Below are 67,098 nucleotides of genomic sequence, written 5' to 3'. Positions count from 1 at the left end.
ATTCCAAAATTTTTAATATGAATTCCAAGAATCTTGCACTCTTAGTCTAAAGTTCCAATCAAAGGGTTAGACATGGCTTAATAGCCAGCCAAGCTTTAGAAGATACAAATCAGTCATACAACAGCAGGTGGATTAGGAACAGCTAGCTTGCTCTTATGATGATAGTTTGGGAGCCTCAGTCTAAAAAAATTTAGACATGGCTTTGCAGCCAGCCAGGCTCCAACATTTTTCATAAAACGCTAGAATTCATTCTTAAAAATTCTGAAGAAAAAATATAATTTTTTTTGAAAAGATTTAATTTTTTTATAATTTTTTTTTCGAAAATTTATTTGAAGAAAAACGAAAACAAAGAAAAAATTTTTGAAAAAGTTTTTTTTTTGAAAACCAAATAAAAGTTGAAACAAGAAGAAAATTACCTAATCTGAGCAACAAGATGAACCGTCAGTTGTCCAAACTCGAACAATCCCCGGCAACGGCGCCAAAAACTTGGTGCACGAAATTGTGATCCCCGGCAACGGCGCCAAAAACTTTGTGCACAAAATTGTGATCTCAGGCAACGGCACCAAAAACTCTGTACGCACATCTTAATAAATCGTTTTTCATTCACAACTTCGATATAACTAACCAGCAAGTGCACTGGGTCGTCCAAGTAATAAACTTTACGTGAGTAAGGGTCGATCCCACGGAGATTGTCGGCTTGAAGCAAGCTATGGTTACCTTGTAAATCTCAGTCAGACGGATAATAATTGATTATGGAGTTTTTGAAATTTAATAATAAATAGACAGAAAATAAAGATAGAAATACTTATGTATATCACTGGTGAGAATTTCAGATAAGCGTATAGAGATGCTTTCGTTCCTCTGAATCTCTGCTTTCCTGCTGTCTTCATCCAATCATTCTTACTCCTTTCTATGGCAAGCTTTATGTAGGGCATCACCGTTGTCAATGGCTACATCCCATCCTCTCTGTGAAAAAGGTCCAAATGCTCTGTCATGGCACAGCTAATCATCTGTCGGTTCTCGATCATACTGGAATAGGATCCATTGATCCTTTTGCGTCTGTCACTACGCCCAGCACTCGCGAGTTTTAAGCTCGTCACAGCCATCCCTTCCCAAATACTACTTGGAATACCACAGACAAGGTTTAGACTTTCCGGATCTCAAGAATGGCCATCCATGGGTTCTAACTTATACCACGAAGACACTAATAACTCGGACTCGGTCCCCTGTATTAGATATCCAAGAGATATCCATTCAATCTAAGGTAGAACGGAAGTGGTTGTCAGGCACGCGTTCGTGGGGGAATGATGATGATTGTCACGTTCATCACATTCATGTTGAAGTGCGAATGAATATCTTAGAAGCGGAATAAATTGAGTTGAATAGAAAAACAGTAGTATTTTGCATTAATCTTTGAGGAACAGCAGAGCTCCACACCTTGATCTATGGAGTGTAGAAACTCTACCGTTGAAAATACATAAGTGAAAGGTCCAGGCATGGCCGAGAGGCCAGCCCCCTAAACGTGATCAATAGTCTCCTAAGATGAACAATGGATTAAAACTGAGACCAAAGATGTCTAATACAATAGTAAAAAGTCCTATTTATACTAAACTAATTACTAGGGTTTACAGAAGTAAGTAATTGATGCATAAATCTACTTCCGGGGCCCACTTGGTGTGTGCTTGGGCTGAGCTTGAATGTTACACGTGCAGAGGCTCTTTCTGGAGTTGAACGCCAGGTTGTAATGTATTTTTGGCGTTCAACTCTGGTTCGTGACGTGTTTTTGGCGTTTAACTCCAGACAGCAGCGTAGAACTGGCGTTCAACGCCCTTTTACGTCATCTAAACGCGGCCAAAGTATGGACTATTATATATTGCTGGAAAGCCCTGGATGTCTACTTTCCAACGCAATTGGGAGCGCACCATTTTGATTTCGGTAGCTCCAAAAAATCCACTTTGAGTGCAGGAAAGTCAGAATCCAACAGCATCAGCAGTCCTTCTTCAACCTCTGAATCTGATTTTTGCTCAAGTCCCTCAATTTCAGCCAGAAAATACCTGAAATCACAGAAAAACACACAAACTCATAGTAAAGTCCAGAAATGTGAATTTAACATAAAAACTAATGAAAATATCCCTAAAAGTAACTAGATCCTACTAAAAACATACTAAAAACATTGCCAAAAAGCGTATAAATTATCCGCTCATCACAGGCTTTCACGAGCTTTCTTCATGCAAGTTATATACACTCCACTTTGATGTTTGAATTGGTAGAGTCATGAATTATTTTTGTCATTTTGGCCCTATGTGCTCAAATACATATTCTTGGAAGTTTGATTCACCTTTGACCAAGTAGATAGATACATTTGCATTAGTTGCATGCATATAGGTAAATTGCATATCAATGAACTCCTTCTCGTATGTTCTTTGGTCTTTCAATCTTTAACATGAGGACATGCTTGGTTTAAGTGTGGGGAGATTTGATGCACCATTATTTCTGGTACATTTTGTGCGTAATTAAGAGGATTTTATCAACATTCTATCACACTTATCCATATAAAATGCATGGTTTTGTGTTTCCTTCCTAATTTCGCTTGATGGTTGAAAACATGCCTTTTAGGCCCTAAATAGGCTATATTTTGATCTCTCTCTATTACCATTCGATGCCGTGATCTATTTGTTGAGTGATTTCAGAGTTTATAGGAGCAAGAATGGCCTAGAAGAGGAAAAGGAAGCTTGCATAAGTGGAAGGAGCATGAAAAATGGGGTTTTGGAGCATTGGCATCAACGCGCACCCGTAGTCGACGCGCACGCGTGGGAGCTTGGATTTGGATTGGTGCGCAAAAAGGGACGCATTCGCGTGGCTGGGAAAAATCTCATCGACGCGTACACGTAACTGACGCATACACGTGGATCATAAATCCTATCGACGCGTACGCGTGACGCACGGCACGTGACTTCTTTAGTGAAAACGTGACTGGCGATTTCAGGGGAGCTCCAGGCTCAGTTTTGAGCAGAATTCTGGCGGGAAAAGACATAAAGGACCAAGGATTGAGGGGGATTCACACTTTTTACACACTTTTAGTTAGTTAATTTTGGAGGTTATATTTCTAGAGAGAGAAACTCGAACTTCTCTCTAGGTTTTGGCTTTCTCAACTCCAATTGCACTTGGATCCTTTGGTTAGATCTGAATTTGATTCAATTTTACATTGCTCAAGATTGTAGATCTTCTTCTTCTACTTTCAATTTAGTGTTCTTGTTACTCTAGCATTGTAGATCTTGGATCTAGACCTTGTTACTTTGATTTCTATTAATGCATTGAGGAATTTCATGTTCATTGTTTTTAATTGCTTGATTGTTGTTAATTGTTTGTAATAGAAAGCTTTAATTCAAATTCTCTTCTCAATTTCATGATGTCTTCCATTATTGCTCACCAAATGCTTGAGAAAATGTCAATTATAGCTATGGAGTAGATTTTCACTCTTGGCTTAGGGGTTGGGTAATTGGAGACACTTGAATTGTCAAGGTCTTTTGTTGATTGACAATTGGAAATTGCTAATTGATTTGAATGACACTAACTCTAGTCTCTCTCTAGGATTTGACTAGGACTTGTGGACTCAAATTGATTATCTCCACTTGACTTTTCTTCATAATTAGAGGTTAACTAAGTGGAGCAATAGCCAATTGATGTCACAATTGATGGAGATAATGATGATAGGAATTCCAATTCCCATCCCTAGCCAAGGCTTTTATATTGATTGATTGTCATTCACTCTTGCTTGATTCAAGTTCTTGTGTCCCTTAGTCTCATTGTTATTTGTTCATTGTTTTAATTCAAGTCTATTCATATTTCTCATATTCAATCTCTAAACACCAAGAGAATCCCTAATCAATGATGTGCACCTTAAGGCAACTCCTAGGGAGAACGACTCAGGACTAATACTCTCAGTTATTGATTTGAATTGTGGACACACATTTTCTATGTTTGATGCGTTATAGCTTGTTGGTTTAGACTATACTCATGACGAATTTATTTGGTAAAATTCTATACCAACAAAATATCGCGTATTAAAATGGCGCCGATGCCGGGGAATTGCAAATATGTGCCTAGTTATTGGTTATTGTGTATATGTGAATATTGTGAATATGTTTGTCTTTTGCTTGTTTGATTAGTTTTTGTTAGTCTTAGAACTTTGTCTCATTAATTCTTGTTAGCTTTTGTCTTTATTTTGTCTTTTCACCAAGAATTCTCACCCCTTTGGCTATGAGTTTGGTAACAACTATGTTGTAGGAAGTGGAGATTATAATGAGAACATGCATCAAGGATGGAACAATCAAAGGTGAGAGGAGCCTCAAGCATATTGATACAAGAGAATTCTTGTATGCTTCGGAATCAATCAAAGACAAGATTTAATTCGTTAGTAGCATAGTCCAAACCAACAATGAATTCTCAAGATCAAATAATGAATTCAATACAAAACATATAAACCGAGAGTACTTAAACCTCGGGTTGTTCTCCCTAGGAATACAAACGGAATGCCATAAACTTTTGGTTGTTACGGGGGCAAAAAGGGGGTTTTGAAATCAAGAAATGGAAGTTTAAAAGAACTTGAGAAATCAAAGAACTAAGTAATGAGCAAAATTGTAGTTAATGCAAGTAACAAGAAAATGAGATCAAAACTAGTGAAAATGCTATAAATGCATGAAAAGCCTTGACTTGGGAGTGAAAGTCTAAGAATCCTATCATTGCTATAACCACAACTATGATAATTATGATGAGTCAATCTCGCCTAGTTAACCCCACCCATCGAGGAGTAAGTCAAGCAAGTATAATTGACCATAATCCATAACTCCTAGCTAACTTACCAAACTAATTGATAAAAAGCTAGCGTTAATGGAAACAAGAGTCAACTAACTACCCAAGAATTACCACTAAATATTAGACATTATGACTCTAGTATCCTAGGAACTCAAACCACAAGTCAAGGTGTGAAAATCTACTCAAAATCTAAGGTTGGCATTTTCACAAACACATTGTGTGCATAAAAGTAAAACATGGAGAATTGCAAAGTAAAATGGAAAACTATAACCAACTATCAACAAAACCAAATATAAACAAGCAATCGAGCATAAAGGAAGCATGAAACATAAAATTCATTGATCAAAACTTCAAGAAACACAAAATTACAAATATGAACAAGTAACTTGAACCAAAAGGAAATGAAAGTAAAGACAATGTAATTAAAGAGGAAATTTAGAGTACTTACAATCAAAGAGGCAAAATCCAAAATTAAGCTTGCTATAAAATGCTACAAGAAAACTACATAAACCCTAGGAGAGCTTTCTACTCTACACTACTCCTACTCCTAATACTATGAAAAACTATCTAAAATTGTGCTCCAATGTGTCCCCCTTTGATAAGTGATGAATTCTCCTTCATATAGCACTCCAAAACAGCATTCCAGCCTTCCAAAATGGGCCAAGAGGCCTTCAAATTCGTGCAGCACATGATTCATTAATGCAATCACGTGCAGGGACCTGTGCAGATGCACAGACGTGTGCATCCGCACACGGGGCTGAAAATTGACCCGTGCGTACGCACAGGTGCTTGTGCACACGCACACTTCGCTGTGTGTACTTTTCCTTGTTTTCTTCATGTTTTCTCCCTTGTACATGCTTTCTTCCACTTTTGGCCATCCATTCTTGCCTCTAAGGCCTGAAATCACTCACAAACCATATCACGGCATCGAATGACACAAAAGTGGAATAAAAAATCACTAATCCAAGCATTAAAATGCATGTTTTCACATTTATAATCAAATTAGGGATCAAACACAAAAGTATGCTATTTTGGTGCTTAAATGTGAGTTCATATGCTAGAATCCATTCAATTCAAGCTAAAATATATCGAAAAATATGGACTCATCACATATGCTCAACCTTCTTGGCAACAACCTCCTCCGGTCTCATATAGGTATAACTCCAATCCTAATGCATATCAATCTAGTGGATGTGCTAGTCTTCATTGTACTTGTTAACAACCATCACCACATGTCTATGAGTCTCATCCTCAATATAGCCCTCAACCATACTCACAAGCCCCTTTACACCAAATATCTTTCTATGACCCTTATCCATCATATAACCAATCACCTTTACCTCATCCTTGTGATCATTATGAGAGAAAACCCTTAGAACCACCCACATTCCAATACAATTACTCCCAAGGACCACAATTTCCATACACACCACCTCCATACCCTTACCAAGAAAAACCACCTCCCTATTATGAACCCTTTCTCCAAATTAATGAACCCTCCTATCCACCCCAAGCCCCAATGGATGATTTTCTCATGTTGTTACTTCAAGAACAAAGAGGAATGGAAAGGGAGGCACTATAATTCATGACCGCCTTAATAGAGGTGGTAAACCAATTAGCCTCCCAATGTTTGAGCACTCAAGAAACTCCCATGGCCATATGTGGAGAATCAATTAAAGAGCATAGCATGAAGGAGAGATTAGAAACTCCGGTGGAAAATGAGGAATGTTGCTTTGTTTTAGAATAATTGGAGGAAGCTATGATTGTTAAAGAAGAGGAAGAAGTGGTTGAAGACTTAGGAGATGCGAAACCTCCATGGGAATCTAGAATCATAGAAAATCCCTCCAAGAAGATTGAAGTTGATGTTAAGGAGGAAAGTGCACATCCTCCAAAGCATATTCCATATGAAGAATTGGACGGGATAGAGCAAGAATTGAGTTTCCTTGGTGATAAAGATCATGCATCAAACCTTCTTGGTGGTGAATCCTTTGAACTTGAAGAACCTTCTCCCAGTGAATTTGAAAGTATTGTGGAGGTAGATTTGTCTCATCCTCCCATTTATAATTTGAGTGATGGAGAAGCGTTGGATGAAATTTATGAACAAAGGATTGAAATTGATAATTCTCGTGAAGAGGTGAAGGTCCTTAGAAAAAGAAGGAAGGGAGTTAAATATGTTTTGTCAAGATCCTTAGAAGCTTCTTCACCTAGGTTGTCATCTTCTCCTACACTTGAGTGGGTAAAAGTCATCTCTATTAGCTTTATGGTCCCACTTGAGTATGGTTTACTCGAAACGGATGGTCAACTTAGGGAACTTTGTTGGATGAAGCGTAAGAGAAGAATGTCTCATGGTTGGCGTTGTAAATCAAGGCTCATTTTGGTTGATACTTCAAGGATTAGATGCAAAAGTTTGGTTAGTGCTCAATTAGATGGGTCTAGAAGAAGAATTTGGCACTTCATTGAGAATTCATCCTGCTTGGCACCCAAATGGAACAATGATGATCAACTTGAAGATGGGTGTAGAAATAAGATATGGGATCCGGGAATACATAAGGATCAACTTTGGGAGCCCTTAGCTTACGACGAACTCCATCAAGGCTTGGAGTTATTAATTTTGAAGAATGGAGCTTATTGGAGATTCAAGCATTGGTGGATGTTCCAAGATGAATACAAGCACAAGCCACCTTGATGAGGAGCTCCCCATAAGTCCAACTTAAGGACAATAAATAAAAGTGCTAGGTGGGAGACACCCCACCATGGTAAACTCTTTTCATTTTTCTCTTTTGTACATATTGGTAATTAGTTTAATTTCATGTTTTGATTAGTTTGTTGAGTTTAGTTAGTAGTCTAATAGGTTAAATAAGGTTTTCTGATGTTTTGGTAGCTGTTTGGAGGTTTGAAATGCTTGGTTTGGTGCAAGAACTTGGAAAAATTTTGAAAAACAGAGCACCAACCCACGCGTACGTGTGCCCCATGCATACGCGTGACCCCAAGCTTTTCGACCATCCACGCGCACGCATCACCTACATGTACGCGTGGATTCAAAATTTTCACCTTCCAGCCAAAAACCAGAGAGTTGTGCCTACTTCATGCCAAATTTATGCCTGAGGCACAAGCCAACCAACACGTACGCGTCACCTCACGCGTACTTGTCGCCTCTCTAATTTGCCATGCATGTGTACGCATGACCCACGCGTACGCGTCGCTCCCATTTCACCATCACCACGTGCACGCGTCACCTTACGCGCACGCGTGGAATGCCTTGTTTCACACACTTCTTTTCTTCTCTTCTTTCCATTTCTTTACTTCTTCTTTCTTATTCTCTTTTCTTTCCACCCTTCAATCATCATCCAACACTACAAAACACCCTCTATAATCATTTCTTTTAGTTAGTTAGTTGTTTGGTTAGTTTAATTTTTGTTTAATTTTCTATTTTTCATGATAAGTGTTGGATTATTGATTTTGTTTACTATATATTGCTGCTTATTATTAACCGAATGCTATTTTAGCATAATTATTTTTAATATTCATTGTTGGTTCATTATTGAGGTTATAATTTGTTACTTGGTTTTGAGTTCTTCATGCTTCATTTTGTGAATACCAAGTACATGAGAATTGCCTTTAATGAGTCTTCAACCTTTCGAATTGCATGATTTGGCCACCATGTGATTTGAACTCTTTTCTATGATTAGGCAATTCCTTGATGATGGATGATGTGCATTTATCTCAATGCATTGTATTTCTTGATCATATGCATCCATCTATTTTTGGCTTGAATGCTTTCATGCTTCTTTATTGCTTGTTTGGTCGTTTTAACCTACAAGTTTAGAGTATTTCAAGCACACTAGAATGAGTGAAGTGCATGTTTCTTTTGTGACATAGCTTCTTATACTAGTGTGTGTTCTAAATGGCACGCAATTTAGAACCCATCTACCTATTTTCATAAATGTCACACTAATTCACTCACTCCACTCTAGTGGTTTTCCCTCATTCCAACAATGTATGCTTCCTTGCTTTTGAATTTATTTTTCTTACTATCCTGTCTGCTATTTTCAGGATGAATCATTATAAGCAAAAATAGAAGCGGAAGAAAGAATACGCATCACCGATTGATCCACCAGCTGAAGGTGGCAATCCGGAGAGTCGCCGTACCCCCTTGCTCATCTTTAGATGTACCGAAGACGGTGCAAACTTTTAAGTGTGGGGAGGTCGTCCGACCAGTCGGCGTTTTTGGATGACAAATTTTTAATCCCAACACTTTTGCATTTCATTTTTTTAGGTCTTTTAGGATTTTTTTTTCTTGCATTTTCTTATTTTTTTCATATATATGTATAATAAGCTTAGTCAATATAATGAAATTGTCCAAGAAATTTATCTATGTGGCACCTCAATTGATTTGAGTAATTTTTCATTGAACTTGCTGGAATTATATCTTGTGGAACATGTTTTGAGCTAAGAACACAAGCTTGTGAGTTTTGAGCCTAATTGTGTGGTTACATCTTATAACCACTTATTTTCCTTCTTGTGTGTACTATTCTCTTTCTATGATTGTGATCTTTGATTTGTTTGATTCTTTATGTCCATTATTTTGTGTATACATGCATTTATATGATTGAGGCTATTGTTTCAATTAGCTCACTTACCCAAATAGCCTTACTTTTTATCTTCCATTATTAGCCAACTTTGAGCCTACGATTAACCCACTTTGTTCTTAATATCAGCACATTACAAGCCTTAAAGCAAAAAACGAAAAATGTCCTTAATTTGGATTTTTGATTAGCTTAGGCTAGTGAGTGTGTATCATTCAAGTGTGGGAAAACTTGGGACATTGGTTGGGAAAAGATGTGTGTTGTATTTTTATTAAAAATATTGGGAATTGGGTACATACTCATGTGTTAATTAAATGTAAAACCATATGCATTGATACTTTTCTATATACTATATTGCAAAAAGAAAAAAAAAGATATATACAAAATAAATAAAAAAGAGATATGTATATATATCAAAAGAAAAAAAATAGAAAAGGAAAGAAAAAGAAAAGTAATAAAAAGAGGACAAAATGTCCCAAAGTGAAGTCCAATAATAATCAATGCATATGAGTTGTAATCAAAAAGAGAATGCATGAGTATGTGAAAAAGTGAGGATAATGGATAGTTAGGTTTGTTTAGAATTGTATAGGTTGTTACATAGGTTAGGTGGGAAGTTTCGGTTAATCAAAGATTCAAATTCTAGTCCACTTGACCATATGCATCTTTACCTTGACCCTAGCCCCATTACAACCTTATGAAAAGTCCTCATGATATTTGTATGCATACATGAAATAATTGTTGATTGTTAGATAAAAAACAAAACTTGGAAAGCATGATTAGGGGAGAATTGAGTGAATCAACCCTATACACTTGAACGACTAGAGCGGATACACATCCGGTGTTCGATTGCTCAATTACATGTTTTCATCTAGAATCATCACTTTTCTTGCAAGTTTGTATAATCTTTAATAACTCAATTCAATTGTGGTTTGGCTTGGTTGTTAATACCTTTAGCCCTCATGTGCATATATGTATTCTTGGAAATTGATTTATTTTGACCAAGTAGTTGCATTCATTTAGATAGTTGCATATAGATAGGTTGCATCTAGTTAGTTTACATTGAATAAATGATAGTACCCCTTGTCTCTTTCTTGATTAAGCATGAGGACATGAAATAGCATGGTTTTATAATTTTCTCTTAATTTAGGTGAATTTTATCCATTTTTCCCACATTTATTCAATGAAATAGCATGGTTTTATGATTTTCTCTTAATTTGTGCTTAAGTGTGAAAACATGCTTTTTAGTCCTTTAATTTGCTAATTTTAATTCACCTTTGATTCCACTAGATGCCTTGATGTGTTTGTTAAGTAATTTCAGGTTGAAAAGGCTAGGAATGGATCAAAAGAATGAAGAGAAAAGCATGCAAGTGGAGAAATCATGGGGAATCAAGGATTTGGGATGCATTCACCGACGCGCGCGCGTAGCATCGCGCACGCGTGGAATTGAAGTCGCATGGCAACGTGTACACGTGACATGACACGTCCGCGTGGATAGCAAAAAGCCAAGCGATGCGTACGCGTGACCCACACGTACGCGTCGATGTTCGCACGTGACACACTACAAAAAAAAGGGTTTAAAATGGCATTAATATTACGGAAGTTTTAAAGAACCGCCGTAATATCCGGACATTATGGCATTTTTGGTTGCTGCTATAAATACCTGTGTTTGGTGGCGGTTCTGGTGATTATGGTGGTTTTGAACCGCCATTTTCACACGTATATAAAACAAAAAAACTGCAACCCTAGCTCATTAAACAAAACACATCTCATACGGCGCTCTCGATCTCCCTTCTTTCTCTCCTTCGTCTCCTCCGTGTAATTTACTGTTCAACCAGACGATCTCAGATCTTGGATCTTGGATCTTCCTTCCTCACATCTGCCGTCGACACTGCTTGCAAAGCTGGCGAGGTTATTTTTGTAACCTGACCTCCTCTTCTCTCTCTCTCTCTCTCTCTCTCTCTCTCTCTCTTTCCCCGATCTCAGATCTAGTGCCAATGTCTTTAGTAGCTTTTGCTTTATGTGATTTGCAGTTGAGGTAGTGCCAATGTCTTCTCAGATCTAGTGCCAATGTCTTCTTAGATCTAGTGCCTATTTTGATTCGGAAGAAACTTTTAGGGTTCGGAAGAAACTTTTGAAAGTAACGAAGAGCAATTTGATTGAGAAAGCTGTTGTTCAGGTGAGTGGTTACTGCCTAACTCCATTATGCATGTGCTATTGAGAAAACTGGGATGAAGTTTATTCACTATTTTGCTACATTGATTAGGTCTTCGAAGGTACCTCTGGGATTGGCAATAAGTTACAACTGTGCAATTTACTGGAGAGGTATAACTTGTTTTTATTATTGTTTACTTTAGCTTGATGTTTATGTGAAATTGAGTTTGCAAATTCATTGAGCTTACTATCTTTGACTTTTGCTCTCTGCTATTTACTTCTTAGATGACCCTTTCTTCTGATTGCTCATTTTTGTGAAGAGAATCTGTTGTCCTTTGTATTCCTCCTCTACTGTCTAATTTTCTCTTTAATCCCAAAACAAAAAAAATCATTGAGAAGCCTTGTTGGTTTTTTTGTGTCCAAGTAACTACTTTTACTTTCACACTTGAATCCAATGAGCAAAGTAAGAAAAGGTATGCAGCAACAATCTAACACACAGAAAGACTTCATTTCTGAAATGCAGTCTAATTTTCTTCTTTCATAAGGATAGGTGAATTGAATAGCTATACTTTTGATAAAACTAAATGAATTCAGCTTTCTATTGCAAAATGGCTCACGAACTTTTCTTTGATAAATTGGTAACTATCACTTACTGTGTATGAAATCCATTTTTGCATGTTTCAGGAAGTTTAACTGCATTGGACTTCTTTCTTAGTTTAATATTGTAATATTTGTGTTTGGATTAGCTTTAGTTCTTTCTAAACTATTTATTAAAAATGCATAATAAAGTGTAATTAAGATATGAAAAAGGAGTTTTAATTAGTGATTTTAATTTTCTCCTGCTCAATTTAACAAGTGATTGAGTTCACTAAGAAATTAGTTGCAGTATTTAAGTCTTTGGCAAACTTTCTGTTTATTATATGTATTGCATGCATTGACCAAATGGAAAGAAAAATTAAGAATAAGAGTTTAAGCTTAACTTGGAGTTGTTTTTCATAAAAATCAACAATAAATGACATAAAAACTTGCTTATGCTAGGCCTCAGTTTCTTCCACTCCACTGTTTATTTAATAGTAAAAGAAAATGTTACAATAGTGTAGTACCCAGAGACACAAAAAATATAAGTTGCTGCATTGACAACTTTCTTTCATTTTGAAGCCTTTGGCAAACTTGCTATTTTTTATATCTATTGCACGCACACATCAACCAAATCAAAATAAAAATTAAGAGCACAGGCTTAGCTAAGGTTGTTCTTACTTCATAAAGTACAACAACAGATGAGGTAAAAAAAGTATAGTGTTGTGAGGAGCATAAATCTTACAAAAGTAAAATCACCTATGGATTCTTGACTTCAGACAGGTGGTGAGGTTAGATTCTAAATACCAATTACCTTTATTTTTTCCCCTTCTCTGGAAAATGTGGTTTTGTTGTGGTGCATGATATTTTAATAAGATATTCTGCATGGAATCTACTTTGTTTTTCATTTTTCTTGTTTAGATAACATAGCTGGACTTAAAAACCAAAATCTTTCCTCTTTCACACTTTCCTTTTTATTTTCATTTCATATATTATGGCATAGATATTCATGGTGAGAAAATCTGTTTGCATCTGTATTCTCTGATTTTGAGATTTTAGATAAAAAGAAAATAAAACAAGTTTGGCTCTAAAATAGAGATATTTTGCATTATTAAATTATTTGATTCTTTATATAACTTTATTTCTCCTAATGTATATGTACTGTGTAAATTATATATATGTTTTTTGTCATGAGACAATTAACAAGGAGGACCTTTTATTTGTTGTGGTGGCTTAATAACCTTCACAGATTAAAATAAATAGTTAAGCATGTTCTGAAAATACACTAAATTATGCTGTAAATGAATATAAGAAATTTGTGTTTAGTACTGTGCTATACTACGTTGTTAACTGATCTTATTTTAACTGTTAATGCACTCCAGCTCAAGATGAAAAATGGAGATGAGATCTTAGCTGTTAAACATGTGGATGGAGGTGGTGTTGCAGCACTTAGCTTTTAGCACTTAGCTTTGCAAGTCAATTGTTGAATGCTTAAGTTAATTACTCAATGTGCTTATATTGTTCTGGCATTCATGAGTTAGGATTCTGAAATTGTGTATGCTTATTATTATTTGCTATTTTATTCTTCATACCTCAAAATCTCTCTTCGTTTTCCATTCCTTTCTTCTCCATTCAGCTGACAGTATTTTATTTTATTTTTTACAAAAGTACCAATATTTTCACTTATTGGATAATTTAAAATCTTTGTATGTTTAATTAATTACTGTAATAATTCTCACCCACACTACTAATCTATTTTCACGTGAAACAGGTTTTAGATTTTCTTCAATTCTTGCTGCTAGCTACTTTACTTTGAAAGCTTCAAGTTTTAATATTTGCTGGAAAAGAAAAAAGAAGAAAAATTATCATTTGAAAGAGGTAATTATAATTTTCTTATATTTTCTTTTAGAATAATATTTAAGTAAGTTTTTAATATCGTTTTTAACCATGCTATATATGGATCTAATATATGATAACCAATACCATCTTCATATACTTTCATTCCATTCTCTCATCTCTTCATCCTTCACTTTCTCCATCTCTCTCTCTCTCTCTCAATTCCTCGTGTTCAGGTCTGTGTTCTTCATTCTCAATCTCCTTTTGTCTTTGCTTTCATGTTTGCTACTATTTCTTGAGTCATTCAAGGGGTGATTTGGTGCAAAGATTTTATTTTTCTTACTTTTGGTATGTGCTTATCAGTTTTGTTTTGCATTTGCTTTTGCTAACTTTGGCAATCCTCTCTTGATTTATATAACTGAGTCCAAAACGTAAATTAAAAATAGGATAATTATTGTTATTACTATAATAATAATAATAACAATAATAATAATAATAATAATAATAATAATAATAATAATAATAATAATAATAGCCCAAAACGTAAATTAAAAATAGGATAATTATTGTTATTACTAAAATAATAATAATAATAATAATAATAATAATAATAGTTGTTGTTGTTGTTGTTGTTGTTGTTGTTTTGCTCTCTTTTTAGTTAGTTAGTTAATATAATATGAGTTTTATACGAATTTGAGAATAATATATTTGTTCTATTTATTTTTTTGTTTCTTTTTATCTTGTAGAAAAAAATTAATTTGCATATATACAACTACTTGAGAAGGAAAAATTCACAAAGCCACTGTTACAGTCACAAAATTATCATTTGAAAGAGGTAATTATAATTTTTTTATAATTTCTTTTAGAATACTATTTAAGTATTTGTTTGATATCTAATTTGCAAATACAAGAATTTCTTTTTATAGTAGTGCCTGGTGATATATACTAGTTAGTTGCCTAGTTAATATGAGAGAGAGAGAGAGATTTTTAATGAATAGATTTTTTAATATTCCTATTTGTAGTCCCTCTTAGTCATGTCAATCGATAAGTCATGGATTGAAAATCACGAAACACGCACGAGTATAAAAATGGTCTAAACAAGTTTTTGGATTTCGCTTGAGCATCGATATCTCGGGGGTTGTCAGATTAAATGCCCTTGTCCGGTGTGTGGTTTTGGCAAGTGGCAAACAAGAGAAAAAGTTTTTGAACATTTAATAGTCAAGCCATTTCCAGAAAACTACGAAGTTTGGTATTGGCATGGTGAAGAAGTAGTTGGAGTTGGGTCACAAGCTCATCAAACTAGTCAAATTGTACAAGATGATTCAACATCTCAACATCCAATGGTAATAATGCTTAATGACGCGTTTGGAGTTGCTGGACCTGACTTGAATGAAGATGGAGATGGAGATGAAGACAACATAGAAGATGCAGAAAACGAAGAGCACAATGGAGAAAATGTAAAATTTTACAAGTTGTTGGAAGATGGTAATGAGCAATTGTATGAAGGGTGCACAAAGTTTTCAAAATTGTCTTTCTTAATTAGTCTGTATCACATAAAGTGCTTGTACAGAATAAGCGACAAAGCCATGACCGAAATCCTCAAGTTAATAAAAGATGCTTTTGGAAATGCGAAGATTTCAAATACATTCTATGAGACCAAGAAAACCATAAACAAACTAGGGCTTAATTATACCAAGATACCTGCTTGCCCTAATGACTACATGTTATATTGGGGGGAGGATGAAGATTTGCAAGAATGCAAAAGATGCAAGACATCTAAATGGAGCGATTCTAAAAAGCAAAAACCGGCAAAGATCTTACGATACTTTCCACTAAAACCGAGACTTCAATGATTATTCATGTGTTCTAAGACTGCACAATCAATGCGATGGCATGCTTCGGCAGAAAAGAAAGATTCTAAGATGAGGCATTCGTAGGATTCTGAAGCTTGGAAGACATTCGATTTACTTCATGATAAGTTTGCCGAAGATCCTCGAAATGTACGTCTTGGTCTTGCAGCTGATGGATTCAACCCTTTTGGAGCTTTGCATACAAACTATAGCATTTGGCCAGTGGTGCTTATTCCATACAACCGACCTCTGTGGGAGTGCATGAAGCCAACATCACTTATCTTGTCAATGATTATTCCTGGAGAGAAAATGCCGGAGAACAACATAGACATATACTTACAACCTCTTATCAAAGAGTTAAAAGAGTTGTGGCATGATGTGTTCAAACATTAGATAGGTTCAAGAATGAAATGTTTACATTGCGAGCAACATTAATGTGGACAATTAGTGATTTTCCAGGCGTTGGTAACTTATCTGGGTGGAACGTACACAGTAAATATGCTTGTCCCACATGTAACTTCAACACTGATTCATATAGATTAAAGCATGGTGAAAAATAGTATTTTTTGGGACATCGCCGTTTCTTAGAAAGGGGTCATAAGCTTAGGCTAAGTTGTGCAAAATTTAATGGAAAAGTTGAGTTGAGGGATTCTCCAGCAGCACTAACAGGGTTAGAAATATTGGAACAACTTGAAGGGATCAATGTTTCATTCGGAAAGGAACTACAGGCAAGTAAAGGTAAAAGGACTCGACAAAAAGTTGTTGAAGAAGAAGATGAATCGGGGATGTGGAGGAAGAAAAGCATATTTTTTTATCTTCCTTATTGGGAGTCTAACTTATTGCGCCACAATCTAGATGTTATGCATATTGAAAAGAATTTTTGCGACAATGTGTTATACACTTTGCTCAATGAGACTGGAAGGTCAAAGAATAATCTCAAAGCTCGTAAGGATCTTAAAGAAATGGGTATAAGAAAATATTTATGGCCAGATGAAAATGGGAGATATCATCCATCTTTGTTCACAATGTCAAATTCTATGAAAGATATATTCTTGCGTACTATAAAGAATATTAGAGTACTAGATGGTCTCTCGAGTAATATATCACGGTATGTTGACCTGAAACAAAGAAAGCTCTCTCGATTGAAGAGCCATGATTGCCACGTCTTTATGTAGCAACTATTACCCATTACCATACGTAATGTGCTACCAGATAAAGTTACTGTAGTGCTAATAGAATTGTCTTCATTCTTTCAACAGCTGTGCTCTAAAAGCTTCAGTCTTACTGAACTTGAGAAGCTCCAACCTCAAATAATTCTTACCCTTTGTTATTTAGAAATGTTGTTCCCTCCTTCTTTCTTTACAATCATGGTTCATTTAACCTGTCATCTAGTTGATGAAGCAAAACTTGGAGGACCAGTACACTATAGGTGGATGTATCCTATTGAGAGGTAAATATCTCTTTTCAATCGTTGTTCATTTAACCTGTCACTTAGTTATATCTTGCTTACTAAAGCCAATTATACAAACTAGGTATTTAGGACATTTAAAGTCCTATGTACGAAACAAAGCTAAATCAGAAGGTTCTATAATTGAGGGATATGTGGCTGAAGAAGCTCTTACATTTTGCTCTCGATACTTAGAAGGGATTGAGACAAGATTTAATAGGCCACCACGTGTTGATGATCGTCCGGATGGTAATTATAATACACATGTTGATTCACTTTTTCCACAAATGAGTAACTCTAAGGGAGCTTTCACAGTATTTGAGTTGTCACCTATGGAAAAAAAACAAGCACATCACTATGTGGTTCTAAATTGTCTATATGTGAAACCGTTCATTGAGTAAGTACATAAGGATTTGCGTACATGTTTTTTATTTACTTGAAAATAGTTGTTTGGTTAGAGTTAAACTTTCATATCTGACAGTGACTTCGAAGATTTTGTATGAAGATGATCTAAGGGTAGAAGGCCTTCAAATGTAGAGATAGAAAAAAGAGTCAATAAAGATTTTGTTACTTGGTTTCCTACGCAGGTAAATAGAAAAGTGATAATTTTTTGCTAATATTGAGCAGTATTTGTGGATATAATAGCTAATATGTTGTTCTATCATAATAGCTTATGAACCCAGACATTATGAATACTGTGCATGAGGATTTGAGATACTTAGCAAGGGGTCCATCACGATATGCCAAGAGGTTTTCTACATTTAGTATCAATGGGTTCTCCTTTCGAACTACCAATCGAGATAATGGGTTAAAGACCCAGAATAGTGGAGTTTTCTTAATGTCTTCAACTCCTTGTGTTGCTAGCGCTAGTGACGCTAATGTTAAGAATGCTGATTTGTCATATTATGGCAAATTAGAAGATATTATAGAACTAAAATACAATGGCCGATTTTGGGTTACTTTATTCAAATGTAAATGGGCTGACACCACTAGAGAATGGGGCTGTAGAAAGGATAGTTGAGGTTTTACTTCTGTTAATTTTTTACGAGTAATACACAGTGGTGACCGAGAGGAGGATGATCCATATATTGAAGCCTCAGAAGCTCGAATGGTGTATTTTGTCAATGATGAAGTGAATAAAGATTGGAGTGTTGTCGTGCATTTGAAGCCAAGAGACTCATATGATATGGGGGAAATGAAGATGATGAAGCATGCGAGAATAAGCCATGGTTAGAGCAAAACTTGGATTCTTTATTTGAAAATGGTGATAATTTATCATTGTTAAGAGATGAGGTAGATGATGAACTACTAGATGATGACATTGGAGAAGACGAACACATGTCAGAATAGTTAGTAGGTTAAATTAATTTATGGTATGAAATTTATATTTAAGTTTTCATTTAGTTATAATTCACATTTTATATATACTTATTAATTGTTTTATTTCCAACTATTATTTTGGTGTTCCTGTGAGATCAACTAATGTTAGTAGGACTAATATAGTAGCGCATATTAACAAAATTAAATTATTTGCTTGAAACGGCTTTTAATCTATATGCACGACTTAATAAAATTAAATTATTTGCTTGAAAATTAAATTATTTCACCAACTTAGCTACAGGGTCTATTCTTTTAATCTTGATGCACATTTTATTCTATATTTATTAATTATTGATTTGATCTATTATGTAGATATGCCAAAGCAAAAGAGGTATAAGAATCTACTTAAAGCAGCAGCAGCTGCAAATTCTTCACAAGACAAGTTGGCAGCTTCAAATGCATCATAAGTCAAGTCCGCAGCTGCTACAAATTCCTCCTAAGACACATTGGCAGCTACAAATTTCTCCCGAGACAAGTTGACAGCAGCTGCAAACTCCTCCCGAAACAAGTCGGCAGCAGCTGCAAATTCCTCCCGAGACAAGTTGGCAGCTTCAAATTCCTCCCGGGACAAGTCGGCAGCTGTAAGTTCCTCCCGAGACAAGTTGGCAGCAGCTGCAAGTTCATCCCGAGACAAGTCGGCAGCTTCAAATTCTTTTGAGCCATCATCAGTTGCTCCAACTATATCTGAGCATCCATCCGAACCTAAACGTAAACATTATTGGACTATTGATGCCATACGTATGTATAGATGTTCTATTAGTATCTATAGATGTTCTATTGGACGTGAATCTAAACATTATTGGACTGTTTGTGTGCGAAATTGTGATCTTTACTTCCTTGGTAACGGCGCTAAAAACTTCATACGCACGTTCATATTCTTAATTTTGTTTCACAACTTCGTACAAATAACCAGCAAGTGCACTGGGTTGTCCAAGTAATAAACCTTACGTGAGTAAGGGTCGATCCCACGGAGATTGTCGGTATGAAGCAAGCTATGGTCACCTTGTAAATCTCAGTCAGGCGGATTCAACTGATTTTATGAATTGATAAGTAAAAGATAAATAAAATATAAAATAGGATAGTGGTACTTATGTAATTCATTGGTGAGAATTTCAGATAAGCGTATAGAGATGCTTTCGTTCCTATGAACCTCTGCTTTCCTGCTGTCTTCATCCAATCAATCCTACTCCTTTCCATGGCAAGCTTTGTGTAGGGCATCACCGTTGTCAATGGCTACTTCCCATCCTCTTTGTGAAAATGGTCCGATGCACTGTCACTGCATGGCTAATCATCTGGAGGTTCTCGATCATACTGGAATAGGATTCACCCTCCTTTTGCGTCTGTCACTACGCCCAGTACTCGCGAGTTTGAAATTCGTCACAGCCATCCCTTCCCGGATCCTACTCGGAATACCACAGACAAGGTTTAGACTTTCTGGATCTCAGGAATGGCCATCCATGGGTTCTAACTTATACCACGAAGATTCTAATATCTCAGACTTGGTCCTCTGTATTAGATATCCAAGAGATACTCATTCTAGCTTGTTTGCATGTAGAACGGAAGTGTTTGTCAGGCACGCGTCCATAGGTGAGAATGATGATGAGCGTCACATAATCATCACATTCATCATGTTCTTGGGTGCGAATGGATATCTTAGAATAGGAATAAGCTTGAATTGAATAGAAAAACAGTAGTACTTTATATTAATTCATGAGGAACAGCAGAGCTCCACACCTTAATCTATGGAGTGTAGAAACTCTACCGTTTGAAAATACATAAGTGATAATGGTCCAGGCATGGCCGAATGGCCAGCCCCCATGAAAGTCTAAGATAGCATAAAACTAATCAAAGATGAAAATACAATAGTAAAAAGTCCTATTTATACTAGACTAGCTACTAGGGTTTACAGAAGTAAGTAATTGATGCAGAAATCTACTTCCGGGGCCCACTTGGTGTGTGCTTGGGCTGAGCTTGAAGTTTACATGTGCAGAGGCTTCTTTTGGAGTTGAACGCCAAGTTGTAACATGTTTTTGGCGTTCAACTCTAGTTCGTGACGTGTTTCTGGCATTTCACTACAAAAAAAGAGGCATAAAATGGCAGCAACATAATGGGGGTTCTATAAAACCGCCATTATATTCATATATTTGAGGCGGTTTGTGCGGCTGCCATAATTTGCTTGTAGAAAGCAGCATTTTTTTTGTGCTTTTGGCAGTTTTAAACGCCATTACCTGCTCCTGCTCCTGCTTCACTGGTAAAAAAGTTTTTCTATTTCATTAATAAACGTTGTGCTATTTAATCAAACCTCCATCGCAATGTGAGAAACCAAGAAGAAACTCCATGGCAACATGAGATCTGCAATCTCATCCACGAGGCTCTCCTCTGGCGGCAAGCTCCTCCATCAACGCTTTTCTTCCAGCTGCGATCTCCTCCATCAACGTTTCACTTCAATTGATGGATCTGCTGTGTGATTTTTCCTGCTCCACCGTGTTGACCTCTGTGAAGCTTCTCCTTCTCCATCTTCGTTGAAATAGGTTTATATACAAATTCACATTCTCTTCTTTTAATTACTCATATTTTGTTTTGCAAATTGTTACTACTTCTATTTCTGTAATTTTAGGTTTTGATTTTCTTCCTTGTTAGCAGAGATTGGGGCTAAGATCTTCATGTAATTTCTTCGATTTTTTCTTACATGCATGTATACAAATTTGCATTCTCTTTGCGGTTTTGATTTGTAAATATGCTCTCGGTTGGTGCTTTACTGATTTGCATAGCACGTGTTTGATGAATTGCTTGAATACTTATTTTTTTGTCTATGCATTTATTCAATCATTGTTGTATGTCGCATATCTCTTTTGCAGATATATCAACAAATTCTTTTATTAGCTTGAAACATGTTTTTGTGCTTTGTTAAGTTATTTGCTTTAGAGAACAATGAAATTGTTAACAATGAGGTTGTTTTATGTGCAGGTGATGAAGATAAATTGATTTGGAACTATTTAGAAGATGGAAGCTACTTAAATAAGAACCAGTTGAAGATAGACATCATCTTTTCATTCATCTGGTGAGTATTAACATGCTGAACTTAAATAGTACTTGTGACCTTGAAATAATTAGTTTAAATTTAGTATTAGCATGCAGTTTTCTTATCATCAGAGGTTGCTGCAGTAGCTGCAAGAGCTTTAACGCCAAAGCAACATGGTCCTGGTGGTTTACCACTTTCACTCACGAAGTAACTCACACAAGACTTTAGGTTCTTAATCACATCACTGCATGATGAAATTGTAGCCTCAGAACTAGTTACTGAGGTCACTAAAATCATAAGAACACATGCATAGCAGCAACTGAACCGTGGGGATAATGAGATAGTTTTTTATTTCTGCTATTATTTTCTTAGTTGTTATTTCTTCAAGAATTGTATATGATTTTACGGTTCATATAAGTTTAATTAGTTTGCGATGATGACTTAATGATTAGATTAAAAGTTATATAGATTCATAATAAAATAGAATTGTTTAATTACAACATAAGTTTGGGCTTTGATTTACATTTATGTTTGATTGTAGTTGGATACATACTTTAGTTCTTTCAAATCCTTGATCTCTTGCTCAACTTTGTTCTTCTTTCATTTTATTTATTTATTTTTTTGGTTTCCATTATGCAGAGCATAATATAATCGAAGCCAACGAAGCATTGAATTCTAAGGTTAGCAACTTCATTGTAAATCTGAGTTCCCTTTGATTTATTTGACAGATTTTGGTAATTTTTCTTTTGGTGCTGTGATGGGTGATTTAGAAGATTTGAAGTTTGATTATCACTATAAGAAAGTGTTTGATGATAGCATTACCGAGTGGTAAAATGAAGAGATATTTTAGTGTATGGTTTGTTTAGAAGACATTGAACTTGTCACGGCATTAAGAAGGAATTGGCTTTTAATGTTGTTATTGTTTAATAATTTTCTTCTACTCCTTTGTTCCCTGATTATTGAGTGTTAGTTAATGCTAGTAATATATACCCTTTGATAAAACTGTTGAGTGATTATATTGATTTTAATGAATCTGTTGGTGATCATTTTTCATGTAAAACAGGATTTAGATCTTCTTCAACTCTTGTTGCTAGCTACTTTACTTTAAAAGTTTCAATTTTTAATATTTGCTGGGAAAGAAAAAAGAAAGAAAATTATCAGGTAAGCTTAGTATTATATTTATTGGGCCTCTATTTGAAATATAATTTATATATTTTTCCTTGTTGCAATATTTCCTCTTATTCTTTTGTACCTTACGGCTCAATTCTACTACTACTGCTTTCTGCACTGTCAAAAACCCAAAAAGATGATTTCTATGTATTGTGACACCAAGTCAAAGCTGTGCTGTTCGTATATATAATCCTATATACATATTCATGCTTCTATGCTATGTATTAATGTTCCTATATATAATTCTATATATATGTGTGTGTGTGTGTGTGTGTGTGTGTGATGCACATAAATAAATTACAATTAGCTATGTATTAATTTTCTTTGCTTCTATGCTATATTTTTTGGCATCTGACTAAGATTGTTAGTATGTCTATGTCATCATGCATTCATGCTCATTATATCCAAATAATAATCATCCATCAATATACATAGTATTGTTTATATATGTTATTGGCCAGCATCCATTTGGAATAGAGTCATTTATTTTATGCGAAATGCCATTATTAGTATCTAAAATAACCTTATGTTGTTCAGTGTTCAGTAATGAAAAAATTTTGGCTCCCATTCTTTTTCTTGTACACAGATTTTTTAACCCAATTTCTCAAAGCAATTTTTTTAACTAGTATCTTAAATCACAGGCTACTTTTATATTTATATGTATCTATATCTTGATCTATACATTTTGCTACTTTTCAGTATAAAGAGATCAACAATGAATGAAGTGATAGCTCAACTTCAACATGCCCTGGCACTGCAAGAGGAGGCAGATTCCAACACAAGTGGTGATTATAACTTGTTATCTGTGACCTTTGATCCTTCGGTTGGAGGAAGCATATATTATTAAGAACATTGCAAGTGTGAAAAGGGATTGAGAATTGAAAAAGGTAAATATTATATGAATAGCCTGTAATAATGTGAACTGTTTATATTGTTATATACTTTTTGGTAATTTTTTAATTAGATCTTTATGTATAACTAGATGGTAAAAGATAATAATAATGTTCTAGGTACCATTGTAATGATCAATGATTTGATAATACTTTATGTAAAAGATGAATAATAGAACACAGAGCAAGGTGGTTTTTGGAATCAACAAATTTTCCATCTGTAGCATATGTTTTGTTGCTTGTGATCTGTATGATTATCATTGTGATCTTCTACTTATACAGAAGCGAAGAGACAGGATCAATGAGAAGATGCGTGCATTGCAAGATCTCATACCAAACTGCAATAAGGTTTACTCTTTCATTTTCACTTTTGTTATGCGGACCAGAGAATTTTCATAAGCATAATAGAATATTTATTATCACTAAATTTTAACTTGAAGCAAAAATATTATAGAATGACAGCAATAGATGTCAATATTTAAGCTTCACGTTTGTTTGGAAGGTTCAGTTCTCAAATTGAATATCAAGCATGCCCTCTCACTAAAATTCATAAAAAAAAAAAAGCTAAAGTTCAATACCTTAAACATAAACTAATTGCAGTGATCAATGGCTTTTCTACTGCTAATTTTTTCTACTGATAAATAACACGCTGATTGAAAATTATTGAATAGGGTTTGATGTGGGAGAACTCTCAGAAGAGAGTCTGGATGATTGGGAAGGTTTAGATGCATCAGCAGCACACATAGCTAACTTGCTGTCAACAGAACCAGCTGATGGTAACAAATTTTTCAGGCCTAAATATGTTATATTTCATACCTGAATCAATCATAAGCTAGATTATCAGGATCTATTAGTAATATGGTTATTGTGCAGTTATAAGAAATTTTCATATTAGAATTGCTAATTTAAGATAGTAGATTTCAGACTAAAGTGTAATAAATTTCTTGATTAAATTTATTTGTGTTGTCCAAGTTAATGGTTTAACTAGTTTACTATTAATTGTTAACTCTTTGATTCTTTTTTTTTCTTTTCTTGATTTTGGTTTGGGTTCCATCGAATTTTGTATAGTTTTTTTTTCCTTCTTCACTCGTTGCCATTTAATAAAAATCATCATATAAACTATTAACTTTAATGATAATCTAATATTTCTTCAACCTTTAGCCACCACTAATATATTTTGTGCATATAACTGACAACAAGATCTCTTTGATAAATTTGTATATTGTTCACATTACATTTTTTTTGTGCAAACATGGCTTTTGGTTTCAGCGCAAGCATCCCCTGTAGTTTAACTTCCATCATTTTCATTTCTTCCCTTTTTCTGGACAGTTGAAATAGGATTAAGACATTATGCCTTTAACATGTGCAGGGAAAATTGTTCGCTCTCCTCATGGTGTCATGCATGGGAAAAGCTCTTTGGTGTATTATGATGAGAAAGGAGAAGATGGATTATTTGCCGGATTATCAAAGTAGGGATTCATTGATATTATTTATAAAATTCGATTTTTGTATTCTGATTTGTTTGATTTTTTCTATTTTCTATTTTTGAGTTGTGTCATTAGTTGGCCTTACCGCGCCGTTATTTTCAGTCCTTTCTTAGCTGGTAGATATCACAGCCTTTTAATCGAAAAGGAGAGTTTTCCTCATAAAGAACTTGAGGTGACAGCCTGGACTGAGGATGGTCTTATAATGGCAGCTCGTCATAAGAAGTATAAGCATCTACAGGTAACACCCTATTCCTTATATGGGGATTTCTTTTGATCAGATCAAGAAAAGATTCATCGCCATTCTCTTAAATTCAGGAAAATAGTGTAATCTGGTTTTTAATTTTGATATGGAGTTTAGCTGACAGCTTTTGAAATATTTTGAAATTTCGTGGACCTGAATTTAGAGTTTGTAGAGATCTTTGTAATCATCACTTTTGTTTAATATGTGCTTTGTTACTATTTTAATGTCCGAGAAGTCAATTTGGGTATAATACACTACAAAGGTACATAGCACGAGTTAATAAATCAGTACGTCTGTGTAGACGTTAAACTGTGCTGCATATTAAAATATAAACTCAATTGAGAATTTGATGTTTGAAAAGGTGAATGTACAAATCAAGAATTTACTCTCTGGCATTGAAGGGGTTATTTTGGTTGTTCATGCTTTTATTAACCGGCAATTCTATGCTAAAGTTTAAGTTCTTCAAAATTTCAGGGTGTGCAATTTCATCCAGAGAGCATTATAACAACCGAAGGAAAGGAAATTGTTCAAAACTTTATCAAACTCATTGAGAGAAAGGAGGCTGGTGGTTCATGAAAATGTTTAGTGCTGAATCTTAATGCATTGCAACATTTGTGGTGTGATGACCACATACATGAAAGGGAAAACAGTTTAAGAAATTTATTGGCAAAACTATAAGATAGGATTTTATTAATTAAATAGCAATTAGCAAATATCAGGTTGGAATGAAATTGATTCACTATACTATAAGCGATAAATGTGATTGTTGTAGACCTACAAATTGATTCAATAATAAAAAATTATATATTATATTAAATATTTTATTTATGAGTTATATAATATTTCATTTATGGATTATGATTTTTTGCTATTGTGAAATTTTAATCACAAAATTATTCATTTAACGCGATAAAAATAGCAGTAAAAATTATTTTTTTAAACGATAAAAAATGTTACTGTCATGGTAAAATGGCAGTTCAAAAATACCATTTTAACCAACCAAAACACTACTGTCATGATAAAAATGGCGGTTCAAAAATGCCGTTTTAACCAACCAAAACGCCACTCTGTCAGGGTAATAATGGCGGTTCAAACCGCCGTTTTAACCTATCCAAAAACCGCTATTTTAACCCTGGAAATAGCGGCGGTTAGAACTGCCGTTTTAACCAACCAAAATGCCACTCTGTCAGGGTAATAATGACGGTACAAACCACCATTTTAACCTATCCAAGAATCACCATTTTAACCTTGGAAATAACGGCGGTTTTGAACCGCCGTTTTAACCTATTCAAAAACCGCCGTTTTAACTCAGGGAATTGTGACGGTTTTCATAAAACCATCGTAATAACCAGAATGGCGCCCAGAATTACGTCGCTTTATGAAACCGCCATTATTGGTAATAATGGCGGTTCAAACTGCCGTAAATACCCAAAAAAACCGCCGTTTTTACCAGAATTTTTTGTAGTGTTTGACTCCAGAATGTAGCATAGAACTGGCGTTCAACACCAGTTTGCGTCGTATAAACTCGAGCAAAGTATGAACTATTATATATTGCTGGAAAGCCCTAGATGTCTACTTTCCAACGCCATTGAGAGCGTGCCATTTGGAGTTCTGTAGCTCCAGAAAATCCACTTTGAGTGCAGGGAGGTCAGAATCCAACAGCATCTGCAGTCCTTCTTCAACCTCTGAATATGATTTTTGCGCAAGTCCCTCGATTTCAGCCAGAAAATACCTGAAATAACAGAAAAACACACAAACTCATAGTAAAGTCTAGAAATGTAAATTTAGCATAAAAACTAATAAAAACATCCCTAAAAGTAACTAGATCCTACTAAAAATATACTAAAAACAATGCCAAAAAGCGTATAAATTATCCGCTCATCACAACACCAAACTTAAATTGTTGCTTGTCCCCAAGCAACTGAAAATCAAATAGGATAAAAAGAAGAGAATATACTATAAATTTCAAACTATCAATGAAACTTAGCTCCAATCAGATGAGCGGGACTTGTAGCTTTTTTCCTCTTGAATAGTTTTGGCATCTCACTTTATCCATTAAAGTTCAGAATGATTGGCATCTATAGGAACTCAGAGTTCAGATAGTGTTATTGATTCTCCTAGTTCAGTATGTTAATTCTTAAACACAGCTACTTTATGAGTCTTGGCCGTGGCCCTAAGCACTTTGTTTTCCAGTATTACCACCGGATACATAAATGCCACAGACACATAACTGGGTGAACCTTTTCAGATTGTGACTCAGCTTTGCTAAAGTCCCTAATTAGAGGTGTCCAGGGTTCTTAAGCACACTCTGTTTTTGCTTTGGACCTTGACTTTAACCGCTCAGTCTCAAGTTTTCACTTGCCACCTTCACGCCACAAGCACATGGTTAGGGACAGCTTGGTTTAGCTGCTTAGGCCAGGATTTTATTCCTTTAGGCCCTCCTATCCACTTATGCTCAAAGCCTTGGATCCTTTTTGTTACCCTTGCCTTTTGGTTTTAAGGGCTACTGGCTTTTTGCTCTTGCCTTTTGGTTTTAAGAGCTTTTGGCTTTTTCTGCTTGCTTTTTCTTTTTCTCTCTCTTTTTTTTTTTGCTATCTTTTTTTCGCAAGCTTTTGTATATTTACTACTTTTTCTTGCTTCAAGAATCAATTTTATAATTTTTTAGATTATCAGATAACATTTCTCCTTTTTCCTTATTCTTCAAGAGCCAACATATTTAACATTCATAAACAACAATTTCAAAAGACATATGCACTGTTCAAGCATTCATTTAGAAAACAAAAAGTATTGTCACCACATCAAAATAATTAAACTAGTTTCAAGGATGAATTTGAAACCATGTACTTCTTGTTCTTTTGTAATTAAAACATTTTTCATTCAAGAGAGGTGATAGATTCATATTCACTACTTTAAGGCATAGACACTTGAATACTAATGATCATGTAATAAGACACAAATATAGATAAACATTTAACATAAAAACGAAAAAAAGAAAATATAAGAACAAGGAATGAGTCCACCTTAGTGATGGTGGCGTTTTCTTCTTGAGGAACCAATGATGTCCTTGAGCTCTTCTATGTCTCTTCCTTGTCTTTGTTGCTCCTCCCTCATTGCTCTTTGATCTTCTCTAATTTCATGGAGGATGATGGAGTGCTCTTGATGTTCCACCCTTAGTTGTCCCATGTTGGAACTTAATTCTCCTAGGGAGGTGTTGATTTGCTCCCAAAAATTCTGTGGAGGAAAGTGCATCCCTTGAGGCATTAGTGGTTATGAAAAAAAAGCAATGCTTTTTCCACACCAAACTTAAAATGTTTGCTCGTCCTTGAGCAAAAGAAGAAAGAAAGGATGAGAAGAAGAAGAAATGGATGTGAGTGGTGAAGAGGTGATGGGGAAGAGAGATTGAGGTGATTGGTGAAGGGTTCTTTGGGAAAGGGTGAGATAGGATTATGAGGAGGGAAGGTGAGTGGAGGTATGTGGGGATCCTATGGGGTCCACAGATCCTGAGGTGTCAAGGATTTACATCCCTGCACCAATTAGGCATGTAAAATGCCTTTGCATGCATTTATGGCGTTTAAACGCCGAGGTGATGCTTGTTCTGGGCGTTCAACGCCCATATGCAGCATATTTCTGGCGTTGAACGCCAGCTCCATGCTTGTTTCTGGCGTTCAGCGCCAGCTCCATGCTCTGTTCTAGCGTTGAACGCCAGCCAGATGCTCCTTACTGGCGTTTAAACGCCAGTAAGTCCTTCCTCTAGGGTGTGATTTTTCTTCTGCTGTTTTTGATTCTGTTTTTAATTTTTGTATTTATTTTGTGACTCTACACGATCATGAACCTAATAAAACATGAAAGAACAATAAAAATAAAAATAAAATTAGATAAATAATAATTGGGTTGCATCCCAACAAGCGCTTCTTTAATGTCAATAGCTTGACAGTGGGTTCTCACGGAGCCACACAGGTGATCAGGTCAATTTTATAGACTTCCAACACCAAACTTAGAGTTTGGATGTGGGGATTCAACACCAAACTTAGAGTTTGGCTGGGGCCTCCCAACACCAAACTTAGAGTTTGATTGTGGGGGCTTTATTTAACTCTGTACTGAGAGAAGCTTGTCATGCTTCCTCTCCATGGTTACAGAAGGAGATCCTTGAGTTTTAAATACAAGGTTGTCCTCATTCAGTTGAAGGACCAACTCTCCTCTGTCCACATCAATCACAGCTTTTGTTGTGGCCAGGAAGGGTCTTCCAAGGATGATGGATTCATCCTCATCCTTCCCAGTATCTAGGATTATGAAATCAGCAGGGATGTAAAGGCCTTTAACCTTTACTACCACGTCCTCTACTAGTCCATAAGCCATTTTCATGGATTTGTCTACCATCTCTAATGAGAAATTGGCAGCCTGTACCTCAAGGATTCCCAGATTCTCCATTACAGAGAGTGGCATGAGGTTTATCCCTGACCCAAGGTCACACAGAGCCTTCTCAAAGGTCATGGTGCTTATGGTACAAGGTATTAGGAACTTTCCATGATCCTGTTTCTTCTGAGGCAATGTCAGTTGATCCAGATCACTCAGTTCATTGATGAGCAAGGGAGGTTCATCTTCCGAAGTCTCATTACCAAATAATTTGGTATTCAGCTTCATGATTGCACCAAGGTCCTTGGCAACTTGCTCTTTAGTAACATCCTCATTCTCTTCAGAAGAAGAATACTCATCAGAGCTCATGAAGGGCATAAGAAGGTTCAATGGAATCTCTATGGTCTCTGGATGAGCCTCAGATTCCTTTGGTTCCTCAGAAGGGAACTCCTTCTTGCTTGAGAGACGTCCCATGAGGTTATCCTCAGTGGGGTTTACGTCCTCTCTGTCCTCCATGCATTCAGCCATATTGATTATATCAATGGCCTTGCACTCTCTCTTTGGATTCTCTTCTGTATTGCTTGGGAGAGTACTAGAAGGTGTTTCAGTGATTTTCTTACTCAGCTGGCCCACTTGTGCCTCCAAATTTCTTATGAAGGACCTTGTTTCACTCATGAAACTTAGAGTGGCCTTGGACAGATCAGAGACTAAGTTTGCTAAATTAGAGGTATTTTGTTCAGAGTTCTCTGTCTGTTGCTGAGAAGATGATGGAAAAGGCTTGCTATTGCTGAGCCTGTTTCTTCCACCATTATTAAAGCCTTGTTGAGGCTTTTGTTGATCCTTCCATGAGAAATTTGGATGATTTCTCCATGATGAATTATAGGTGTTTCCATAAGGTTCACCCATGTAATTTACCTCTGCTATTGCAGGGTTTTCAGGATCATAAGCTTCTTCTTCAGAAGATGCCTCTTTAGTACTGTTGGATGCATTTTGCCATCCATTCAGACTTTGGGAAATCATGTTGACTTGCTTAGTCAACACTTTGTTCTGGGCCAATATGGCATTCAGAGCATCAATTTCAAGAACTCCCTTCTTCTGAGGCGTCCCATTATTCACGGAATTTCTCTCAGAAGTATACATGAATTGATTATTTGCAACCATGTCAATAAGTTCTTGAGCTTCTGCAGGCGTTTTCTTTAGGTGAATGGATCCACCTGCAGAATGGTCTAGTGACATCTTGGAGAACTCAGACAGACCATAATAGAATATATCCAGAATGGTCCATTCTGAAAGCATGTCAGGAGGACACCTTTTGGTCATCTGCTTGTATCTTTCCCAAGCTTCATAGAGGGATTCACCATCTTTTTGCTTGAAGGTCTGAACATCCACTCTAAGCTTGCTCAGCTTTTGAGGAGGAAAGAACTTAGCCAAGAAGGCCATGACCAGCTTATCCCAAGAGTTCAGGCTATCTTTAGGTTGTGAGTCCAACCATGTTCTAGCTCTGCCTCTTACAGCAAAAGGGAAAAGCATGAGCCTGTAGACTTCAGGATCTACTCCATTAGTCTTAATAGTCTCACAGATTTGCAGGAACTCAGTTAAAAACTGGTAGGGATCTTCTGATGGAAGTCCATGGAATTTGCAGTTCTATTGCATTAGAGCAACTAATTGAGGTTTCAGCTCAAAATTGTTTGCTACAATGGTGGGGATTGAGATGCTTCTTCCATCAAACTTGGAAGTAGGTGTAGTATAATCACCAAGCATCCTCCTTGCATTATTATTATTTTCGGCTGCCATCTCCTCTTCCTTTTCGAAAATTTCTGTAAGGTTATCTCTGGATTGTTGTATTTTAGCTTCTCTCAGTTTCCTCTTCAGAGTCCTTTCAAGTTCAGGGTCTGCTTCAACAAGAATGTTCTTGTCCTTGCTCCTGCTCATATGAAAAAGGAGGGAACAGAAAATAATAATAATAGGGATCCTTTTTACCACAGTATAGAGGTTCCCTTGTGTAAGTAGAAGAAAAGAAGGATAAGAATAAAGAAGAGAAGAATTCAAACTCAGAGGAGAAGAAGGGGTTCAAATTTTGGGTGAGGAGAAATGTTAGTAGATGAATAAATAAATAGAAGGAGATTAGAGATGAGAGAAGAATTCAAAAATTTAACAAAATAAAATAAAAATATTTTAAATTTAAATCTAAAATTCGAAAATTAAAATTGAAATTAAATTAAAATTAAAACAATTTGTTAATTAAAATGAAATTTTGAAAAAAGAGGGAAGGGATTTTCGAAAATTAAAGGTAGAGAGTTAGTTGGGCAGTTTTGAAAAAGATAAGAAACAACAAAAAGTTAATTAGTTAGTTGAAAAAGATTTGAAAATCAATTTTGAAAAGATAATAAGATAAGAAGTTAGAAGAGATATTTTAAAATAAAATTTTTGAAAAAGATAAGATTTAAAAAGATATGATAGAAATTTATTTTAAAAATAGATATGATTAAAAAGATATGATTGAAAAGATATGATTGAAAAGATATTAAGAAGATTTGAAGATTAAATTTGAAAAGATAAGAAGTTAGAAAAAGATTTTGAAATCAAAGTTTGAAAAGATATGATTGAAAGAGATTTGTTTGAAAAAGATTTGAAATTTTAAAATCAAAATTAATGACTTGACTCACAAGTAATCACAAGATATGATTCTAGAACTTAAAGGTTGAATCTTTCTTACTAGGCAAGTAACAAACTTGAAATTTTTGAATCAAAACATTAATTGTTGATAATATTTTCGAAATTTATGAGGTAAAATTAAGAAAAATAAAAAAGTTTTGATTTTTGAAAAAGGTTTTGAAAAAGATAAGATTTTCAAATTGAAAATTTGATTTGACTCATAAGGAACAACTAGATTTTAAAAAATTTTGAAAAAGTCAACTCAAATTTTCGAAAATTTATGAGAGAAAAAGGGGAAGATATTTTTTTATTTTTTTATTTTTTTTAATTATAAGAGAGAAAAACATAAAAAATGACTCACAACATGAAAATTATGAATCAAAACACATGATGCATGCAAGAACACTATGAATGTCAAGATGAACACCAAGAACACTTTGAAGATCATGATGAACATCAAGAACATGTGTTTGAAAAATTTTTGATGCAAAGAAAACATACAAGACACCAAACTTAGAAATCTTTAATGCTTAGACACTATGAATGCAAAGATGCACATGAAAAACAACAAAAGACACAAAATAAGAAAACATCAAGATCAAACAAGAAGACTTACCAAGAACAACTTGAAGATCATGAAGAACACTATGAATGCATGAATTTTCGAAAAATGCATAAATTTTTAGAAAAAAATGCAATTGACACCAAACATAAAAATTGACTCAAGACTCAAACAAGAAACACAAAATATTTTTTATTTTTATGATTTTATAATTTTTTTTGAAAATAAAACGAAAAAGAAAATTACCTAATCTGAGCAACAAATGAACCGTCAGTTGTCCAAACTCGAACAATCCCCGGCAATGGCGCCAAAAACTTGGTGTGCGAAATCGTGATCTTTACTTCCTTGGTAACGGCGCTAAAAATTTCATACGCACGTTCATATTCTTAATTTTGTTTCACAACTTCGTACAACTAACCAGCAAGTGCACTAGGTCGCCAAATAATAAACCTTACGTGAGTAAGGGTCGATCCCACGGAGATTGTCGGTATGAAGCAAGCTATGGTCACCTTGTAAATCTCAGTCAGGCGGAGTCAACTGATTTTATGAATTGATAAGTAAAAGATAAATAAAATATAAAATAGGATAGTGGTACTTATGTAATTCATTGGTGAGAATTTCAGATAAGCATATAGAGATGCTTTCGTTCTTCTGAACCTCTGCTTTCCTGCTGTCTTCATCCAATCAATCCTACTCCTTTCCATGGCAAGCTTTGTGTAGGGCATCACCGTTGTCAATGGCTACTTCCCATCCTCTCTGTGAAAATGGTCCGATGCGCTGTCACTGCATGGCTAATCATCTGGAGGTTCTCGATCATACTGGAATAGGATTCACCCTCCTTTTGCGTCTGTCACTACGCCCAGTACTCGCGAGTTTGAAGTTCGTCACAGCCATCCCTTCCCAGATCCTACTCGGAATACCACAGACAAGGTTTAGACTTTCCGGATCTCAGGAATGGCCATCCATGGGTTCTAACTTATACCACGAAGATTCTAATATCTCAGACTCGGTCCTCTGTATTAGATATCCAAGAGATACTCATTCTAGCTTATTTGCATGTAGAACGGAAGTGTTTGTCAGGCACGCGTTCATAGGTGAGAATGATGATGAGTGTCACATAATCATCACATTCATCATGTTCTTGGGTGCGAATGGATATCTTAGAATAGGAATAAGCTTGAATTGAATAGAAAAACAGTAGTACTTTGTATTAATTCATGAGGAACAACAGAGCTCCACACCTTAATCTATGGAGTGTAGAAACTCTACCATTTGAAAATACATAAGTGATAATGGTCCAGGCATGGCCGAATGGCCAGCCCCCATGAAAGTCTAAGATATCATAAAACTAATCAAAGATGAAAATACAATAGTAAAAAGTCCTATTTATACTAGACTAGCAACTAGGGTTTACAGAAGTAAGTAATTGATGCAGAAATCCACTTCCGGGGCCCACTTAGTGTGTGCTTGGGCTGAGCTTGAAGTTTACACGTGCAGAGGCTTCTTTTGGAGTTGAACGCCAAGTTGTAACATGTTTTTGGCGTTCAACTCTGGTTTGTGACGTGTTTCTGGCGTTTGACTCCAGAATGCAGCGTCTAAACTCGAGAAAAGTATAGACTATTATATATTGATGGAAAGCCCTGGATGTCTAGTTTCCAACGCCGTTGAGAGCGCTCCATTTGGAGTTCTGTAGCTCCTGAAAATCCACTTTGAGTGCAGGGAGGTCAGAATTCAACAGCATCTGCAGTCCTTCTTCAACCTCTGAATCTGATTTTTGCTCAAGTCCCTCAATTTCAGCCAGAAAATACCTGAAATCACAGAAAAATACACAAACTCATAGTAAAGTCCAAAAATGTGAATTTAGCATAAAAACTAATAAAAACATCCCTAAAAGTAACTAGATCCTACTAAAAATATACTAAAAACAATGCCAAAAAGCGTATAAATTATCCGCTCATCAACTGTTGATGCCATAGGTATGTATAGATGTTCTATTAGTATTTTTAGATGTATAGATGTTGTATATGAATTAGTTTGAAAGGATTGAAAATAGAAATTGAATTCTGTGATACCCTTAGCTAGTTATTGGCAAGGTGGTTTCTTGAAATTATTATAAGCAGTTTATATTATATATGATGAAGAAAAGAAGGTTGCTGTCCACTTTATATATGTTGCCTTATCTACTTATGTTGCTGTCCAACATACAACGTAAATTTTATTTATTTTATTCTTTAGTCGCTCATTTATTCATTTATTTATACTCATTTGTCTATTTTAGATGAATACGAAGATAGTACACGCCTTCATTTATTAGCAAAGGATGTGCATAATTTGCCAGAAGGTTTGCACATAGTTGTCAATTTTGATAAAGATCATGCAGCAATAGAAGAAGTAGCTGGACTTTTTGCAGGAGTTTGTGGGCAATTGGCCACTAATTGTGTAGCATTTCCAATCAGTTTTGAAAAGTGGTCAGACATTCTAGCAAGCTTTTTTGAAAATCAATGGAATATTTTTTCCTAGTAAGAAGATTACTCAAACTCTAAAGCTTATTTCTTTGCCATTATTTAATTATATTTGCTGGTTAATATACTTTCTTTGTTATAATATTGAAGGTTCGATTTTGCTTCAAAGTGAGTGATAACTTGGCCAAACAATTTTTGCTCTAATCGCTTGGCAAAAAATGGAGGGAACATAGGATAAAGCTTTGGAATGATTTTTATGATCCGAGGTTGAGTAAAACCGATATCATAAATAATGCACCAGAAGATATTGCTCCTGATCAATTGGCTTTATTTGTAGAATATCATTTGAAGCCTGAAACACAAGTAAGTACTTACTCTCCTAGTTAAATGTTGTCCTTTTTGATAGCCTTTGGAATACATATAATTGAATATGAATTAGTCAATGTTGTTGAAGAGTGATTTTGATTTCTGGGTGCCTTTAGAGTTGCTAGAGGTTCTGATCTTTATTTTTACAATTGAACTATTGGCTACAGGGCAGTCTTAAATAGTGGTACAATCTCTGTTTATTTTAGTCCTAAATTGCCTTGGTTAGTGCACATTTTTATCCTATTTAAGTCAGTTTTGAAAGATGATGGTTCTTGCGGTAAACATGCAGAAGTGAATATTGCTATAAATTTACATAATTTAGTATTTTTATGTAGTCATCTTTCATGCAAATGTAATCATGAACTGTAAGCTCGTACAGATAATTCTTCTGTAAATGCTATCCTTTTCATTTGATGCAACCAATAGCTGGTCTAAACTCGTCTATATTCTATGCTAGTTGCCCTCTGCAATTGAAGAGTGGTTGTTATCATAGTTGTTCATGTGTATTCACTTCGGTTTCCCATTATTAACTAAACAAACTAATGTAATAATATCTAGTCTATAAATTATACTTTTAATATCTAATCAAAGTAATTTATTACATTTGATCTTTCAAAAATGTGAATTGACCCTACTATTTAATTGTATCCAAATTCAACTTGCAGAAACTTTGTAAGAGGAATCAAGAAATCTGGCAAAAACAAATAATTACTCATACTTCAGGTGCTAAATCAATTGCAAGAAGAAGAGCTGAATTGGTAATCAATTAATGCATGCATATCTGATCTATCTCAAATATAATGCATGCATCATCTCTTAATTTTCTGCATATCTAATCTATCTCAAGTAATAATTAGATGAATGATATATACATGATTGAGGCTGCTATTTTTTGATCGAGTCTTTCTACTTTTCTTAAATTTTAGACGAAAGAGACAGGAATAGAAGTTAGTAGGGTTCAAACGTGGGACATCACTCACAAGAAAATAGATGGTAGTTATGTTAATGAAAATGCTAAAGAAATAGCGGTAAGACTAAAGTGCAATAAGTAACTTGTTTGTATTTCCTTTTCTTTCTTTTTTATAAGATAATGCTATTTTTTATTCTTTCTCTTTCTTTTTATATATATAGGAGAAGATTGAAGTACATAGCAGCCAACAACCAATGGAATCAACTGTTAATTCTCCTCTTGATGCTCTTGGAGTAGTTTTTGGGAAAAAGCACCCTGGTCGTGTTCGAGGTTTAGGTATGGGAGCTGTTCCAACAGTTGCTTTCAAGAACAACACTACAAGGATTAGTCAAATGAATTTAGGTTCTTCAAATGATGCTGGCACATCATCTAATTGTGGTCCAAATGTGCAAGAAGAGTTGGATATCGTTAAAGCGCAATTGCAAGAGCTAGTCTCCTATATTGCTTCTAAGGAAGGAGGTAAAATTCCAATACAATTGGCTGGAATGTTCCCCACTCAACAAATTTTATAGGTACAAATACAATTATCCTCTTTTTTTTCCTTTGCTTTATTCTCCTTGCAGTTGTAATGCTTGGAAATAATGTTGATACAAAAAGTATTACAACAATGATAGGTGTAACTTCAATTTAAAACCATGATTTCTGCACTAGCTTGTGCTCATTAACAAAAAATTCTCAGCAATATTGATGCTTGTGGGGCATGAAAATATAGGGAGCGGTTTGCATGCATGGATGATGAGTTAGTTTGCTTATTTAATTGTTGATTAATGAATAAGAAGGTTATCTCACAGTGATAAGCATATGAATTTTCTTCAGAGATCAGAATTAATTAGCATATGATTTTTTTTAATTTAATGTGTATGATGAGTGTTTGAAATATTTCTCATATTTAATTTGCTCTTATATGTGAATTTTTTAGATGAATTCAAATTCATAAATATCCACTTATCATTAATATATACCTTTTTCTTGCATTTCTTGTCCTCATAATAATTATATTTTTATTGTAGGGATTGGATCAGGAGAATGAGATTCCATCACCAAAAGAGTTAGGAAGTAGGTCTTCTGGAGCAAGCAACAAGGAAGCATGACCTTGCTTGATATGTTTAGACGTATATTAAGGAGTATATTAAGGATTATATGTTAAGACGTATTATTAAAAAAATATTACTTTGATACTTTGTTTTTGGATTATGACATTTCAATTATGACTTGGATTATGACTTTTGGATCATGTATGAATTAAAAATCATGTTATGATGTTTGATTTATGGCAATGCCTTTTGGTTATTACGAGATTTTTAAGTGAGTTTCGAAAATAGCACTTTAAATTGGTGGTTTCAATCTTATTTTAAAAAACATAAAATTGTCATCATAATTAGGTACAAACGGCGGTTAGAAACCCTTATTTTAAATGAAAACGATGCCATTATTTATTCTTGTAATTGTTTACTTTGTTATAGATTCACTCTTATTTCTTCCATTTTTCTTTTCATGCAATTCATGTTTTATGTTCCTTTATTGTTGATTTGAGTTGTTGTTGTTGTTAATTTCCTTGCAATTGATAGTTGTAGATTTACTTTTCTTTCAATCTTATTTTGCTTTCCTTTTATGCCTTCCAAGTGTTTGACAAAATGCTTGGAAGGATGTTAGAGTAGATTTTTGTGTTTTTGGCTTGGGATGGTAATTTAGGTGAACTTGAGTTGCTAATGTCCAAGTAATGATGATTGGTATTCATTGACTCTAGCTTTCCCTAGATTAATTAGTGAGAAGGTTAGGACTTATGGATTAAGATTAATGTAGCTCATTTGACTTTCCTTTATTCATTAGAGGATGACTTAATGGGATTAATCCTTGCAATTATCATGTTGTGGTTAGTGACAAGGATAAAGATCCTTGACCATTATTCCTTGCCAAGACCTTTTTACATTTGAGTTTCATTTACTTTCTTGCCATTTATTTCCATGTTTCTTATTCAAAACCCCAAAATACTTGTCCCATAACCAATAGCAAGAACACTTCCCTGCAATTCCTTTGAGAGACGACCCAAGGTTTGAATACTTCGGTTGTTATTTTTATTGGGGTTCGTTACTTGTGACAACCAAATTTTTGCATGAGAGAATTCTTTGTTGGTTTAAAAACTATACTTGCAACGAGATTTCAATTGTGAAATTCTTTACCAACCAATTTTCCCTTCATCAAGAATCTAATTCAATGAAGATGCCATAATCCAATAAAACTTTGAATGCAAGTACCTTCACAATCATATTAAATTAATGATAAGAACAAACATGAGAAGAGATTAAGATAACCTGGGACAAGATGGAAAGGAGCAGCAGACCTGCTACAACGGTGTTGTGGATCAAACCTCCTTCAGCGGTGTTATGGATTGAACCTCCTTCAGCGGACCTCCTTCTTTAAACAAACGGCACCAACAGTCCTTCCTTCTCCACCATCAGGAATCCTTGTTTTTCTTGTTCTACGGTGGCTAAATGGAAGAAGGGGAGATAATGGGATAGTGGGATTTTTAATTTTTGATTTCAAGTATTGCAAACTGTAAAGAGCGCTGCGTGTGTTTGTTGTTTTTGGCTTTTAGTGCTTTTTTTTAATTAGATATACTATAATTTTTTTAAATTTTAGTATTTCTAATTTTAAATTTGAAATTTATATTTTTTAAAAGAAGAATTAAATTTTTAATTAAATTTCAAAACAAAAAACCCCAAGCAACGAAAAAAAGCAACTCAAAAACCAACTATTCCTACGGACAGAAAACTACAATGTCTAGAACAACAAGAACTGAAATAGCAACTCACTAATTAAAACAAAGACTAACTAAAACAATAATTGAAAAATTAATACAATAAAAAAAGAAAAATAAATTACCTTAGTTTTCACATGTTTTGAAAATCAGCAGCAGAAGGGAGAGGGAGCTGAAGCTTTCAGGGCGATGGATATAGCTGAACGGAGGAATGCACAACGGCGGATGAGAGGCTGCACAGTGGGAAAATGGCGGCTACGTGGAGGCCCGAAAATGCATGGGAAAATAGGTGTTTGGATGACGCTTGACAGCGCGCACCGCGGCGGAGCAGACGCGACGACAGTGGTGACTGGACTGGTTGAAGAATGGCGGAGAAATGGAGGTTACATGTTCAAATCTCTGCTGCATTCGAAGCTTCAAAGAAAGGGGCTCTTTTAGAGTTTTGGAAGTGAGGTAACAGAGCTGAGGACAAGAAAATCTAGGGTGTTTTGGTTTTTGTTTCTCTTTCTTTCTTTGTTATAAAATGGCACCGTCTTATACTGTTATTATGTGTATGGTTTTAATAAATAAATGTAGATGAATATGATTTAAATAAACCATTTAATCAATTCAATACCAATAGACATATTTGTGTTATTACTTGTATGATTAATTATGTTTATATATTTGATTTAAAAAAATAATTTATAAAATTTTTAAATTAAAAAATTAACAATTTAATATTTTTAAATATATATATATATATATATCTTGAATATATTTAAAAATATTAAATTACTAATTTTTTAATTTAAAAATTTTTGAATTTAATTCCAAACTCATAATCCAAATTAAATTGAAGTCAGAATCACCTTAACATTCAACAAGTTAAATAAACAATTTGTCTATCAAATTTTTATAATTATATTTTTTATCATCATAATTTTTTTCTAATTTTTTTGAATGAAAAAATAAAAATAAATATTTACTTATTTCAATTTATTCTAATTTATCAGCGAATAAAATATAAGAATATTAATTTTTGTTTATTTGTCTTTTGTATATTTTTTTTAATTAATGTCATTTTTTAATTTCTTTTTTGAAACCACACGGTCTAAGTGTTGAAATTTGAATTATTGATCTGCGTATGAGGTGAAGGGATACACTGAAAAATAAAAAATAATAAAGGTATATGTGTAATTAATGGACGACAACTTTAAAATATTTAAAAAATGCTTTATGAATACAGTAAATAAGTTTTTTTTTAGAGTATAGTAAATAAGCTCTTTTATGACAAAATATGTGTAAATTAAATAATCCAACGAGTTAAACAGCTTGATTCGTATAATATTTTTTTTAAATTGGACAAAAAACCAATTTGAGAAGGAGTTTACAAAATGTTTCTAGAGCAAAAAGAGTCCCTTTAAGTTAATTATATGTTATATATTTATAATGGGTTGGTCAGGTCGTCGAATTAAGTAAAAAAAAAAAAAAAAATAAAAGTTTATAATTTAATACAATATAATATATAATAGTATATTTTTAAATTATGATATAATATCATTATTGATGAATGATAGTAAATTACTTATTTTGAATTCGAACTTCATGTGCTCCTTTGGTATAATTATTTATAGTTTACTACCTTATTATAAAAAAGATAAATAAGCTAAGCCAAAGGTTGTAGTTTTAAAGGCAATATATAGAAGAAAGAAAATATTGTTGTAGGCTTGTAGCCAATAATACTCCAGAAAATTATATAAGAAACATACTCTCAAAATTTATTAGTCTTAGAATTTGAATTTCATTATTCACATAAAATTAATTTAATGGATTATTTAATATAAATATTTATATATAATAAAAAAATTGAAGACATATATATATATATATATATATATATATATATATATATATATATATATAAAATTCGACCTCCATTTTAAATTTCGTTATTCACATAAAAATTAATTTGATGGATAATTTGATATAAGTATTTTTATATAATAAAAAATTTGGATATATATAATTTTATCAACGCTTAAAAAGTGGTGCTAAAAATTGAAATAATATTTTTTAATTTAAAATTAAAATAAAAATTATTAAAATATATATAAATAGAAAATAATTTTTTAATATTATAAATAATTCGCACAATAATTAATTTTAATAAATAAAAAATATTTATTTTTTTGTATTTTATATATTTTATATTTTTAATTATGTAAGTTTGATTAGTTTAGATCTTACTAATATAAGTAAATATATTTAAAATTATTTCATTTTTTTATTCCGTTTAAAATTATATATATTATTCTGTTTTTTTAATTGAAAAAATAAAAAATTTAATATTTTCATGTATTATATATAATATTTTAAATAAATTATAGTTTTAAAATATTTTGATGAAAAATTATATTATACTCTAGGATATTCTGTATTTATTAGAGTCCATCAATACTCTTCTTTTATATTAGCCTTTAATTTTTATCTAATAAAATCTAATGGTCTAGATAAATGTGGTACATCCAATAAACACATAATTATTGTGCTCATTTTATACATATCCAAATTGAAATTCTATAGCTACACTCGCATATAAAGAATAATACATCACTAAGTATTACCTATATAAGAAATTATAGAAAGTAGAAATCAATTGATATTAAACACGACATTAGAATCCATGTCATATGCTGTCATGATCCTTCAAAACAAGTAATTCTATCCCATCCAAGGACTAGCTGTCTTATCCTGAGAGTTCAATATCTAGAACAAAAAAGGTGCAATGCATCAGACATCATATAAACAACAAAATTTAGAAAAAAGAAGGAAAATATTAAAATGGTTCCTAGTCTACCTAACAAGATCAGTTTAAAATGTAAATATAGACCAGGAATTTAGCCCTAAATTCAATGCATTCACTACATAAACACTCGGATCAGAAGCATCGATCATAAACCATGAAATAATCATAAAAAAAAGTGTTAAACTGAATGCCATTCAGGAAATCCATTTGCAATATACTAAAATTTATTTTGTAGATGGCAATACAGCAGTGAGAAATTTCTATCGCACTCAAGTAATACACCAAATTTAGTCCCACTTGTTCAAATGGTTAAATAAATTAGGTCTCTTTTGGCCACCTCATCTAAAATATGTTTAGGTCTTCCTCTTCCTCTCATCACTTGTCTATCTTCTATCTAAAACTCAGCATAAAATTTTCAAGATGTACGAGACCAAAAATTCACAGAAACATAACATGTTCAGGAAGGCACTTACTTCTACTAAAGGTTTTGACTTGTACCTTGAACTCTGAACAAAGCTACCTGTGTTTCATGTAGCTTTCATCTGTGGTAACTTTTTCTTCTATGAAATTTTTATATTCCAAACTGTTTCCCCCTTACAACAAGAAAAATGAAAAATTCAGCACATGCTGCTTTCTATTAAAATTACGAGCTATAGTCTTAAACTGAGATTATAATGTGTACATACCTTAAATATGATTAGTCTCTGAAGTATTGAAAAAAACTAAATTGGCTCCTTACTCTCATGAATTTAAGCCTGAACAGGCATGTGATGTAAATTAGATTAATTTATTTATTGCACATAATTATTCAACAACTTATTATGAAAGAGCAGGCAAGAATATCACTAACCACAACTGGATTAGTTCTTGCTGAATCAGCCATAATATTCATGTGATAGATGAATGCTATTTTATCCTCCTGCAAGCCAAAAATAATAGAACATATTAAGAGTTTCTTCACAATAACAACCTCCACCACCAACCTTTATCCAAATACATGAGTTCGAGTTTATTCATGGCTACAAAAAAAATAAAAATAATAATTACAAGATTGAAGGTAAAATTTAGACAGCTTCTGAAAATAAAATTTCACTTCCAAATCACTTCTATTTTTAATGCCAAACAAGATGTCATGGGCTGCAATTTCAACAAACAAAGAAAACATCATTAGACTATCCTATAATATATAATTTTTATTTTAAAGAGAAGGAAATAGATTGTCTGTAAATAATATAACCTTGAAAACTTAATAAATTTATGTGAATTTCAGTAGAAAAAATTGCTTAGATGATACATAACAAAAAAACAATGCCTGTTGCTTACTGTTACAGATTTACAGCCAAGCCAAGCATAAAAGAGAGTGTCATCCCTTCCATTTCCAAGAAATGTATACTGTCGTTGTAAAGCCTTGTCATTCTGCAACTAAAAGAAGAGACAATTCATCAGCATCCACCTGCCAAACCTGAATTTGCAGTATTTAGAAGAGATCACAATTTAGCACTATGGCTACAATGTACATAGAGAATATGAAATCTGAAGATCAAATCCTCCTAAGAATATAAATTTCTTTTAGGGACACAATTTGGCTCTATAATAACATGGTTAGGATTCTAGCATAAAATTTTCAATAACAAAGGTGGAAAGTGAGCGTGTGGTAGCGATCCACTAAGTAAGCTGGATTTAAATTGGGGAATGAAAGTTTGAGATAAGTACAAGTATATATGCCTTGTTGGAAATCAAGATAATATCCCTAGAACATTATGGAATATTAGATGTGATCTCTTAGAATTAATATTGATATTTATTGTCATTATTTGCTTATTTGATTAGGATTACGGCTTCCTTATCCCTGTTATCATAAATAAGAGTAATGTCTTTTTGTTGTATCAAATCATCCAATTTTTTTTAAGGAAGTACAAATGAACATGAACCAATTCAAAATGAAGCAGTAGAGTAGTAGACTTATACAATTGAAGAACCCCAGTTACATAAAAATAGGTAAAAAAAATCAAAGAAACAAAATTTGTTTTACTCATAGCTGACCTTTATTTTGTAAGGTGGCTGAGGCATTTCATCGAACATATGAGATACATAAAGACACAAAACTTGTAAATCTACATCACATAGTCTTCATTCTCATCTTCGGAACAAGCACTTTCACTATCTTTACCGTCAAACTCTTCATTATCGTTGATGAACTCATCATTGAGCAAAGTGTCCATTGGACAATTTATATCTTCTACGTTCACTTCTTCCATTTGAGCATTTGCATCAAACAATGAAATAACTTCATCCTCCAAAACAACACTTTGCGCTCTTACTTCAGAAACACTTTCTTGATAAAAATCATTACTGTCATCCTGCCAATTAGGTTCTTCATCTGGATCATGCAAAGTTTCATTCATATAGAGCTTGGCTGTAACTTTACAAGCCGCGCACCATTCCCAACTGGACTTATTCTCACTATGTGGATATTTTGTGTAATATATCTTTTGTGCTTGTTTAGCCAAAACAAACGGCTCATTTGATTGTAGTCTTGATTTATACTTTATGTCAACTAACCCATATCTCTCGTCAACTTTTACACCGTTAATTGGGTCAAACTAGCAGCATCGAAAGATAAATACAGTATTTCCACAGTCCAAGTATGACAGTTCCAATATCTCCTCAAGAATGCCGTAGTAGTTCAAGTCATTTTCTCCATAAATATTTCCTTTAACACATACCCCACTATTCATAGTAGTTCTATTTTTATTGTGATCCTTAGTATGAAATCTATATCCATTAACTTTTAAGCCATTGTACGAAGTGACAGACTTGGAAGGACCATGAGCTATTTGTTGAATCATTCTACTTTCAATGTGACCTGTATCTACCTACAAATGAATATAATAACAATTGAAAGTTATACATTCTTGCAATACAAATAATTTTAAAGTTATAAATATTTAATTTCAAAAATCACTCACTTGATTCTTTATCCATTTACTAAAATCCTTATCGTAGGCAATTAGTATTTCATCATTGGATATATTTGGATCTAACTCTTTCAGTGAATTCTCAAATTGTCTAATAAATAAAGTAATCAATATAACATTCAATTTAATTGTAAAATTAGTGTATATATATATATAAACTAGTTCTAACTTACTGGAGATAAGGTTCTATTTCTTCGCAGTTTACAAGAATGTATGTGTGGATGATATGTAGCTCTTCATCAGTTAAGTATTTTTTTGAACCTCGCCTGATGAAAAGATATGGGTATCTAAAAATAGACAAGTGATTCTCGTCCATATTTGAACCACCATCATTATTCCTAGGAACTTGAGTCCGCCTGTTTGTACTGTTGACTCAAAATACATAGAAGTAAAGTTTGAAATTTCTTCCAAAATATATGCTTTGCAAATAGATCCTTCAACTCTTGCCTTATTTCGAACTTTTCGTTTTTAAGTATAGCATACACCTTTCAAATGGATACATCCATCGATACTGCACAGGTCCTCCAACCTTAGCTTCATAGGGGATGTGGATAACTAAATGCTCCATCACATTAAAGAAAGCTGGCGGAAAAATTTTTTCTAGCTTACAAACCATTTCAATAATGGAAATCTCTGCCTTCTCCACAGCATCAGGACGTATTTCAGTAGCACAAATTTCTTTAAAGAACAAGCTAAGATCTGTTAGCACTCCCCATATAGATTTTGGCAACACGTCTCGAAATGCCAACGGAATTAGTCTTTTCATGAAAACAGGACTGTCGTGACTCTTCATTCCATATATCTTCCCATTCGCTAGATTAACACATCGTGAGATATTTGATGCATAACAATCAGGAAATTTTAATTGCTTTATCCACTCACATACTATCCTCCTTTGTTGAGAATCTAAGACATATGTGGCTTTTAGTTTTTTGTATTTTTCATTCTCGAATACCAACTCCAAGTTAGGGCGTTTGCATATTAGCTTCAAATTTTCTCTTGCATTCACGTTGTCTTTTGTCTTGCCCTTTACGTCCATAACAGTGTTAAAGATGTTGTCAAAAATATTTTTTTCAATGTGCATAATGTCTAAATTGTGTCTTATCAAATTAGTTGACCAATAAGGCAACACCCAAAATATGCTTTTTCTCACCCAATTATGAATGGTACCAAAGTCACCCTTTTTTCCTCTCGAATTTGCCCCAAAGATAGCTTCCTTGAGTTTGTTCAACTCATTTAAGATTTTAACTCCACTCATTCGTTTCGGTGGAAAAGAGTTTTCCACGGTTGACTTTTTAAAAGAGTATCGATCACGACGAAATGCATGACCAGCAGGCAAGAACTGTCGATGACAATCAAACCAACAGGGTTTAGCGCCATGTTGTAGTCAAAACGATTTAGTGTTCTTCATGCAAATCGGACAAGAAAGTCGACCATGAGTGCTCCAACCAGACAACATTCCATAAGCTGGAAAATCACTTATAGTCCACAATAATGCTGCCTTCATGTTAAAATTTTTCTTTTCCCATGCATCTTAAGTAGTAACACCATTGTTCCACAAAACCTTTAACTTGTCAATCAGTGGTCTAAGATAAACATCTAATCTTTTTCCAGGAGACTTCGGTCCAGGGATCAAAAGACTGAGGAATATGTACTCTCTTCATATGCACATACTTAGAGGAAGATTGTAAGGTGTGACAAACACAGGCCAACATGAGTATGGAGTCTTCGAGCCAGAAAATGGATTAAAACCATCAGTGCAAAGTCCAAGCCTGACATTTCTAGATTCTTGGGCAAATAGTTCATGGGTGGCATCAAATTGTTTCCAAGCATCAGCATCAGCCGGATGTGTGATCACCGATTCATCATGGCATACTCCATCCACATGCCACTTCATATATTGCGCAGTAGTTTTAGACATAAACAAATGTTGAAGTCTTGCAGTAATAGGAAAATATCTCAATATTGAGTATGGCACATCCCTACTGCTATTAGATGTATCCCCTGCCTTTGGCTTAAATCGTGGGTGTCCACACATTGTGCAGGCTACATAACTAGTCTTGTCACTTGTTTCTTTATAATATAGCATGCAGTGATTAGGACAAATATCAATTTTCTCATATCCTAATCCTAATTCTTGAATCATTGTCTTTGACCGGTAGAAATCTTCTGGCAACTTCTCTGATTCTGGGAGCATGCTCTTGATTATGGCAACCATTCGATTATAACAGCTCTCACTCATGTTGAATTCTGACTTCAAGTTAACTAGCTAGGTGGTGCAGCCATCCCACAAAGGTTCGTCAGCACTTCTCATCAACTTATAAAACTTCGACGCGGATGGATTTGGATCCACTTCTAAACCTTCCACTACGTTTAAGTTATCACCTGCAGCATCAATAACCATGTCTACATATGGATTTGTATTCTCCTCTTCATGTTCTTGGGTAACATTTGTTGCGTCCTGTTCAACCCATCTTTCCTCACCATGAGCAATCCATTTTATATAACCCTCCATAAACCCACGATCACACAAATGCTTTTCGACCCAAAATATTTCATCCCTAAGTCTGTTCTTACATTTTGTGCATGGACAAAGAATGCGACCGAAACTATCAATGACTGTCGGGTTTCTTTCTACAAAATCTATGAATTTCACAACACCTTTCTTAAATTCCTCGCTTAGATGACCAGTGCAATCTTGCCTTCGTGACATCCAACTTCTATTGGGTGCCATGATTATCTGGACTAAGGTTTTATTTTAGTTGTAATACCAATGTTTAACATGCATATAAATGGATATAGTCTCGTGTATATTTTTTTCTGAATTTTATTAATATATTTTTATTCACAATCATACTAAATAACCCCTTCCACAAGTTATAAAGTAACAAACATAATACATTCAATTTTAAAATAAAGATATAAATCATAAAAAGATAATATACAAAGCTTGAAGAAAATAATCATAAACAATTTGAAGCATTAGAAAAACCAAAAACAATTGGGTATCATTAATCTCATGTCAAGAACTTCAAGTCACGAGGTTAAAAAGTATGGAGATATACTGAGTTCAATAAAAAAATATTAATAACTAATTATATCTTTTAGTACAATAAGAACTCAAGATATTGACAGAACTACCATTACAGCAAGAAAAGAGGAACTTAAAATTCATGACAATATGAAGCAAGACAGCAAAAAACTCAAGTTCAATCACTAACAAATTCTATTAGCAATGAACAAATTTAAGTAATTATTTTAGAACAGCAACAAGTTAAAGGTTCCAGTAACAAATTTCAATCACACATTCAACTTTCAACAATAAATCCAACTTTCAACAACAATATCAAAGTGCATTCAAGTTCAATTAGTAATAAATTCTTTCAGCAATTAACAAATTTAAGTGATCATTTTAGATAAGCAAAAAATTCAATGTTCCAGCAACAAATTTCAACCACACATTCAACTTTCAGCAACAAATTTCAGCCACACATTCAACTTTCAATAACAAAATCAACTTTCAACAACAAAATCAAAGTGCATTCAAGTTCAATCAGTAACAAATTCTTTCAGCAATGAACAAATTTAAGTGACCATTTCAGATAAGCAAAAAATTCAAGGTTCCAGCATCAAATTTCAGCCACACATTCAACTCTCAGCAACAAATTCATCACATTCAACTCTCAGCAACAAATTCATCTTTCAACAACAAAATCAAAGTGCATTCAAGTTCAATCAGTAACATTCTTTGAGCAATGAACAAATTTAAGTGATCATTTCAGAACAGCAACAAGTTAAAGGTTCCAGTAACAAATTTCTCATCCACATATTCAACTTTCAGCAATAAATCCAACTTTGAACAACAAAATCAAAGTGCATTCAAGTTCAATCAATAATAAATTCTTTCAGCAATGAACAAATTTAAGTGATCATTCCAGATAAGCAAAAAATTCATGGTTTCAGTAACAAATTTCAGCCACATATTCAACTTTCAGCACCAAATTCAAATTTCAACAACAAAATCAAAGTGCTTTTAAGTTCAATCAGTAACAAATTCTTTCAGCAATTAACAAATTTAAGTGACCATTTCAGATAAGCAAAAAATTCAAGGTTCCAGTAAGAAATTTCACCCACATATTTAACTTTCAGCAACAAATTCATCTTTCGACAAAAAAATCAAAGTGCATTCAAGCTCAATCAGTAAAGTGATAATTTCAAAACAGAAAGAAAGGAAAAATTAATTGGAACTCACCAAATTGGGTTGTGCGAAGGAACTTGAGGTGAGGCTCAAAGTAAGAAGATGAATGAAGACCAGCCCACTGGGACCTGCTACCTCTGTTGCCGGCAACGACAAGTATAGGGAAGGAACACTTCTGAGTACGAGAGGATGAGGAGACAGAGTGCGACCCCAGGACCTGCTGCTTCTTCCGCGGTGACGATGATGGGGAATAAGGTGTGCGACTGGGTGCAAGACAGCGATGGTGAAGAAAGCTGGCCAACTGGCTTGACGACCGAAGCAAGAAGATGACAACAAGCGCGGTGACTGAGTTTGAGAGAGTGAGGATACAGAGCGACCGAAGATGATAATGGCCTGAGAGAGACGTTGGGGGTTCAGCATTGGTGGTCATTCAGATTAGGAGGGGGAGACTTGGGGCGACACCATTTCTGCCCCTTTTGTTTTCTAATATTTTTGAAAAATTAATTTTTATGTTTTTTAAATAATAAATTTAAGATAAAAAATAAAAATTTTTTAAATAATAAATTATTAATAAATAAAAAATAAAAATAAAAATAAAAATTTTATAAGTTATTTAATTTTTTTAATATATAGAATAATAAAATTTGAATAAATTTAAGTATAATATTAAAATTATTAGGTTGTTATTATATATAACAATCAAGATCAAAAATTTATAAATGTTTATAAATTTATTTATTTTCTCAATCTTATTTAATTTGAAGCAGATGTAAAAATTTAAATTTAAAAAAATCTTTTTTCGCATAATTTTAATTGCTATATTTTTTTATTTTATATTTAATATCTTAAATCATCGTTAGTCATTATTCTTTCGAAATTTTTAATTTTTAATTTTATTATTTTTATTCTCCATACATATATCTATCATTATTTTTTTCATTAAGTGGAAGAAAGATAGAAAAAGAGTATTACATGTACTTAGTAGAATAATGAGAAAGACAATAAGGATATAAGTTATGTGTAAAATAAAAGGGTAATGGTAAAAAGAAGAAAGAAAAATTAACTGATAATTATATTTTTGACCAATTTTTAAAATGACAGTTATATTATTCAGAGATAATAATAATTATACATGTATAAAGAATAAAAATAGAAAAGGATAGTGTATAATATGATGAGATGATATAATCAAAATATAAATTAATAATTTTAAAAAATAATAAAATTAAAGATAATTAAAGATATTTAAGATAAAATTGAAGTAATACATTTTTTATCTATTAGAATTATGGATGAAAATAAAAAAATTCTTTGCATATAAATTTTTAAATTTGCTTCAAATTAAATAGGATTGAGAAAATAAATAAATTTAATAAAATTTATAGGTAACTAATCTTTAAATAATATTAGTAAGTGTTTATATTGAGGACAAGACACCTCAATAAACCAAATGCACATTAATATTACCTGAATGTCCTAAATCAGAAAATGTAATGTCAAAGTCCCAAAGCACATTTTTATATAAATCAAATTGATTAAATTCGATTTAATGAGACACGTAGTAAATCGAATCCAATGGATTCGAATTAGGTGAAAAACGTTATTGAATGAAAATCGAATCAAGTAGATTCGAATTAAGTGTGTACAAGATGTCTCTGGTACGGGTTGAGAGATGGATCGAGAACTTGCGGGTTGAGGCAGATGCCGGATCACTTGCCTGGAGTAATGGGGGGTGGTACCTGCAAAGACACTCCGACGCTCAAGTCAGAATGGATCTAAGAGGTAGAAGGTGTGAGGAATGAATGAATACCTGGAGGGACCTGGGTCCTCTATTTATAGGTGATGGTAGTTATCTTATCTTATCTTGTTTGGCTAAGATAAAGGAGACGTTTGAATTCGAAAGTTGGTTAGGAGCTCTAGAGGGCCGGTTCCGGGCCTTCTAGAAGGGCGAAGCGGGTCGGACCCAGGTAACCAGGTTCGGGGACCATTCCGGGCGTAGGATCCATGGGTCGGATCCGTAACAGTTGCCCCCGGAGCGAGAGAGTGAGGGTGCTCGGTCTCATCGCTGGAGGAACCTTTTCCTCGCCGTTTGTGGTTTGGCAAGGAGATCATTTATTTGGTTTTTCCAGTCGAGGTCGAGGATTTGGGGAGTTCCTGGCCGTTTCATGGTCAGGCGAGGAGCACGTTGTTTGGGCGTCTCATCACATGCCGGGTTTGATGACCGTTCTGAAGAAGGGCCCGGAGATCGGGTCTGGAACAGTTGTCCCCGGAGCATGAGAGTATGCTTTCTTGGTCTCAATGCTAAGTCGTTGGGGAGTCCGATTCTCTGTAGTTTGGGAGACTGTGAGGGGCCTGAAAAGGGCGTGACATCATCCTGCATTTATTGGTAGGATGTTGGTCAGTCTGGTTTTTCGCAAGTTGGAAGACTGTCAGCTCATGCTTGTTTTGTGTGGCCTTTTTTGGGTTGTTATTGTGAACTTATTTTAGGCCTCTTGGTAGGCCGATTTCAAGACTTTGTTTATTTAGCTTATTTGGATTTCCGTTTTGTTGGCTTTGCAAGTGATCGATTCACGAGTCACTATTTTTGTTATTTGGATATCCGTTTTGTTATTTGGATATCTGTTTTATTAGTTTCGGGGTGATCGATTCCCGGGTAGCCGTTCACTTATTTGGATATCCGTGGGTGATCGATTCCCGTATAGCCGTTTACTTATTTGGATATCCGTTTTGTTATTTGGATATCCGTTCTGTTATTTGGATATCTGTTTTATTGGCTTCGGGGTGATCGATTCCCGGGTAGCCGTTCACTTATTTGGATATCCGTGGGTAATCGATTCCTGTGTAGCCGTTTGGATATCCGTTTTGTTATTCGGATATCCGTTTGTTGGCTTCTGGGTGATCGATTCCCGGGTAGCCTTTTCACTTATTTGGATATCCGTTTTATTATTTGGATATCCGTTTTATTGGCCTTGGGGTAATCGATTCCCGTGTAGCCATTTGGATATCCGTTTTGTTATTCGGATATCCGTTTGTTGGCTTCTGGGTGATCGATTCCCGGGTAGCCTTTTCACTTATTTGGATATCTGTTTTATTATTTGGATATCCGTTTTGTTGGCCTCGGGGTAATCGATTCCCGTGTAGCCGTTTGCTTATTTGGATATCCGTTTTGTTATTCGGATATCCGTTCTGTTATTTGGATATCTGTTTTATTGGCTTCGGGGTGATCGATTCCCGGGTAGCCGTTCACTTATTTGGATATCCTTTTTATTGTTTAGTTATCTGTTTTGTTGGCCTCGGGTAATCGATTCCCGTGTAGCCGTTTACTTATTTGGATATCCGTTTTGTTATTCGGATATCCGTTTTGTTATTTGGATATCTGTTTTATTGGCTTCGGGGTGATCGATTCCCGGGTAGCCGTTCACTTATTTGGATATCCGTGGGTAATCGATTCCCGTGTAGCCGTTTGGATATCTGTTTTGTTATTCAGATATCCGTTTGTTGGCTTCTGGGTGATCGATTCCCGGGTAGCCTTTTCACTTATTTGGATATCCGTTTTGTTGGCCTCGGGGTAATCGATTCTCGTGTAGCCGTTTGCTTATTTGGATATCCGTTTTGTTGGCCTTGGGGTGATCGATTCCCGTGTAGCCGTTTACTTATTTGGATATCCGTTTTGTTAGCCTCGGGGTAATCGATTCTCGTGTAGCCGCGTTTGGTTTATGCCGTCGGACGGGGCAATGCTTTTGAGAAAATGAATTCCATTTATGGTTTGGGCCTCGTTAAAACCTCCCAATGTGGGTAGGAAAGAGTGCCCAGTAAGAAAATATACGATTAAACGACTTAAGCAATAAATGCAAGTAAAAAAGGCAAAATATAAAGGGTAAAGAGATAGTCTTAAATGACCTCAATCTTGTTGCTTTGGAAGGATGTTTCTACATATAGTAGCACTGTAAGTTGGTGGAATTTCAGGATCTTGGAAGCTTTGTCCCGTCTAGTCTTTCGAGCATGTAGGCTCTTTTTTCAATTACCGTCCTAATTTGGTAGGGACCCTCCCAGTTGGGCGTGAGCATCCCTTCTCCGGGAGTGGGTGGACCAATATCGTTTTGTCGTAAGACGAGGTGTCCTGGTCCAAAGTCTCATCGTACCGTGCTGCCATTGTACCTTAGACTTATTATTTGTTTTAGGGCTAGCTCCCGTAGGTGTGCTATGCTCCTGACCTTGTCTGCAAGGTCCCACTCTGCCTCTTTATCATTTCCTCGCACGGTTCTGCGCAGACTTTGGTCTTGGCGTGCATCGAGGTCGGCGAGGAAGATGCCTGCCGCATCTCGGGATCCCTTGCAGAGGGTCGAGCTAGTGTTCTCACACTCTACCGCGACTTTTCGGTCTCTGTGTATTGTGCCGATAGTGCCGTCATCGGCTTGGAACTTCATGAGTAAGAATTTGGTGAAGATGACCGCCGAGAGGTTGTTAATGGTCTTTCTCCCGAGGATGATGTTTGTAGGTGGTGGAGTTCTTGAGGATGACAAATTCGGAGAGGATGGTCTTTCTTTGGTTCCCGGCTCCGATGGTGAGGGGAAGTGTGATGGTGCCATCCGGTTGAAGGAAGTTATCCCCGAGCCCGGTTACCCCATTATGGTGGGTTTGTAGGTTTTCGTTTCGGAGCCCGAGTTTGTCGAAGGGTCCCCTGAAGAGGATGTTGGAATCTGCTCATGTGTCGAGTAGTATTCTTCTGACCAGCCCGGTTCCTATCTTTGCGAAGATAACGAAGGGGGCATCTTTCGCCGAGGTGCCGTATTGGCAGTCCTCGGGGGAGAATGTTATCGCATTATTGGTGATGATTGTCGGGGTTTGGTTTCTGACTGCCAGGACCTTGAGGTTCTTTTTTAGTGCCGATTTTGACTTTTCCGGCTTATCCTTGCTTGTTATGACGTTGACGACTATGGTCGGGTCTGTTTCCGGACTTTCCCGAGGGGCTTGTCTTTGTGTCCTTGGGTTGCGTCCTTCCCTCTCTGGTGATCTGTCTCTTTCTGTACGCTTCGACTCCCTGATGATCTGGGCGAACTCGGAGAGCTTGCCGTCTCGTATGGCTTGCTCCAGAGCATCTTTTAAGTCGATGCAGTGCTGTGTTCTGTGCCCGTATCCTCGGTGGTAGTCACAATATAAATTCTTGTTGCCGTCCATTCTTTCTTTAAGTGGTCGGGCCTTCGGAAGGATGCCTCGGTCAGCTATTTGGTGGTAGATCTCAGTAATGGGAGCTAACAAGAGTGTGTAATTTGAGCATTTGTCGGTTCGGAATGTTCCTTTTGGTTTTCTCTTGGTGGGGTGTTTTGGCGAGGTGACGTACTGCCGTTCTGCCGTTTATTGGCCGCTACGACTTGGCTCACCTCCTCATCGTTTATGTAATCCTTAGCGACGCTCTGAATCTTGTGCATAGTCCAGACTGGCTTCACGGTGAGATACTTTCAGAAGTCCTCATTTATAAGTCCATTGGTCAAGCAGAGGCTCGCGACTGAGTCCGTGAGTCCGTCGACCGTCAGGTATTTTCTCGTAGATTCGTCTTTGTCTTTGGGTAATTCCGAGCAAGCTAATGGGGTGTTTAATTTTAGTGATTTTGGTAGTGAACTGGGCCATAAACTTTCTGGTGATATCGTGGAAGCTGGCTATGGACCCGTTTGGGAGGGCGTTGAACCGTTTGATCATAGGGCCGACTAAGGTTATCGAGAAGGCCTTACACTGGATCATGTCGGCGGCTCCTTCCAGGTTCATCCTGGCCTCGAAGGCCGTTAGGTGTTCCCGGGGATCGTTGGTCCCGTCCTATTTCATGTCAGTGGGCTTGTTGAAGTCCTTCAGGAGTTTGGCTCTCAAGAATTTTTCTGTGAACGGGATGGCTTCCATTATCACGTGCATGTTTCCTGCTCGTTTGGCCTTCCGATGCTGCCGTCGGTCGTCTTCTCCGCGTCGGTGTTTTGGGTCTAGGGAAATGCTGTGATCGTGCTGTTTGCAGTGTTGTTGCTCAGGGGGCCTGGTGTTCCTGGTATCGCGATGAGATTAGGTCTTGGAGGTCACTTGGCTTGTATGCTCCGGGTGGTACCGTTCTTTGGGTGTGACTCGGCCTTTGAGGTTTTGCACCCTGAGGCACAACTCTTGGATTATCTGGACCGCCTTCTCTCCCAGGCCATCGGGTGGCCGGGCTTCAGTGGGAGGACGGTTGTCTTCTCTTGGTTGTTGCTGGGTTGGGGTTGATTGGCGATGTGCCACGTTTATTATCCTCTCGTGGGTGAGAGGAGTGTTATCTTGGAGTTCGGGAGTTGGGCTTTGTGGGTTTGAGTTGGGGTGTCGGGTGGAGGATTGCTCCTCGAGGTTCTCCGTCATGCCGCCACGATTTGGCTGTCCCCCGTATCTGTGCAAGAACCTTAAGAACTTTCTTGATCTATTAGCTCCTGAGAGGTCTGAGCTTGGCCACGGTGGTAGCATTTAAGGAGGTCGTTCATGATGAGCTTCCTTATGAATTTTCAGTAAGGTCCGAAGGGGGATCATGGCGACAGAGTTGTCAAAGGTGAGGCGGCGGATGACAGAGGTTTGGAACCTAGTGTTGAAAGAGGTGACCTCGTGGGTTTGGAGGAAGAGCTTGAAGAGTTCAAAAGAAGAAGCAACCTCGGTGGGCATGGAGCCGAAGTAGAGGGAAAAGATGGGGCCATGGCGCTTGGAGAGACGGATGAGGGAGTGGTGAATGAGAGGGTCCAAGAGGTGGATGTGTCCCACTAAAGGGAGGTGAGACTTTGGGCTCAGAGGATTTGGAATTTCACCATTGGAGTAGGGCGAGGGTGCATAAAGAGTGTTATCACTAAGAAGGTAATTGCAAGTAACATTGTTCCTTTGGGATTTCGCCGTTGGAATAGGGCGAAGGTGTGTTATCGCTGCAAAGGTGATGTAAGTTAAGGAAACATTATTCCTTTGAGATTTCGCCGTTGGAGTAGGGCGAAAGGGTGCATAAACATGCAAAGGTGATGCAATTTAAGGAAACATTATTCCTTTGGGATTTTGTCGTTGGAGTATGGCGAAGGTGTGTTATCCCTGCAAAGGTGATGCAAGTTAAGAAAACATTATTCCTTTGGGATTTCGCCGTTGGAGTAGGGCGAAGGTGTGTTATCCCTGCAAAGGTGATGCAAGTTAAGGAAACATTATTCCTTTGGGATTTCGCCGTTGGAGTAGGGCGAAAGGGTGCATAAAACTGCAAAGGTGATGGAAGTTAAGGAAACATTATTCCTTTGGGATTTCGCCGTTGGAGTAGGGCGAAAGCGTGCATAAACCTGCAAAGGTGATGCAAGTTAAGGAAACATTATTCCTTTGGGATTTCGCCGTTGGAGTAGGGCGAAGGTGTGTTATCCCTGCAAAGGTGATGCAAGTTAAGGAAACATTATTCCTTTGGGATTTCGCCGTTGGAGTAGGGCGAAAGGGTGCATAAAACTGCAAAGGTGATGGAAGTTAAGGAAACATTATTCCTTTGGGATTTCGCCGTTGGAGTAGGGCGAAAGCGTGCATAAACCTGCAAAGGTGATGCAAGTTAAGGAAACATTATTCCTTTGGGATTTCGCCGTTGGCGAAAGGATGCATAAACATGCAAAGGTGATGCAAGTTAAGGAAACATTATTCCTTTTTGCTCTCAGTTACACGCAAGAAATCTGAGTTTGATGATTGCTCTTCTGGGTTATAAGCCATGCCGCCACAACGTTGCAAAGTCCCGACAGACGGCGCCAATGTACAAGATGTCTCTGGTACGGGTTGAGAGATGGATCGAGAACTTGCGGGTTGAGGCAGATGCCGGATCACTTGCCTGGAGCAATGGGGGGTGGTACCTGCAAAGACACTCCGACGCTCAAGTCAGAATGGATCTAAGAGGTAGAAAGTGTGAGGAATGAATGAATACCTGGAGGGACCTGGGTCCTCTATTTATAGGTGATGGTAGTTATCTTATCTTATCTTGTTTGGCTAAGATAAGGGAGACGTTTGAATTCGAAAGTTGGTTAGGAGCTCTAGAGGGCCGGTTCCGGGCCTTCTAGAAGCGCGAAGCGGGTCAGACCTGGGTAACCAGGTTCGGGGACCATTCCGGGCGTAGGATCCGTGGGTCGGATCCGTAACAAAGTGTATGGTTAAAATGCTAATGAATCGAATGGATTGACTTCGATTTACATGTTTTTTTTGTCTCCCATAATTCAAATCTAATGGATTCAATTTGCATAGACTTTGGCTATAAAGTTTTTGTTTTGAAAAATAATTTATTAAATTAGTTTTTAAAAGATAATTTTTAAATAAACTTTTAGTATTTATTTTTGATTAATTAAACTAAAAATAATTTTCAGTAAGCACAACTAATAATAATTATATTTAATAAATATTTTTTTAATTTTAAAAATATTATAATAAATATAAATATATAAAAACTAAATAAATTTATATATTTATTAATATATAAAATTATATTAATTTTTTAATTTTAATAAAAATAAATTAATAACTTACAGAAATATTTCTATAAGAGAGAGAAATAAAAAATATATTATACCCATTTTATTATAGACTTATTCATTCAACATATTCTTTTTAAGTATTCTCAATATTATTATTATTATTATTATTATTATTATTATTATTATATATGATCAATTTTTTATTTACTTTGTCCAAAAAGTCAACAATTCATACATAATAATTTTATTATTGAAAGTACCTAAAAAGAGTACTAAAATATGTTATTTTACACGTTATAAATACTTATGAGATTTTTTTTAGTACTCTTCTTAGGTACTCTCAATAATAAGATTATTGTGTGTGAATTGTTGACCTTTTTTGGACAAAATAAATAAAAAATTGATCATATATAATAATAATAATAATAATAATAATAATAATAATAATAATAATAACTTTTTAAATACTAAAAGTTTGTTTAAAAATTATCTTTTAAAAACTAATTTAATAAATTATTTTTCAAAACAAAAACTTTATAACCAAAGTCCATGCAAATCGAATCCATTAGATTCGAATTATGAGAGACGAAGCAAACATGTAAATCGAAGCCAATCCATTCGATTTATTAGCATTTTAACTGTGTACTTAATTCGAATCTACTTTATTCGATTTTCATTCAATAACGTTTTTCACCTCATTCGAATCCATTGGATTCGATTTACTACGTGTTTCATTAAATCGAATTTAATCAATTCGATTTATATAGAAATGTGCTTTGGGACTTTGACGTTGTATTTTCTGATTTGGGACATTCAGGTAATATTGATGTGCATTTTGTTTATTGAGATGTTTTGTCCTTATATTGATTTAGTTACACATAATAACAACCTTATATTTTTTAATCTTATTTTTAATTAAAATTTTTTAGATTTTACATGTTAAATAATTTAATATATTTTATCTTTTTCATAATTTATTTATAATTATTAATATTAAATTTATAATTTTAAAAATAAAAATATAAAATTAATTTCTTAAACTCAATAAAAAAGCGGTTGAATAGGCACGATAGTGCCGGATGTGCCGCTAATTAAAATAATGACAACATGAGGACTAACGTTTTTCCTCACAAATTAATAACAACATGAAATAAACAAGTAAAGTCTATTAGTTGTTAAGCGGTCACTATTTCCTCACTAAATAAGCTTTTGATTAGTGACTCAATTGCAACAAGTTACTTGTAAAACTTTTCGTGATTGGCTTTGGAGTTGTTATAACTCTTTGACGGATTTTCAACGAGATTAGCGAGTAATTTGCTACAAAATAGGTATGATATAGCTTCTGCTTTGTGACAAGATTGCGGTTGCCAAGTCGCTCGCTAAACTAAACTTGCGACAACTGTATTTCGTCTGCTAATCAGTGACTTGAAATCAGCGAACGAAGTATGTCAGTTGTTAAACGGTCGCAAATTTCTCACTACTTAGGTCCTAGGTGCTCAATATCCGTATTTCCACTTTAGCGACTAATTAGCAAGGAACACTTCCCTAGTTAAATGATTTATCTGTTGCGACGAGTTAGTGACGACTATTTTCTGTCGCTACCCTAGTTTTGAATTTTACAATATTATGCGACAAATTAGCGAGAAACTAGTTGCTCGCTAAAAATAAAAATTTTGGTGACAAATTAGCTACAAAATTGTCCATCGCAAAATGTATTTCAAGTTTTTGTGACGGATTAGCTAGGAAAATTGTTTCTCACTAATTACCCTTTTCACACAAAATTTATTTAGCGACGAAATAGTGTGTGAATTATTTCTCGCTAATTATATATCAAACACTTGCGACGGAATAGTGATAATAATATCCCTCGCTACTTTACTTTTATTTGATTGAATCCCTAAGTGACTGATTTGCTAGAACATTGTCACTCACTAATTAATTTGTGACAAATTAGCGAAGAAATTTTTCTCGTTCTTTTTTTAGCTACAAAAGTCAATTTGCGAGAAACAGACTTACTCGTAAATCTCTCGCTAATCAGTGGCTCTTCTCATGTTCGGATATTTTGTGACCGCTTATTATTTTTATCGGTAATGCATCACTAATTCTTCGCAAGTTAGTGACGGATTAGTGATAAAAAATATTTCTCCCAAAAAATTGTCGCTAATTTATCAAATTCTTGTAGTGAAAAAGGTCAACCATGTGCTAGTTTGATTTAGCGCTAACTAATTTAGTGTAATGTTACAGACAATGGAATTAGACAAAAATAAAAGAATATTTCAATCAAGCAATAGCAAAAATAATTATTAACACAACAATTATAGAAAAAAAGATTATATTATTTGGCTAAAAAAAAAAGAAAGTTATTCAATCTCACTTAATGATAAATTTATATTTCAAATTTATTATCTTCCAGTAGAATTTTTCTCTATTCAGTACCAAAAAAAATCTATATAATCAGGAATATGAAGTTTCCAAAGCCAACCCAAGATAAATAATTTTTTATAGAAGCTAATGCATAATTGATTATTAGTCAAATTAAAACTTCACACTCAAATTTTTCAAATTAACTCTATCTGCTCACAGTGTAACTCAGTAGAAGAATCAACCTCACATTGTTTGTGGATCTGTCCAGATTCAACAGAAACTTGGAGGCTATTGGGTATTCATCTTCCAACAGTTACCGATAAGCCTTGGCAGTGGTGGAAAAAATTACAAAATCAGACAAAAAAAAAGATAATTAAAGAAAATAAAGAAATTTGTAGCTAACCTAGCATGGCAGAGTTAGAAATCTAGAAATGAGCAAATTTTTGAAAGTAAGAGAAAGCTGCCTGTGAAAATTGTTAATAGTGCTAGAAAGTTCGTGGAGGAGTGCCCGACCCATTGCCTTTTCGTTTTTCCTCTTGAAGATGACTTTACCAATTTCTTTTATTACTTCAATTGCATAATTGTTTTAATTGATTAGTGGAACTTTTCTAAGTTTGCTATTATTGTGTGTGATGTCCATTTTTGGATCAATTTTATTCAATGAATAAAAGTAATTATCTTAGAGAAAAAAATTTAGAGTAATATTAGAGATACAATAAAATAAAATTATTTTAACTTAATATTAATAATTTTATATACAATTATATCACATGGCTAATAAATATTATTATTTTAGTCTAATATTTAGTCAATAATAATTTGCACCTAAATTTACAAGAACTTATATACATGAAACATATAGATTGTATATATATTTATAAAATTTTATATATATGAGTTAACACAATTTACACCTATATTTATCATAATTTACACACATAAATGATGAATCAGTAAAATATATTTGTTGAAACAATTTAGTATTATAGTGACTAAAATTAGTAAAGACTTTTAACTTTTAAGATTTTTTATTTTATGTGTAACATGTACAATTATATATTTATTACATCTAAAATTATTTATCTATTTAAATAATAACTAAAAAATACAAAATAAAAATATATAAATTTAAGAAAACGAAAAAAGAAAAGTAAGTTATAGTTACTTTTGATTCCAAAATTATGACCTCAAAGTAATTTTATTAATTTATATATGAAATATACAATAATGTAATATTTATTATAGTTTGTGTTTAGTCACACCAGAGTTTAGAATGTACAACGAAGGATGTTGATAATCAAGAAGGATCGAGAAGCAAGAAAAGAATGAGAGGAAGAGAGAGTACGTGTTGAATAGACAAAGGACAAAGTATATACATTCACCATAATACAGCATTGGACCTTACACCAATATAATATACTAGTCCAATAGACTTAGTTTAGTTAATACACTCTCCTTTTATAAAGACTTAGCTATACTACCAATACCCCCTCAAACTAAGGTGTGGGTTGTGAGGCACTTTCAATTTGTCTCTATATTTACAAAAACTCGGAACTGATAGAGGCTTGGTAAGCGTATCAGCTATCTAATCTTGCGAGGGAATATGTACCACAAAAAGTTGTTTGTTATTTACTAAATCTCGTATGAAATGCAAGTCTAACTCTAAATGGTTATATCTACTATGAAAAACTGGATTGACAAATAATAAGCATGTACTTTGGTTATCACAATAAATAGTAGGGGGTATAGGTTGAGGTATTTTTAGCTCAGACAATAATTTCTAGAATGGTATTTATCTCAGATTGAGCTACTGCAATGGCTCTATACTTCGCCTCTGTGCTGTGACGACTAACCTTGGTTTGCTTAACACTTCTCCAAGAGATTAGGTTGGTGCCAAAATAGACACAAAATCCTATAATGAATGTGTGATAATCCAAATCTCCTCCTTAATCAGTATCTGCAAAGGCAAGAAGTCGAAAGTCAGTGAATTTTGTAAACTTAATTCCATAGTTGATTGTACCTTTGTTGTAACCAAGTATGTGCTTGATACTTTTCCAGTGTAGAACAGTTAGGTTATGCATAAATTGAAACACACAATTGACTACAAATGATATATTTGGACGAGTCACTGTATGGTACTGCAAGGCATTAACAATAGCTCTATACCCTTTAGGATTTTCAAAAGGCTCAGAATCACTAATGGCCAATTTAGCATTCGAAACCATTGGAGTTGGCAGTGGCTTTGCTTGATCCATGTTGGATTCCTTTTATAACTCATTTGTATGCTTTGATTGAGGTAATAGGATCTATCCCATAGGTAGGTAATTCACTTTGAGGCCAAGAAAGAAGCAAAATCTTCCCGAGTCCTTCAAAGGGAAAATTGTATTTTGTGTGATCAATAATTCCAAATCTTGAGCGATGTTTTCTATAACAATGATATCATTTACATACACAAGAAGATAAATGATATTGGATGATGTAATTTTTATGAACAATGACACATCTGATTTAGCATTTACAAAACCAAATAGTCGTAGTGTGTTAGATAAAGTATTAAACCAAGTTCTTGGAGCTTGTTTTAAATTGTAAATAGCTTTATTTAAGTCACACACTACTGAAGAATTAGAGACAACATAACCCTCTAGCTATACCATGTATACTTTTTCATCTAATTTATCATTCAAAAATGTATTATCAAAGTCAAACTGGATAATATTCCACCATAGAGAGACAACAAGGGTCAATATAATTCTAACAGTAATGGGTCGCACAATAGGACTATAGCCTTGATCATAATCTATTCCTTCAGTTTGGTGAAACCCTTTGGCCACCAACCTAGATTTATACCTAAGAATGTTGTCTTGAGGATCTCTTTTTATGGCAGCAAACACCCATTTCTGCCCAAAATTGAAGCATTCGGTGGAGGTTCTTTAAGCGTCCAAGTTTTAGATTTTAGTAAGGCCTTGTACTCATGATCCATATTAGCCTTCCAATGAGGATACTACAGAGCCTATTTTGCATTGTTTGATATATTATTTATAAGATCAAACTCAACATGTTTAGAGACAATAAAAGTAGTAGAGGAGTACTGTTTGGCTTTAGATCTTATGGTCATGTTATGAGTATTACTAGATGATATAGCAGGTAGTTGAATTTCAATTCTGTTAATTGGTATCATAGAACTTGGTAGTGTAGAAATAGGATATTATGTGTTGCTAAAAAATTGTGAAGGTGCATTTGTGATAGGAGGACTAGGATTATGGTCTGAATTAGGTTTGGTTGTAGTAGTAATGCTATGTTCCTTTGTGAAGTGATCATTATTAGAAGTAGTACTAGTCACACTTATGATGAGAAACAACATTACTAGAGTCCTATGCTAAAGAGTCATGTACAGTAATAGCATTGCTACTAGATGAAGATATATTATGTGTAGTTGAAAAGCAGAATTAAAATGTTGAGAATTAGTCAAAAAAGTTTCAGGTACAAAACTGCAATTAGGAGAAAACAATCTAGAGTAAGAAAAGGATATCTCATCAAACTTAACATGTCTGGCCAAGTATATTTTTCCATTCTTTGCCGTACATTTATAACCTTTTTGTACTGAGAATTATATCCAATGAATAAGCATAGTTTAGATTTGTAATTAAATTTTGCTTTTTTTATAAGGCCTACGATGTAACACCCTCACTATCAGAAGTCACGCTTCCGGCTACGCTACTCTGATAGCAAGAAGTATTACGAGTACTTTACATACTAAATATTAAAATAGGAGCCTATGACTCGACACTGTATCGCTGATTTCTTTGAAAAACCAGAAATAAATACTTTATCTTGAGAAAAATACAAAACAGGCATAGATTCATATACAAGACTCCTTACATAATAACTCAATATAGTATACATATAAAACATACAATTCCTATCCCTCTTACAAACTTGTAATAACAAAAACGAGGGAAGAAATTAATCTAATTAATACAATAGCATATAAACCAAACGCAGTATAACTCTTCTTAATGCTTCTTCATCCAGTTCCTGAAAAAGTAAAGCTGTAGGGGGGTGAGAACCTAACCACACGGTCTCACCACAGAGTTTCAAAGTTGTTATAAGAAGATATTCAATAAGAAAACTGTTTTCAAGCTCAGTGACTATCATTGCCTTGTGAATCTTTTAAAACCAATAGGAAATCGTTCAAAACCTTTTCAAAGAAACAATGTTTAATCTTTTAGAAATCCGAAATCTTTCCTTTCTTATAAGAAAATCTCAATCAGAAATCAACCACGCAATCAAACAACACAATCATTAATTAAGCATCAAAGTTCATTCTCAAATGTAGCATGCCAGGACAAACACAAGCAAGACAGACAAGGAAAGCACAAGTAGGTAGCAGTTACAGCAAATAGTTCAAGTAGTAGTTAAGAACAGTTTAGCAATTAGGCAAACCAAAATAAGTTCAAACCCAAGAAAAGCATGCAAATGCATATGATGCATGCCTGTCCTATGGCTGATGAGGTTCATCTGTCGGTTATCCAGCCAACCCGACAAGTCTGAATTGTCCTTAGACTGTCCCCCGACGTGCATCCCCAAGAGTCTATGCATAGCTTTTTCTCAAATAATCAATATTTCTCAATGGGGGTAACATTCCCGGAAATTTATATAGTGCCCGGTCACACTTACGTCGTAAGGTCAACAGAGTATCGAGTTTTCAACCTGGTACACGTGGTGGCAAGCCATGACACTTAATCCAAGGAACCTCAAATCTCAGATATTTCAAATTCATAAGCCACATAAATAATTCATTCATCATTCATCAATATCTAAGCCATTCTCAATATCATCATCATTCGTCAATCCATATCCCATTTCCAAATTCATTCAAAAATCATATTTCAAATCAATCCTCATCATCTTTCCTTCCGTTAATCAACAATCTCAATTCAAAACATAATTCTTTCTTTTCTAAATAAATCATTCTGAAACAAGTAACGTTTAAGAACTAAATCTTTTTAAACAATTATTTCAAACAAAACTTCCAATTTTATAAAATTTTGGCAACATCTCCTCTAAAACTCAGATTCTGCCACCCTTTTCGGGACCCAACCAAACCAAACCAAACACCTGATAATCAGTCAAATCACTTCCAATAACCATTATCACAACAACAGCACTCAACCCAAGGAAATTACAAAGTCCAGAATTCAATCAACCAATCCTATAAATCACAATTTAAACCGACTTCAACCAATAGCATCAATCAATAATTAAGAATTCTCGGTCTTCTCAAATAGTTTCAAACCAAACCATCCCTCAAACATTTTTCAAATTATTTCCAAAATAGCAAATCATTCTCAATAAATAACCCGTTTTCAAATATCAAGTCTTTTCCAAATTTATTTTAAAATCAAATTCCAATATCAAATCGGGTTTAATATCAAATCAAATTTTAATATTAAATCTTTTCTAAAATCAAACCGTTTCCAAAATTAACCTAAAAGGCAATAATAAATCTTCTCTAATAATTCAAGGAAAACTACTTTAACAACATCAATCAATTAATCCAAATAGTCACCAAAAAAAAATCAATTAATCCAAATATCCAACTTTCTCAATCGATCAGTTTATCAATCAAACTAATAATCTCATTCAACCAAAATAACTCAATTCAATTTATAAGACTCACGAAATCACAAAAATGTATTTTACATGTTAATATGGATTTATAACAACCTTGTAATGTAAAATAGATTTAAGAAAAATTCCTACCTCAATTAGTCGCAAGTTGCATAATTAAACCCATTAAATCCTTATTCTCATGTTAATCGGCATCAACTGCAGAAATTCCCAATCAACCGTAGGGATCACAGCAACAACCACATATCTGACATAATTTAGAATTAACGTGGGACGGATATTGAGCGATATTAGAACATGATTGATAATGGAGTATTGCGATAAATAAGAACGGAACCGAATAATCTTACCATGATAAACAGAATAGAACGACACAGTAGCAGCTTCTAAATTGACCGGACAGCAGCTCTAATAACGGCCGGAAGCTCTGATGGTCCTGCAGCAGTGGTGACTGTATAATCCGATGCAAACAACCTCAGTAACAACTCACGGTAGAAGCAACTTAACAGAAAAGAAGATCTGAGGCAAGATTAGAGCTTACCAAACTTACTTAGGCCTCAGTGGTGGTTTCTGGTCGCAGTGGCGGTGGTTTTTGAGTGGCAGAAGCTCGGTCGCGACGGCACAGCCCCAGCAGTAGCGGTGACAGAGCGCGCAACAGCGGCGGTAGCTTCTCGCTGCACGGCGGCGCCTCCCTGTTTCCTCCACCGTAAGATCTCTTTCGCTCTCTGCTCCAAAGACGACGACGATCTGCGAAGGGGAAGATGTTGGCGAGGTCTTCATGGCGGCGACACAACTAGGCAGTGGTTGGGCTTGTCGGCAACGGCAACTCCATACGCGATGAAGACAGCGACGGTGGCGCCTCTTTCTCGCGCGGTCCTCCTCGGCGCTGGCGCAAACGGCAACGCGACGCGGCGGCTCCCTCGCGACACTCTCCTTCTCTCTCAGATCTCCTCTCTCCTCTGTTAGCAGCGGCGGCGACGGTGGCAGTGACACCCACCATGCCGCCTCACTCTTCTCCCCCCTCTCCTTCCTCCCTCAGTCCCCTTCCTTCTTCCCCTTTCTGTCTCTTTTTTCTTTTCTGATGGGTGCGTATTTTG

The 67,098-nt window shown here is 34.9% G+C and overlaps 2 protein-coding genes, 4 long non-coding RNA genes and 1 other non-coding gene across 9 annotated transcripts in view; 4 read left to right on the top strand and 3 right to left on the bottom strand.

Moving 5' to 3' along the window:
• Window positions 1-20,667: 20,667 nt before the first annotated feature.
• LOC112772755 (uncharacterized) lies at window positions 20,668-26,268 on the top strand. 2 transcript variants are annotated; one of them, XR_011876447.1, is made up of 10 exons: window positions 20,751-21,172; window positions 21,609-21,702; window positions 22,303-22,343; window positions 22,727-22,824; window positions 23,533-23,720; window positions 24,006-24,071; window positions 24,395-24,499; window positions 25,093-25,192; window positions 25,313-25,448; window positions 25,926-26,268. It is a non-coding gene; the product is annotated as an uncharacterized lncRNA (long non-coding RNA). The 2 variants fall into 2 exon arrangements; XR_011876446.1 differs by lacking the exon at window positions 22,727-22,824 and having other exon boundaries at window positions 20,668-21,172.
• Window positions 26,269-28,897: 2,629 nt separating this feature from the next.
• LOC112770014 (uncharacterized) lies at window positions 28,898-37,910 on the top strand. The gene is made up of 9 exons (XM_025814449.1): window positions 28,898-28,910; window positions 35,300-35,489; window positions 35,634-35,651; window positions 35,750-35,846; window positions 36,515-36,607; window positions 36,776-36,877; window positions 36,981-37,278; window positions 37,383-37,435; window positions 37,830-37,910. Exons 1-9 carry the CDS (start codon window positions 28,898-28,900, stop codon window positions 37,908-37,910), a joined length of 945 nt encoding a protein of 314 aa, XP_025670234.1.
• LOC112773505 (small nucleolar RNA R71) lies at window positions 31,095-31,202 on the top strand. Its single transcript, XR_003188052.1, has one exon. It is a non-coding gene; the product is annotated as a small nucleolar RNA R71 (small nucleolar RNA).
• A 4,130-nt stretch (window positions 37,911-42,040) lies between the features above and the next one.
• On the bottom strand, window positions 42,041-43,826 carry LOC112768983 (uncharacterized). The gene is made up of 5 exons (XR_003186303.3): window positions 43,689-43,826; window positions 43,216-43,284; window positions 43,052-43,120; window positions 42,839-42,958; window positions 42,041-42,325 (listed from the first exon to the last, which is right to left on the bottom strand). It is a non-coding gene; the product is annotated as an uncharacterized lncRNA (long non-coding RNA).
• On the top strand, window positions 42,673-44,253 carry LOC140181533 (uncharacterized). 2 transcript variants are annotated; one of them, XR_011876248.1, is made up of 2 exons: window positions 42,673-42,912; window positions 43,697-44,253. It is a non-coding gene; the product is annotated as an uncharacterized lncRNA (long non-coding RNA). The 2 variants fall into 2 exon arrangements; XR_011876249.1 differs by having other exon boundaries at window positions 42,706-42,849.
• Window positions 44,254-44,479: 226 nt separating this feature from the next.
• Window positions 44,480-47,561, bottom strand: LOC140181373 (uncharacterized). Its single transcript, XM_072224922.1, has 5 exons — window positions 47,018-47,561; window positions 45,829-46,156; window positions 45,335-45,434; window positions 45,092-45,241; window positions 44,480-44,968 (listed from the first exon to the last, which is right to left on the bottom strand). The coding sequence occupies exons 1-5, from the start codon at window positions 47,559-47,561 to the stop codon at window positions 44,480-44,482; spliced, it is 1,611 nt and encodes a 536-aa protein (XP_072081023.1).
• Window positions 47,562-64,168: 16,607 nt separating this feature from the next.
• LOC112772698 (uncharacterized) overlaps window positions 64,169-67,098 on the bottom strand; it is a 3,046-nt gene continuing 116 nt past the window's right edge. Inside the window, exons 1-4 of the long non-coding RNA XR_003187609.2 lie at window positions 66,543-67,098; window positions 66,352-66,452; window positions 66,134-66,248; window positions 64,169-64,419 (exon numbers count right to left, since the gene is read on the bottom strand). The exon at window positions 66,543-67,098 is cut by the window's right edge and continues 116 nt beyond it. This is a non-coding gene — a long non-coding RNA (uncharacterized lncRNA). The remainder of the gene's footprint in view (window positions 64,420-66,133; window positions 66,249-66,351; window positions 66,453-66,542) is intronic.

The sequence above is a fragment of the Arachis hypogaea genome, chromosome 18 (genome assembly GCF_003086295.3).
Source record: "Arachis hypogaea cultivar Tifrunner chromosome 18, arahy.Tifrunner.gnm2.J5K5, whole genome shotgun sequence".
In the NCBI taxonomy this organism is placed as follows: domain Eukaryota; kingdom Viridiplantae; phylum Streptophyta; class Magnoliopsida; order Fabales; family Fabaceae; genus Arachis; species Arachis hypogaea.
This window is presented reverse-complemented; position numbering and strand designations above follow the sequence as displayed.

Coding starts and splice junctions, on each gene's coding strand:
- LOC112770014 (XM_025814449.1), top strand. Junction 35,847..36,514: donor ATTTGAAGCCTGAAACACAA/GTAAGTACTTAC, acceptor TTCAACTTGCAG/AAACTTTGTAAGAGGAATCA. Junction 36,608..36,775: donor CAAGAAGAAGAGCTGAATTG/GTAATCAATTAA, acceptor CTTAAATTTTAG/ACGAAAGAGACAGGAATAGA.
- LOC140181373 (XM_072224922.1), bottom strand. CDS start 47,561: ATGGTTGCCATAATCAAGAGCATGCTCCCAGAATCAGAGAAGTTGCCA. Junction 45,435..45,828: donor TGGATGTATCCATTTGAAAG/GTGTATGCTATA, acceptor TTTATTTATTAG/ACAATTTGAGAATTCACTGA. Junction 45,242..45,334: donor GTAAATGGATAAAGAATCAA/GTGAGTGATTTT, acceptor ATTCATTTGTAG/GTAGATACAGGTCACATTGA.